Source organism: Mesoplodon bidens, assembly GCF_964165515.1.
Source record: "Mesoplodon bidens genome assembly, chromosome: 5".
Lineage (NCBI taxonomy): Eukaryota > Metazoa > Chordata > Mammalia > Artiodactyla > Ziphiidae > Mesoplodon > Mesoplodon bidens.
This window is the reverse complement of record NC_138161.1, coordinates 133,942,944-134,015,032: the sequence shown is the minus strand read 5'-3', so window position 1 is coordinate 134,015,032 and position 72,089 is coordinate 133,942,944. Positions and strand designations below refer to the sequence as shown.

At 37.5% G+C, this 72,089-nt stretch overlaps 1 protein-coding gene across 1 annotated transcript; it reads right to left on the bottom strand.

Moving 5' to 3' along the window:
• Positions 1–28,281: 28,281 nt before the first annotated feature.
• Positions 28,282–59,331, bottom strand: LOC308617861 (phospholipid scramblase 2-like). The gene is made up of 8 exons (XM_081235285.1): positions 58,886–59,331; positions 49,768–49,848; positions 44,430–44,653; positions 42,282–42,324; positions 39,082–39,302; positions 37,404–37,565; positions 30,874–31,035; positions 28,282–28,519 (listed from the first exon to the last, which is right to left on the bottom strand). Exons 1-8 carry the CDS (start codon positions 59,130–59,132, stop codon positions 28,487–28,489), a joined length of 1,173 nt encoding a protein of 390 aa, XP_081091411.1. The 5' UTR covers positions 59,133–59,331; the 3' UTR covers positions 28,282–28,486.
• Between the last annotated feature and the right edge of the window lie 12,758 nt (positions 59,332–72,089).

The window sequence follows — 72,089 nt, the reverse complement described above, 5'->3', positions numbered from 1 at the left end:
AAAGCGACTTCTTCTGGTTTACTGAAGGGATACTTTGGCGGTTTTTCAAATTGATCTTCAAAATGCTAAATCTAGGAGAGGGGAAGGGAAGGAGGAAGGGGGGAATATGAGAGAGAGAGAAAGAGAGAGGAAAAAAGAAAGGAAGGAAGAAAAAAGAAAGAAAGAAAGGGAAAGAAAGGAAGGAAGGGGGGAAGAAAGAGGAAAGAAAGAAAGAAAGAGAGAGAGAAAGGCTATAACACTGTCATTAGACTTTGTTTCCCACCTAGAAAAAAATGTATTGCTCTCTCATTGTTTCTATAGTACTTTATATAAACCTCATTAATTGCCCTAATCAACTGGTAGAGTTATATTGGTTTAAATGTATTTGTCCCCTAATAGTCTCCTTAAGTAGTGGAATACAGCTTTGTTCATCTTTTTATCTTTGAACCCCTAAAATTTAGTCAAAATTTTGATGGAATGTTTGATGAAGTAAATGCCAAATTCCTCTTTTACTCAGATTTTGGCAATTACATATCTCAATTACAATTATGCATTTTTACATGAGTTATGTAAAAACTTTCCCAAACTAAAACTTAATGAATCCCAAAGATGGATGTGTAAGTGATTCATTACCTAAAAGCAGTGTTTCCAATTAGTTTCTGTCTCTGTGTTTTATGTTCCCAGCGTGATTTAGCTAATGTTTTAGCTAAAGAGAAAGTGAGCCACTGATTAAACTAATGTCTTAGCATAAGGCAACGTGAACTATTATTAGCATAAATCTTTCTCCAATAGCATTTGACAAAAAACACTGCTAAATTATTTAGCCAAATACAGATGTACTTGTCAGGTAGCAGGATCACGAGGATCTTTTTGCTTTTTGCATCATTTGCTTTTCTTTTTCCTGGAATGGCACTTATATTTTAAATAAGAGCTTCTTTTGAAAGACAGTGCAGTTGAAGACTTTCTTTGTAGAGGAAGGCAATGTTTTGCATTAAGAAAAGAAAAATTATATTTATTTCAGGAGTGATGGGATCAACATTGAGACTCATTAATTAAAACCCTGTGAGTGCTGACAAAAATTTAAAGAGGAAGAAGAAATATAAATATTGCACCAGTTCTTTCAGAGTGTAAAGCATGATAGAACAAATTCCAACCTTTTTTTTTTTTTTTTTTGAAGGTCAGAATAGTGGTATGCTGGAGCCAGGTTTCACAGGCTAACAAGGGACAATTGTGAGCATCTATTTCCAACATACTTCCAACAGGAGTATGTTCACCAAGGTAAGCATCAATCACTATAAATCGAGGCCTTTTATTCCCCCTGGAAAGCCAATGACATTTATCAGCACAGCATTGGGTCAGATTAATCTTGATTCCTTAACTCAACAAGAATATCACAAGAGGAGAAAATTACAGACTAAAATCGCTCATGGACATAGATGTAAATATCTTTAACAGACTATCAACTAATACACCCCAGCAAAAACAGTCATACAAAACATTATGATTAAGTGGGATATGGAAAAATGATTGATATTTTAGGACTGCAGGGTTAGCTAAATAGTTCAAAATCAATCAATGTAATTCACCAACTTATCAGAATAAGGAGAAAAACCAGGTGACCTTATCACCAGATGCATAAAAATTAATTAAATGTAAGTTGGTAAAAATCTCAGCAATTTAGGAATAGAATTCAATTTACTCAGTCTGATTAAGAGTATCTTCCAAAAACCTAGAGCTAACAACATATAGAAGGGTGAAATATCAAAAGATTTCCCCTTAAAGAAAGTTGGGAATAAAGCAAAGATATCTACTGCCAATACTTTTATTCACTGTTATAGTGGAGGTCCTATCAAGTTCAAAAAAGCAAGAAAAAGAAAGAAAATCAATAAAGATTGGAAAGTATAAATTATAATTATTTTTATTTGCAAATGATGATTGTGTGCACAAAAATCCAAAAGACTCTACAAAGAAACTATGAGAATAAGTGAATTTAGCATGGTCATAGTGTGCAAGTCAATATGCACAAAATATATGGTATTTCCATATACTAGAAACAAAAATTAGAAAATATAATTTAAAAGATGCTATGTGCACCAGTATAAAAACATCAAATATGTAGTTAAAAGTAATAATGAAAAATATGTAAGACCTCTACTCTGCTAACTTCAAAACTTAGATGATAGAAATTAAAGACCTACATAAAAGAGAGATATACTGTGTTCTCAGAGTGGATGTTTCAATATTGTTAAAATGTCAGTTCTCACAAACTGATCTATAAAATTCTGAACAAAAATCCCAGCAAGTTCATTTGTTGCCAGAGACTTCTAAGTCTTTTATTTTTTTTAATTTATTTTTTTCCCACAAAACAAACATCCTTTATTGCAGTATTACTAAACACTTTCTATTTTGGCAATATTTTACAACGCACTTAGCCTCAAGGGTTGGGAAGGAGAAGGTTGGAAATTAAAGGGGGATATTACAATGGACATTTCTAAAAGAAAAACTGTCCTAGCCCTCCCACCCAAATAAAAATCCGAATGTCACTTAATTTCACTACCCAAGAAGAGGCCACGAGGAAAGCAGCAGTCAAAACTCTGGCAATTTTACTATGGATCATGTCAGAGACAAAAGAACGTTTAAAACAGTCATCAGTATTGTCAGAATATACAATATTTGTTTTTCTCTTTCTGACTTCACTCTGTAGGGCAGACTCTAGGTCCATCCACATCTCTACAAATGACCCAATTTTGTTCTCTTTTATGGCTGAGTAATATTCCATTGTATATATGTGCTGCATCTTCTTTATCCATTCATCTATCGTTGGACATTTAGGTTGTTTCCATGTCCTGGCTATTGTAAATAGTGCTGCAATGAACATTGGGGTACATGTGTCCTTTTGAATTATGGTTTTCTCTGGGTATATGCCCAGTAGTGGGATTGCTGGGTCATATGGTAGTTCTATTTTTAGTTTTTTAAGGAACTTCCATACTGTACTCCATAGTGGTTGTATCAATTTACATTCCCACCAACAGTGCAAAAAGGTTCCCTTTTCTCCACACCCTCTCCAGCATTTATTGTTTGTAGATTTTTTGATGATGGCATTCTGACTGGTGTGAAGTGATACCTCATTGTAGTTTTGATTCGCATTTCTCCGATAATTAGTGATGTTGAGCATCTTTTCATGTGCCTCTTGATCATCTGTATGTCTTCTTTGGTGAACATAGTATATCTCTCTTTTATGTAGGTCTTTAATAGAAATTTTAAAGTTTCTATTAAATTAATTTCTATTGAAGACCTACATAAAAGAGAGATACACTATGTTCACAGAGTGGATGTTTCAATATTGTTAAAATGTCAGTTCTCACAAACTGATCTATGAAGTTCTGAACAAAAATACCAGCAAGTTTGTATGTTTGTTTTTCTGGAAAAATGGGTAAAGGGGAGTAGCCAGAGGCTTCTAAGTCTTTTATCAGTGTTTGGCTTTTTAGACTATTCACATGCTATTTATTAATAAATACAAGTTAATTAAAAAAACTTCTCCATGTACCTCCAACTTTCCTGCTAAGCTAGGTAGTTCAGAAGGGAGCCTGAGATGCAAACTTAAAGAACATCGGCATTTAAGGGATGGGCGCAGGAGGAAATCTAACATAGACTGAGAATGAGTTGAGCTTGAGAATCAACCCCAGAGAATGGCTTGTGTGGAAAGCAGTGAAAGAGAAAAAGTTCAACAAGGAGTTGTCAATGACACCAAATGCCCTAGAGAAGTCAATTCACATACGGTTTGAAAGAATCCCTTGGTCAGAGAAGGGAATGGTGGAAATGCAAGAGAAAACACAGTGAACTGGGTAGTAAATAGGAAGTGGAGAAGGAAAGTAGAGAAAAATCAAGCTTAGATATGAAAGAACAACAATAAAAATGTTAAAGCTAGTGGGAGATATGTGACTGAAGGAAATCTGAGGAAAAATAAGAGTATCCTGAGCATGTTTAAATGCTACTGAGAAAAGTATTCTTGGAGTGGTTCCCAAACGTTGCTACACATGCGGATCACCTGGAGAGCTTTTAAAACTTACAGGGCCTCTGTGTTTGTGGGGGCGAAGGGTATATGGGAAATGTCTGTGCTGTGAACCTAAAACTGCTCTTAAAAGAATTCTATTAAAAAAAAAATTCAGCACCCAGGCTGTACTTTAGATGAATGAAATCAATCTTTGGGGATAGGACAAAGCATCAGTAGCTTTTTAAAGCCCCTAGGTGATTCCAATGTGTAGATAAGTCTGAGAACCACTGTGTTATTCTAGTACTTCCCATACTTTAGTGACAATTAAAATTACCTTGAGTTTTTTAAAACACAGATTGATGGGCCCCACTCCCAGGGTTTCTGACTAGGTAAGTCTAGGGTGGGGCCCATGAATTTGCCTTTTTTTTTTTTTTTTTTTTTTTTCGGTACGTGGGCCTCCCACCGCTGTGGCCTCTCCCGCTGCGGTGCACAGGCTCCGGACGCGCAGGCCCAGCGGCCATGGCTCACGGGCCCAGCCGCTCCGCGGCATGTGGGATCCTCCCGGACCGGGGCACGAACCCGTCTCCCCTGCATCGGCAGGTGGACTCTCAACCACTGCACCACCAGGGAAGCCCATGAATTTGCCTTTTTAAAAAGCTTCTTGGGCCTCCCTGGTGGCGCAGTGGTTGAGAGTCCGCCTGCCGATGCAGGGGAGACGGGTTCGTGCCCCGGTCCGGGAGGATCCCACATGCCGCGGAGCGGCTGGGCCCGTGAGCCATGGCCGCTGGGCCTGCGCGTCCGGAGCCTGTGCACCGCAGCGGGAGAGGCCACAGCGGTGGGAGGCCCACGTACCGAAAAAAAAAAAAAAAAAAAAAGCTTCTAGGTTATGTTAATTCTGCTAACTCGAAGAGTAATACTCTGCTCTAGGGAGAGAGGTCAGAGATGAAGATAAAGGAGCTAATTGATTGGGCAAAGTGCTTTGGGAGGAGGAAAGCATCTAGAGCACCAATGGTTTGGTTGCCTTTTTGATGGGAGGAAAGGCAGATACCTCTTCTTTTGTGATAAGGAGGAAAAAAAAACTATGAATGTGAATTCAAATAAGTTTGTCGGTAGATTAGCAGGAAGTTAAGGAAGGTCTGCTTTGATGACTTCAAGCTTTTTAAGCTAGTACTGGTAGTGCGGAATGGTCACATGTATCTCACACATACATAGTCATGAAGAAATAATCTACAACAATTACTCATGTGGTGGCAAAATTAAATTCCAGACAGCTACATCTCCAGGTTACATCAATGTCCCAAGAAGTGTGTACAGTTATAGCCATATTGATTCTAGCATTTATTTTCTCACATAAAAACCAAGAAAGGAATGCTGTACTGCTAGTGTTCCTAATATCTGTACAACAGCAAAGGTGACTCTTTTGATTTGAAGTAGGAATTATCTTTGGACATTCAATAGACATTTGGCTTGTAAACTTATGGAATCCAACAAAACCAAACTAATCTAAACCCAAAGCTTCTCTAGTTTTGAATATCAGTTTGAATACTGATAATTGTCCGAAATTCTTTGAATACTGATAATTGTCCTGCAGACTTTGCACGTGGAACAGATACAAACTGGTCCAACTGCTTGCTAGCTGCACTAGGAATGATATTTCCTACAGGATGGATGGTTTGGTATATTTCTGAGAACACAGTCCTTCAGGGACAGAAAGGACCAGCAAAGTTGATATCCCACATGCACATTCAAAGGCAATAAATACCAAAGTTCTTGGTAGAGATAGGGAAGTTCCCAGTGTCAATTCCTGTGAGCTGGCATAATTCTTATGATTTCATTAAATCATCATTACATTCTGTAGTAGATACCTGAAGATCCCCAACCATGCTATTTAAAGATGGGGTAATTTGGATTATTCCAGTGGTCCTCTAAAATGTTTAATAAGCCTCATGATATTTTTTGAACTTGGTTCCTTCAGAAGCTCATGGAATTCTGGATGAAATCTGGTAGTTTCTCAAAGTTGGACCCCATCAGTAGTAGCAGTAGCTTCACCTAGGAACTTGTTAGAAATGCAAATTATCAGGCCCCACCTAAGAGCTACTGAATCAGATACACTGGGGATGGGGTACAGCAATCTGTTTTAATAATCCCTCCATATGACTTTGATGCATGCTAAAGTTTGTGGACCACTATCTCAATGAATGGCCAGAAATTAATAACCAGGAGCACTGGAGTTTCCCCCAAAATGTCAGCACCCATCTGTCAATGAATTATTTTGGTGGATGACTTGGAAAATATTTTTCGGCATGATCTACTTTTCTCTAAGAGTGGTAGGGTGTTGTATTCACATACATAGTTGGTGAGACTAATGGGTAATATATTTCTATGCATAATAACATCTTATTTTGAAGTGCATTTTAAAATTCCAGTTAACTGGCTCTAAAATTCTATTGGATTGTTTTGATAAGGCACTTGAAAATCTCATTTGCACCATATCAAATGTGTTCACTGGCTGATAATTTGGGGAGCATGCATGAATCCCACATATTCAGTGACAAAAAAAATGAGGCATGCAAGGTTAATGCTACTTCTTGGAAGTTTCACATTCAGAAAACAAACACACAACAGCAACAACAACACCCCTCATTTCATGTAGCTAAGTTATCTTCAATACCTGATAGAAATCAAATACTCTTTAGAGTGTTAATAACAACAATAACAACTCAGGTACCCACTGGCTCAGTAGCTCCCTATGGGGTATTAACAGGACCTCAGTGCTCTCCCACCCACCCCTCATAATGTCACCAAGTCATACCAGAGTCTAAAAGTACTTCATGTATTTTTAAAAGTCAATCTATCCCTTTTAGTTCCCCACTGCATGCTGCTCCCTGTTCCTTGGGTCCTTGCTCCCACTTATCCATCTCCAGTATCATCTAAAGAAACCTCGTCTGTGCTATGACCTGTTGTAAGAATGTCACTTTTCATACCAAGGACACTGGGTCTAGGTGCTGTCAAAGCTTCTCATCCTCAGGGTGCTAGAAGAGCCTCAAAATCATCTGAAAATGGTAGGGCTAAACTTTGTCCCTAAAACAATTTCCCCTGTGTCAAAATGCCTACATGATCTCTTCTTGATCAGTTTTACCAGTTTCTGACCCCCAGTGCCCAAATCACAAAGGATGAGACTGGAAACAGACACATAGCTCATACTTCATCTTCCTTTTCCTCTCATAATTGCTTTACTGCATGAGATGTATTTGATAAGTTGTGAGCTGGAGACAAGTTTATTTTTTCCAACATATCTTACATAAATAGTTTAGAACGTTGTTCTGGAAATTGAGCATTGAAATATTAATGTTTTGTGCTTAGCCTTTGGAAGCCTTACCAAAACAAAAGCAGACTCTATATTCAAATTTAGTAATTTCAAACAAAACTCCTTTGTCCTCTAAAAATGTGTTCATATCTGTTTAAATGGAGGCAAACAAACAAGATACCAGTGTGTGAATAAGGTCCAATTTTCTTCATATACTAATCTTCCATTGTGGGTATGTGAATATCTGAACATTCTGAATATTCTCAACATTCAATTGAATATGGCTGTAATAATACTAATATACACTAAGCATTCAGTGTGTTCCATACACTGTGCTAAAAATAATCTAATTTTTATGTTCCAAACAATGCTTTAAGTAGATACTACTACCACAGACACAATTTAGTGGGGCTGAGTACCTTGCCCCAGTGGCGCTGTACCCCGATTCAATCAGACCTGAATGGAGAGGGAAAAGTCAATGTGTCTTCCAGGTGTTGTAGGCAGATAAGTTTCATAGTAGGAACTGTAAGTGAGACAGATAATTTGGAAATTAAATTGCTCCACAAAATTTGGGAGCAAAAAAATTGTATTATTTTCTTCTTGAAATCAATTTGGTTCCAAGTCTTTTATCACCAGTGTGGTAAGAGATTCAATCTCATGTATGTTTTGAGAGTGTGTGTGTTGCCCTCCAACTAAAAGGTCATAAAAGACTACTAAGGAATATTACAAACTCTAGAAAATTGGGGAGAAGTGCACAGGCCAGGGTCCTTTGGAAGGCAGGAGCCCTCGCTCCCTCTGACTGGGCCAGAGATTGGGGTTCTTGATGTGTATCTCCCAGGCCAAGCACCCAGTAAATATCTTTAGGCGTACATGTGGGTCCATTTACCTCTGGATCACTGAAAGGGAGTAGGCCACCAATCCCTACCCACTGGCAATAGCTGACTCAAGTCTACCCCTCTCTTGTTAGATGAGCCACTTTTGACTCCTTCAAATTTTTTATTTCACCTTTCTAGAATGATCCAAGTCATACCCATTCCAAGCATGAACTTTTGCAAACTAAAACCTACTATTTTCGTCTGCGGACAGAAATCCTTACCACCAGGACAGGATTTATTCACAACGTGAAATGGCAATCTTTGTATGACAAGGGCTTCTCTATCCAAATGCTTCTCTATCCTTCCTTTGTAAGAAGGAAGATTAGCCTTTGTGTGGAAATATTCAGTCCTTGCTTTATTATATCTCACTGAGTCTTTCTCTCTTTTGTTCCCCTTAAGACAGTGTCTGTGTAGTTCTGATGTAGAATGACCTGTTTTTTTGATTTATCTCTTGTTGAAACCAACCATATCCAAGAATAATCATAAATAATTATCAGTTTCACAATGAGATAGAACTGAGAAATAAAATCATATATTAAAAACTATTTTATAGGTAACACTGTCTTCGTCAGTTTGGGCTGCTATAACAGAATACCATAGACTGAGTGGCTTACAAACAACAGAAATTTATTTCTCACAGTTCTGAAATCTGGGAAGTCCAAGATCAAGATGCTGGCAGATTAAGTGTCTAATGAGGGTCCCCTTTCTGATTCATACTTAGCTGTTTTCTTGCTATAACTTCACATGGTGAAAGGGCAAGGGAGCTCTCTGGGGCCTCTTTTATATGGGCACCAATCCCATCCATGCAGGCTCCACTCTCATGAACTAATCACCTCCCAAAGGCCCCACCTCCAAATACTATTACATTGGAGATTTGGTTTCAAAATATCAATTTTGGAGGACACAAATATTCAGTCTATAGCAAACTTAAATCAAGAAAAATTACCCGTTAAATCATGTGGTGGAGTGTGAAAAAAAATGTCCACAATATTTTATAGTGCCTCCCATCAAAGAGTGGGATCTCCTTAAATGTCCCTTGAGTGTGGATTTAGCCATGTGACTTGAGTTGGCCAATGGGACATTAACAAACTTGATGTAAGCAGAGGCTTGAAAAGTGCTTGTGTATAGGGATGTATTCTCTGGCTGCTTTTAGAACCCAGCTATCTTGCCTGTCCTGAAAAGCAGACTGGATGTGGCTTTTTCTAATAGAGAGGGATAAATCTGATACATGGAAGGCCATACAGTTTTTTAAGAGAGTTATACTAGCATAGAATAAAAGAGGCTGCGCCAGTTTAAGATGAAAAGACTTCTGTCTCCAACTTTCCGTAGAAGTCTACAAAGCTACTTAGTTAAAAACATGGCCATTTCATTTAGAAAAGGAAAAATGTTTCAGAAGGCAGAGCCAGAATCCCAGAGGGCAGAGCCACAGAGAGTGATGGACTAGAGAGCCACTTCCAGAGGGCAGAATATTCTCTGTTCCTGAAGTAAGGGGAGCTGGCAACACATGCCCATCTCAATTCTAAAATTGCTATGAGGAGTCCATTTGTTTGTTGTGGTTATTTTGCCCTTGGCTAACTATTGTTGGGTGTTCTTAATTTTGAAGTCTCTGAATCAAGAGGAACTGCATCCAGGTATCCTCATTTGCATTCACAAAAGATGGAGATCATGTGATACTGGACTTGAACCTGATGACATAAGGCAAGAGAGTTTTAGGAGTTCTGAGATGGTTGAGGATATTTTTCACGTGGGGAGAATGAAATAATTATAACCAGAGCGTGGACAATGGTAAAATGGGGAGAATTTTAAAAAGCCACAGGGCTTCCCTGGTGGCGCAGTGGTTGGGAGTCCGCCTGCCGATGCAGGGGACACGGGTTCGTGCCCCGGTCCGGGAAGATCCCACATGCCGCGGAGCGGCTGGGTTCGTGAGCCGTGGCCGCTGGGCCTGCGCTCCGCAACGGGAGAGGCCACGACAGTGAGAGGCCCGCATACCACAAAAAAAAAAAAAAAAAAAAAAAAAAAAAAAAAAAGCCACAATATTTTGCAGCAACTCCCATAAAGAAATTGAGTCATTTTTCCACTCCTTGAATCTGGACGTGGATATTTGACTTGCTTTGGCCAGTGGGACATTAGTAAGTACAATAGAAACAGAGGCTTGAAATGAGCATGAACATTTGAGCTTACTTTCTTGCTGCTTTTCTAATATAGTCATGTGTAAAAGCTTTGGCTAGCCTTCTAGGTGATGAGAGCTATGTGGCCTGATGCCCCTATTCCCTCAGACAACAGCCAGAAATATGAATGAAGCCATCTGGGATGAGACAGTCCCCAGCCAATCTGCTTACGGACTGCACATGCATGAATGAGCCAGGTCTTGACCAGGAGAACTATACAGAAGAATCCTGAGCTAAATACAATGATAATTTTTTTTTAAATTGAAGTATAGTTGATTTACAACGCTGTGTTTCTGGTGTACAGCAAAGTGATTCAGTTGTGTGTGTGTGTGTGTGTGTATATATATACATATATATATATATATCTCCCTGTGCTATAAGTTGGTCCTTGTTGGTTATCTATTTTATATATAGTAATGTATACACGTTAATCCCAAACTCCTAATTTATCCCTGCCCCCCTTTCCCCTTTGGTAACTGTAAGTTTGTTTTCTATGTCTGCGGGTCTATTTCTGTTCTATAAATAAGTTCATTTGTATCATATATATATTTTTTAGATTCCACATATAAGTGATATCATATGATATTTGTCTTTCTCTGTCTGGCTTACTCCACTTAGTATGATAATCTCAAGGTCCATCCATGTTGCTGCAAATGGCATTATTTCATTCTTTTTTATGGCTGAGTAGTATTCCATTGTATATATGTACCACATCTTTTATTTTATTTTATTTTTTTTAATTAGTTTCTGCTTTATAACAAAGTGAATCAGTCATACATATACATCTGTTCCCACATCCCTTCCCTCATGCATCTCCCTCCCTCCCACCCTCCCCATCCCACCCCTCCAGGCAGTCACAAAGCACCGAGCTGATCTCCCTGTGCTCTGCGGCTGCTTCCCACTATCTATCTACCTTACGTTTGGTAGTGTATATATGTCCATGTCTCTCTTTCGCTTTGTCACAGCTTACCCTTCCCCCTCCCCATATCCTCAAGTCCATTCTCAAGTAGGTCTGTGCCTTTATTCCCGTTTTGCCCCTAGGTTCTTCATGACTTTTTTTTTTTTTAATTCCGTATATATGTGTTAGCATAGGGTATTTGTCTTTCTCTTTCTGACTTACTTCACTCTGTATGACAGACTCTAGGTCTAGCCACCTCATTACAAATAGCTCAGTTTCGTTTCTTTTTATGGCTGAGTAATATTCCATTGTATATATGTGCCACATCTTCTTTATCCATTCATCCGATGATGGACACTTAGGTTGTTTCCAGCTCCGGGCTATTGTGAATAGAGCTGCAATGAACATTTTGGTACATGTCTCTTTTGGAATTATGGTTTTCTCAGGGTATATGCCTAGTAGTGGGATTGCTGGGTCATATGGTAGTTCTATTTTTAGTTTTTTAAGGAACCTCCATACTGTTCTCCATAGTGGCTGTACCAATTCACATTCCCACCAGCAGTGCAAGAGTGTTCCCTTTTCTCCACACCCTCTCCAGCATTTATTGTTTCTAGATTTCTTGATGATGGCCATTCTGACTGGTGTGAGATGATATCTCATTGTAGTTTTGATTTGCATTTCTCTAATGATTAATGATGTTGAGCATTCTTTCATGTGTTTGTTGGCAGTCTGTATATCTTCTTTGGAGAAATGCCTATTTAAGTCTTCTGCCCATTTTTGGATTGGGTTGTTTGTTTTTTTGCTATTGAGCTGCATGAGCTGTTTATAAATTTTGGAGATTAATCCTTTGTCAGTTGCTTCATTTGCAAATGTTTTCTCCCATTCTGAGGATTGTCTTTTGGTCTTGTTTATGGTTTCCTTTGCTGTGCAAAAGCTTTGAAGTTTCATTAGGTCCCATTTGTTTATTTTTGTTTTTATTTCCATTTCTCTAGGAGGTGGGTCCAAAAGGATCTTGCTGTGATTTATGTCATAGAGTGTTCTACCTATGTTTTCCTCTAAGAGTTTGATAGTTTCTGGCCTTACATTTAAGTCTTTAATCCATTTTGAGCTTATTTTTGTGTATGGTGTTAGGGAATGATCTAATCTCAAACTTTTACATGTCCCTGTCCAGTTTTCCCAGCACCACTTATTGAAGAGACTGTCCTTTCTCCACTGTACATTCCTGCCTCCTTTATCAAAGATAAGTTGGCCATATGTGCGTGGGTTTATCTCTGGGCTTTCTATCCTGATCCACTGATCTATCTTTCTGTTTTTATGCCAGTACCACACTGTCTTGATTACTGTAGCTTTGTAGTATAGTCTGAAGTCAGGGAGCCTGATTCCTCCAGCTCCGTTTTTCGTTCTCAAGATTGCTTTGGCTATTCGGGGTCTTTTGTTTTTCCAAACAAATTTTGAAGTTTTTTGTTCTAGTTCTGTGAAAAATGCCAGTGGTAGTTTGATAGGGATTGCATTGAATCTGTAGATTGCTTTGGGTAGTAGAGTCATTTTCACAATATTGATTCTTCCAGTCCAGGAGCATGGTATATCTCTCCATCTATTTGTATCATCTTTAATTTCTTTCATCAGTGTCTTATAAGTTTCTGCATACAGGTCTTTTGTCTCCTTAGGTAGGTTTATTCCTAGATATTTTATTCTTTTTGTTGCAATGGTAAATGGGAGTGTTTTCTTGATTTCATTTTCAGATTTTTCATCATTAGTGTATAGGAATGCCAGAGATTTCTGTACATTAATTTTGTATCCTGCTACTTTACCAAATTCATTGATTACCTCTAGTAGTTTTTCGGTAGCATCTTTAGGATTCTCTATGTATAGTATCATGTCATCTGCAAACAGTGACAGCTTTACTTCTTCTTTTCCAATTTGGATTCCTTTTATTTCCTTTTCTTCTCTGATGGCTGTGGCTAAAACTTCCAAAACTATGTTGAATAAGAGTGGTGAGAGTGGGCAGCCTTGTCTTGTTCCTGATCTTAGTGGAAATGGTTTCAGTTTTTCACCATTGAGGACAATGTTGGCTGTGGGTTTGTCATATATGGCCTTTATTATGTTGAGGAAAGTTCCCTCTATGCCTACTTTCTGCAGGGTTTTTATCATAAATGGATGTTGAATTTTGTCGAAAGCTTTCTCTGCATCTATTGAGATGATCATACGGTTTTTCTCCTTCAACTTGTTAATATGGTGTATCACATTGATTGATTTGCGTATATTGAAGAATCCTTGCATTCCTGGAATAAACCCCACTTGATCATGGTGTATGATCCTTTTAATGTGCTGTTGGATTGTGTTTGCTAGTATTTTGTTGAGGATTTTTGCATCTATGTTCATCAGTGATATTGGCCTGTAGTTTTCTTTCTTTGTGACATCCTTGCCTGGTTTTGGTATCAAGGTGATGGTGGCCTTGTAGAATGAGTTTGGGAGTGTTCCTTCCTCTGATATTGTTTGGAAGAGTTTGAGAAGGATGGGAGTTAGCTCTTCTCTAAATGTTTGATAGAATTCGCCTGTGAAGCCATCTGGTCCTGGGCTTTTGTTTGATGGAAGATTTTTAATCACAATTTCAATTTCAGTGCTTGTGATTGGTCTATTCATATTTTCTATTTCTTCCTGATTCAGTCTTGGCAGGTTGTGCATTTCTAAGAATTTGTCCATCTCTTCCAGGTTGTCCATTTTATGGGCATAGAGTTGCTTGTAGTAATCTCTCATGATCTTTTGTATTTCTGCAGTGTCAGTTGTTACTTCTCCTTTTTCATTTCTAATTCTATTGATTTGAGTCTTCTCCCTTCTTTTCTTGATGAGTCTGGCTAATGGTTTATCAATTTTTTTTATCTTCTCAAAAAAACAGCTTTTAGTTTTATTGATCTTTGCTATCGTTTCCTTCATTTCTTTTTCATTTATTTCTGATCTGATTTTTATGATTTCTTTCCTTCTGCTAACTTTGGGATGTTTTTGTTCTTCTTTCTCTAATTGCTTTAGGTGCAAGGTTAGGTTGTTTATTCGAGATGTTTCCTGTTTCTTAAGGTGGGATTGTATTGCTATAAACTTCCCTCTTAGAACTGCTTTTGCTGCATCCCATAGGTTTTGGGTCATCGTGTCTCCATGGTCATTTGTTTCTAGGTATTTTTTGATTTCCTCTTTGATTTCTTCAGTGATCACTTCGTTATTAAGTAGTGTATTGTTTAGCCTCCATGTGTTTGTATTTTTTACAGATCTTTTCCTGTAATTGATATCTAGTCTCATAGCATTGTGGTCAGAAAAGATACTTGATACAATTTCAATTTTCTTAAATTTACCAAGGCTTGATTTGTGACCCAAGATATGATCTATCCTGGAGAATGTTCCATGAGCACTTGAGAAAAATGTGTATTCTGTTGTTTTTGGATGGAACGTCCTATAAATATCAATTAAGTCCATCTTGTTTAATGTATCATTTAAAGTTTGTGTTTCCTTATTTATTTTCATTCTGAATGATCTGTCCATTGGTGAAAGTGGGGTGTTAAAGTCCCCTAGTATGAATGTGTTACTGTTGATTTCCCCTTTAATGGCTGTTAGTATTTGCCTTATGTATTGAGGTGATCCTATGTTGGGTGCATAAAGATTTACAATTGTTGTATCTTCTTCTTGGATTGATCCCTTGATCATTATGGAGTGTCCTTCTTTGTCTCTTGTAATAGTCTTTATTTTAAAGTCTATTTTGTCTGATATGAGAATTGCTACTCCAGCTTTCTTTTGATTTCTATTTGCATGGAATATCTTTTTCCATCCCCACACTTTCAGTCTGTATGTGTCCCTAGGTCTGAAGTGGGTCTCTTGTAGACAGCATATATATGGGTCTTGTTTTTGTATCCATTCAGCCAGCCTGTGTCTTTTGGTTGGAGCATTTAATCCACTTACATTTAATATAATTATTGATATGCATGTTCCTATTACCATTTTCTTAATTGTTTTTGGGTTTGTTATTGTAGGCCTTTTCCTTCTCTTGTGTTTCCTGCCTAGAGAAGTTCCTTTAGCATTTGTTTTAAATCTTGTTTGTTGGTGCTGAATTCTCTTAGCTTTTCTTGTCTATAAGTGTTATAATTTCTCCATCAAATCTGAATGAGATCCTTGCTGGGCAGAGTAATCTTGGTTGTAGGTTTTTCCCTTTCATCACTTTAAATATGTCCTGCCACACCCTTCTGGCTTGCAGAGTTTCTGCTGAAAGATCAGCTGTTAACCTTATGGGGATTCCCTTGTGTGTTATTTGTTGTTTTTCCCTTGCTGCTTTTAATATTTTTTCTTTATATTTAATTTTTGATAGTTTGATTAATATGTGTCTTGGCATATTTCTCCTTGGATTTATCCTGTATGGGACTCTCTGTGCTTCCTGGACTTGATTAACTATTTCCTTTCCCATATTAGGGAAGTTTTCAAGTATAATTTCTTCAAATATTTTCTCAGTCCCTTTCTTTTTCTCTTCTTCTTCTGGGACCCCTATAATTCAAATGTTGGTTCATTCAATATTGTCACAGAGGTCTCTGAGACTGTCCTCAATTCTTTTCATTGTCTTTTCTTTATTCTGCTCTGCAGTAGTTATTTCCAGTTTTTTATCCTCCACGTCACTTATCTGTTCTTCTGCCTCAGTTATTCTGCTATTGGTCCCTTCTAGAGATTTTTTGAATTCATTTATCATGTTGTTCATGATTGTTTGTTTGCTCTTTAGTTCTTCTAGGTCCTCGTTAAACATTTCTTGTATTTTCTCCATTCTGTTTCCAAGATTTTCAATTGTCTTTACTATCATTATTCTGAATTCTTTTTCAGGTAGACTGCCTATTTCCTCTTCATTTGTTAGGTCTGGTGGGTTTTTATCTTGCTCCTTCATCTGCTGTGTGTTTTTCTGTCTTCTCATTTTGGTTAACTTACTGTGTTTGACGTCTCCTTTTTGCAGGCTGCAGGTTCGCAGTTCCCATTGTTTTTCGTGTCTGCCCCCAGTGGCTAAGGTTGGTTCAGTGGGTTGTGTAGGCTTCCTGCTGGAGGCCACTATTATCTGTCTTCTGGTGGATGAGGCTGGATCTTGTCTTTCTGGTGGGCATGTCCACATCTGGTGGTGTGTTTTGGATTGTCTGTGACCTTATTATGATTTTAGGCAGCCTCTCTCCTAATGGGTGGGGTTGTGTTCCTATCTTGCTAGTTGTTTGGCATAGGGTGTCCAGCACTGTAGCTTGCTGGTCGTTGAGTGGAGTTAGGTCTTGGCGTTGAGATGGAGATCTCAACGAGATTTTCACCGTTTGATATTACGTGGAGCTGGGAGGTCTCTGGTGGACCAATGTCCTGAACTTGGCTCTCCCACCTCAGAGGCACAGCCCTGACACCTGGCTGGGAAACCAAGAGCCTGTCATCCACACGGCTCAGAATAAAAGGGAGAAAAAAAAGAAAGAAAGAAAGAAGGAAAAAGGTAAAATAAAATAAAATGAATTTAAAAAGTTATTGAAATAAAAAAGAAAAAATAATTATTAAAATATTTTTAAAGTAATAAAAAAGAAAGAGAGAACAACCAAAACAAAAAACAAATCCACCAATGATAACAAGCGCTGAAAACTTTACTAAAAAAAAAAAAAGAAAAAAAGACGTACAGACAGAACTCTAGGAGAAGAGGTAAAAGCAAAGCTATACAGACAAAATCACACACAGAAGCATATGCATACACACTCACAAAAGGAGAAAAATGGAAAAAATACATATATGTATCATTTATCCCGAAGTCCACCTCCTCAGTTTGGCATGATTCGTTGTCTATTCAGGTGTTCCACAGATGCAGGCTACATCCAGTTGACTGTGGAGATTTAATCCGCTGCTCCTGAGGCTGCTGGGAGAGATTTCCCTTTCTTTTCTTTCTTTCCACAGCTCCTGCGATTCAGCTTTGGATTTGGCCCCGCCTCTGCATGTAGGTCGCCTGAGGGTGTCTGTTCTTCGCTCAGACAGGATGGGGTTACAGGAGCACCTGATTCGGGTGCTCTGGCTTACTCAGGCTGGGCAGAGGGAGGGGTACAGATGCGGGGTGAGCCTGCGGCGGCAGAGGCCAGCATGACGTTGCGCCAGCCTGAGGCGCGCCGTGTGTTCTCCCTTGGAAGTTGTCCCTGGATCATGGGACCCTGGCAGTGGTGGGCTGCACAGGCTCCTGGGAGGGGAGGTGTGGATAGTGACCTGTGCTCGCACACAGGCTTTTTGGTGGCGGCAGCAGCAGCCTTAGCGTCTCATGCCCGTCTCTGGGGTCTGTGCTGATAGCCGTGGCTTGTGCCTGTCTCTGGAGCTCCTTTAAGCAAGGCTCTTAATCCCCTGTCCTCACGCACCGGGAAACAAAGAGGCAAGAAAAAGTCTCTTGCCTCTAATGCTGTTCCAGACTTTTTCCCGGACTCCCTCCCGTCTAGCCGTGGCGCACTAGCCCCTTCAGGCTGTCTTCACGCAGCCAACCCCAGTCCTTTCCCTGGGATCTCACCTCCAAAGCCGGAGCCTCAGCTCCCAGCCCGTGCCCGCCCCGGCGGGTGAGCAGACAAGCCTCTCGGGCTGGTGAGTGCCGGTTGGCACCAATCCTCTGTGCGGGAAATCTCTCTGCTTTGCCCTCCGCACCCCTGTTGTTCAGCTCTCCTCCGTGGCTCTGAAGCTTTCCCCCTCCACCACCCCTGCTATCTCCGCCTGCAAATGGTCTTCCTAGTGTGTGGAAACTTTTCCTCCTTCACAGCTCCCTCCCACTGGTGCAGGTCCCGTCCCTATTCTTTGTCTCTGTTTTTTCTCTTGCCCTACCCAGGTATGTAGGGAGTTTCTTGCCTTTGGGGAGGTCTGAGGTCTTCTGCCAGCGTTCAGTGGGTGTTCTATAGGGGCAGTTCCACGTGTAGATGTATTTCTGATGTATCTGTGGGGAGGAAGGTGATCTCTGCGTCTTACTCTTCTGCCATCTTGAAGCCCCTCCTGGGTTTTTGTTTTTGAATTCTCCCATTCTTTTTCGATTATACTGAATATTGTGGATATATGTTCATATTTGTATGAACATTATGATATGTGCATCATGTGATGTATTTAACCAGGATTAATTACAATTACAGATATGTTAAATATTTGAAATTTGTAGGCAGTTGCACTTTGATAATCATTTTTTGGTATGCAGACTACATACAAAGACAGAATAGATACAGGGAAACTAGTGGACTGTTGAAAAAGTATTTAAAATTGGTTTCCTAATAAACCTCATATTTCATTGGCCGTATTTCTAAAGAGTTCTTTGATGTAAATGTTAATTTAAATCCATATATGAAAGATGTCATCTGTGAGCTCCAATGAAAAAAATGCAGTGCAGTTATTTTATTTAAAAAGTGAGTTGTAAATATATGATATTGAATCTTAGGTATCAACTAGATATCAAAGTAAATTAATTCACAGATTCTCTTTCAGGGTTTAGACTTTAATTATTTCAGGATAACTGTGGAATGCTAATAGCAGACACAAATAGAAATAATATGAAATTCATAGTTTTCTACCTATGTCTCACTCTTATAAGTCCCCAGACGTAGTAGATTCTTGGATCCAGCTTAGTGAACAGTCAGAGCCCTTACAAAGGTTAAGAGATTAGAAATGCTGTAAAGGAAAGAGTTTGCATATTTTTATAAATAAAATAGCAGTTAAGCACTTACTGCATGCCAGAACTTGATTTGAGTGCTATATTGATTATAAAAATTTAATTCTCTGTTTTAGTTAAATGTTTTTTTAATTTTTTTAAATTTAATTTAATTTATTTTTGGCTGCATTGGGTCTTCGTTGCTGCACGCAGACTTTCTCTAGTTGCAGTGAACGGGGGCTACTCTTCACTGCAGTGTGCAGGCTTCTCATTGCGGTGGCTTCTCTTGTTGAGGAGCACAGGCTCTAGGCACGTGGGCTTCAGTAGTTGCTCATGGGCTCTAGAGTGCAGGATCAGTAGTTGTGGCACATGGGCTTAGTTCCTCCATGGCATGTGGGATCTTCCTGGACCAGGGATCAAACCCGTGTCCCCTGCATTGGTAGGCAGATTCTTAACCACTGCACCACCAGGGAAGCCCTGTTTTAGTTGAATTTTATCACGATTTGACAGGTAATGGATGTTTATAGAGAGTTAAGGAATGTGACCACAGCTGATAGAATTGAAGCCAGGCAGTACACCTTCCAGGGCCAACATTCTTAAACATTGTATGTTCCTTCTTGGCTCAAATGACATCAAACATATCCATTTATGAGACTTACCAGTTCAACTTTTCCCTTGTTTTACTGAGGAAAGTAGCCATGATTCCAACATATAAAATGCTTGATTTAATTGGGTTTTGGGATGTGTTTATTTGATAAGCTCATATGCAACAAAATATAAAAGAAATCCCCTTTCATAAAATCAGTCAGGGAAAATAATTTCAATTTGAGATAAATGTCCACCATCTCAGCACAGCTGCTTTGCCTTTTCTTTAGTCACATGGGGCACGTCACACAGGAAAGGAGAAGAAAGGATTAGAGCAGATTATTCAGTGGATGCCTTAATCTCTGTAATTGCCCCAGCAACTAGATGGCATCATCAGTGCTTCTCCACCCTCATTCTCAAAAAAAAAAAACTTTCTAAGTTGAAGATCCCATATATACATGAATACACACTCATGCACATATATGTATAGATGTATGTACTGCAAGCTACATTTACTGAACCACTTGGTCAGTGGACCATGACATTTCAAACTTCTTAACATTCACTGGTTGTTCATGTACAAGTAGTATGAGGTGTGAGCTTAACTGACTCAGTGCTGTCTCAATTGTAAAGTCTACAAAGATGCTGTGTGCTAGCTCCACCGCTCTGCACACTTTCCTCATCCGCTGTCTCATCTCTAAAGTGGAGATAATATTATAAAAATATTAGAGTCAAATAAGTTAATATATAGTCTTAGTACATGTCTAATACATACTAAGTGCTCAGTATCTGTTAAGTATTATCATCATTATTATCTCCCAGGGGTAGAAAATATGCTTCGATTTATTGCTGATAGGTTCTTTCTTTCTCACCCTTTTTCTTTTCTCAATGCCATGTTTGTAGAATAGGGTTTGCCAAATTGAATGAACAGTTTATATTAGTGAGAAGAAGTACAGCTGACTAGACAAAGTAGGAGGTGAATTTTCACCTTGGAAAGATGAACACAATGCACTAAGCAGCCACATTCCTTATCTGTAATTTGAATTATACTATCTGCAATCTTTGTTTATGGTTGAATGTATCATATTTACAATTGGGAGATGCTTTTCATTTCCACCAGTTAGAAACCTAAAAGATTTGGGAAATTTATATGTGAAATCGGCTTGCTTTTTAATTGTAATGTTTCTGTTTAGTTACTGCCTGTACCCTCTGGGTTTTCTTAATTTGTTTATTGAGTTCATTAAAACTGGCCATTGTAGAAAACAAACACGAACACATTTCTTACACTTATTTACTTATTAATTTATATTTTGTTGTTACTGTTGATAGAAATCAGTTGATAGCAAACATACTAACTATAGTTAAGCTGGGATAACAGTCTAGAAATGTTCCAGAGTGCCTTTCTGTATTAAATTGAGTTCTGAAGACTTAACTTGATAATACATATGTAACTACTAATAGGTGTAGCTCTATCATAATACCAGAATTTATTCATAGGTATTCACAATCAGATGAGGATTACAAAAAATATATATCCACTATTACATAATCCAAATAAATCTATCTGTGCTATTTATTCCATTTATATTTATAGGGCGTAAGTATAATGGAAATTTGGCACATATATTCTGAGTCAGAGTCTTTCATTCTGAGTCAGATTGACTTTCATTTGGCAAATACTGATATTTATCAGGCTTCTTCTATCATATCAGGTACTGTGCTTTGCACTAGAGAATAAAAATTGAAAAGGACTGTTCTTGACTGAAAGTAGTGCAGTCTAGTGGCAGGGACGCATAAGTTGTATGTCTATAATGACTATATGTAATGTATATTACCATTTTAAACTCGGTAATTTAAAAAATGTGTGCAAGTTAGTATTTTTGTTTCTTGTTTGTTTTTCAATATGAGAAGTTTAGCCTTCTAAAATAGCTACATCTTTAGAGGTTTGAAATTGTAAATGTATTGTAATTTAATAAGGCTTTTAATGTTGTTTGAAAATTTCAAGTTTCCAAAAGTCATTATAATTTTGGAAAAGCAGACAGTTAAGATACTTTAAAAGTATATAAAACAACCATTGCTGACACATGTAAAAGAAGACAACTTCTTTTACAACTTCTGCTTGAAATAATACGTACAGGATTTTCTTTCAAGAACCAAAATTCAGTCTTTATGATTCTGATTGCTAGTGAGATTGAATGTTTATTTGTAAATACACTGGATACTTAATGATTGTTATCATATATTTCCTGTTTATTTATTTTGGCTTGTATTTAACTTTTATAGATTTCTGGGAAATTTAAATAGCTCATTGATGCCAATATTATCTTTAAACTTTTTGCTTTTAATTTAGGGCATTTCGTGTCAACAATATAAGATTCTAAATATAAAATTAAAAATTTTCAGTATTTTCCTGAGTTTTTTGTTGAGACACCTTCATCAAAAGAGTGATTATAAAAAAGTAATCTCTTTTGGTTTTTCTACTCTTTTTATAAAGTTTTGTTTTTTGCATTTTGTTTTTCATCTGATATTTACTTTTCTATGTGACACATACAAGGATTTTAACTTTTTCTTTCTTTTTTTCAAATATTTTCTGATTATCCTAATGTCATCTTAAAAGTAGTTGACTTCTTACCACTGCTTTAAGATGGCATTTTTTTTTTTTTTTTTGCTGTACGCGGGCCTCTCACTGCTGTGGCCTCTCCCGTTGCGGAGCACAGGCTCCGGACACACAGGCTCCGCGGCCATGGCTCGCGGGCCCAGCCGCTCCGCGGCATGTGGGATCTTCCGGGATAGGGGCACGAACCCGTGTCCCCTGCATCGGCAGGCGGACTCTCAACCACTGCGCCACCAGGGAAGCCCTAAGATGGCATTTTTATCATATGTGTAATGCCCGTATTAAATATTACTTGATTATTATTTTCATTATGGTGTTTGCCAAGTGTAGGATGGGAGAGAACTTATTTGACATCTTTCCATGTGCAAATAACTGAATGGTTTGAGACAGCAGACTTTAGGGTAACGTAAGTGGAATTAATGACTTCAGTGTAATTACTGAGCTTATAACGTGAACTATTTCTGTTATGAAGATTTAGGCCTCACTTTCTTAGTGCTGAATTGAATCCTGGTGTCTCTCATGTCATCCTTTTTAACAACAGAATAAGTAATATGGAAAAAGAACATATTCTGTTCATAGTTCTTCCTAGTAACCCCAATACACACACACACACACACACACACACACACACACAATGATGTACAACAGCACATAGCCTGTCCTCTACATGACTGTGGATTTTCTAGGTAGAAATAAAATACTCTTAGGTACTCTAGTTGGCTATCTCCTGGATGATCAGAGCACTCCAGGCAGATTAGGGACATTATGCTTTCAATGGCATATTCTCTAAATAATGCCTTTGCTTAGCCTCTATAAAAAAGGTGTACTTTAGAGTGTATTTTAGAGTCATGAAGTAGACACCTTGTCAATGCCTGACTTTTTCCTTCTAGCTTTCTCTTAAACCCATACTCTCATTGTTCGTTATGTCTAAAGAATCCTAATTTTAGTGTTCTCTTCATATGGTCATAAATCTCACCATGAAAACATACTCACCAATATGAAGACATTGCTGGCTGAAAGCATAAGTAATTGCAGCTCACCGCCGGGAGGGCAACATGGAATGCTCCAGACCATCTTGCAAACACATGCAGAGTGCTCACTAGTGACTTTCCAAGGCACTTGTCACTTATGGTTACAGCTGCATTCAGCTCATCAGTAGTCCCTACATAGAGTCTGGGAGGTTGTGTAGTCTGACTTCTTCCCAAGACTAAGATACTCTATGTTTCTGACCTAGAAGCATTTAAGTTGAAAGTTGAACTGTTTCACTATTTTGAGAGGTTGGAAAACTCTAATTATGATGAAGCACTTTCTTATACAAAGAAAAATCTGTCTATGTATATCATTGGTCCTTGTTCAATGCTTTGGAGGAATAATAATGGTAATAGTAGCTAACATTTTTATAGTGTTTACAGTGTGCTAGGAACTATTTTAAGAGCTTAACATGTAGTGACTTAACTCTCACAACAGCTCTATGAGGATTATACAATTATTGTATCAGTTTTATAGCTGAGAAATCTAGGGCATTACAGAGCAGTTAAGAATAAACTTATCTCACTTCCATAGTTCAGCACCCACATTTTCCCTTCTTGAGGCTGTATACCATTAGTCATTCTTCAAAGAACATGGTTTCCACACTCCTCATCCTTTTAATCATATTTTCTCAGGTGCCAGTGTTCTAAGAGTTTGGATACTCTTTTATTTTTATTTATTTATTTATTTATTTATTTTTTGCTGTACGCGGGCCTCTTACTGTTGTGGCCTCTCCCGTTGTGGAGCACAGGCTCCGGACGCGCAGGCTCAGCGGCCATGGCTTACGGGCCCAGCCGCTCCACGGCATGTGGGATCTTCCCGGATCGGGGCAGGAACCCGTGTCCCCTGCATCGGCAGGCGGACTCTCAACCACTGCGCCACCAGGGAAGCCCTTGGATACTCTTATTATAGTATTATTATAGTATTTATAAAACCCAGGATGAGGATTATAGACACATCCATTGCCATAGCTACCAATCTTGTTGTGCACATTATATTTATGTCCGTTCATCCTTAAAAACTGTAGTTTTTTTGGAGGTTTCTTGGGTTTGTCATTAAATAAACTCCTGTTCTCCTTTTACATGAAATGTTGCTATCTCTCAATTTCAAAATTTTGATGATTTTCAGTCAAGTCTGAGATGTTACATGTACCTGTTTAAAATTTTCATTTGTTCCACAACAAGAAGAGAAATATTTATTGAAATTAACTATATGCAAGTCACAGTGTTTTGGCATCATTGGGGATAGGTACAAAAATGATTTTGAGGCAGAGTCTGCCCAGAAGGAGTACACACTGTAGTAAAGAAAATAAATCATAAACAGAAGATACATAGCTATAATATAGGGTAAAATGTGCTCATATTCATAATAAAATTACCATTTTACTTACGGCATGAAAAGAAGAAATACAGACTGAACGAAAATCAGAGAAGAATTTTGATGTAGCAACAATTTTGACATTAAAAAAATGAAGAGCCACTTCTGACTCTAGTTCCACAGGTAAGGAGCTTGGAAGTCACCTCTCCATCCTAACAAGTAAAAAGCTGAACTTACTGAAAATAGCTCTTCTAGGATCTGTAACAGAAGTGAGGACACAAGGCCAACTGCTGTCCCCAAGATTGGAGAGACAGGTGAACACAGGGAGTCATGGCTTACTGGAGCTAAGGCTCAGGAGTGGAAACCACCACAGAACCAGTGCCAGAAAAGGAAAATGTATTGATGTACTGACACTCAGTGTGCACAAGTCAGTGAGTTAGAAACTCTACAAGGACCCTGTCATTGGTGGGTGTGGGGAGATGGGGGACACAATTTTGTGAGATTCTCCCTCAGGAGCTCAATCAGGTTCTCACAGTAAATTAAAAAGATAAAATCCCCTTGTGCTTCCTGCAGTGGGAGGGGAAAAGGTATAATTTTGAAACACACCAGAGCACTCTGTTCTTAACAAGGTCTGCCCTCAGGAGAAAGTACTTAACCACAGCCTAAATGACCTGGTGGAAAGGAAATACCCAACTCCAGTCAGCTCTAGCCTTACATGTGATAGAAGGGAAATACCCAACTCCAGCCCACTATAGCCATCCTGTTCCATCAAAGAGGGGAGATAAATACTGAAAAAACACTTGTGTACTTCCCAGTCCAGAGGGGAAAGCTCAGTAAAAGACTGAGATGTAATCATCAGAGTACAGAACACTTCCCACTCCCCTACACCTCACCACTACATTATGAAAAGCCCTATTTACATCATTCCTTTTATCCCATATATCATGCCCAGCTATCAGGAAAAAATTACAGGGAATACCAAAAGTCAAAAAACACAATTTGAAGAGACAGGCATCAGAAATAGACATGGAAGGGGTGTTGGAATTACCAGACTGGGAATTTAAAACAACCGTGATTAATATGCTAAGGTCTCTAAGGGATAAAATAGACAGCATGCAAAAATAGATGGGCAATGTAACAAAGTGATGGAAATCCTAAGAAGGAACCAAAAGGAAATGCTATAGATAAAAAACATTGTGACAGAAATGGAGAATGCCTTTGATGAGCTTATTAGTAGGCTAGACACAACTGAAGAAAGAATCTCTGAGGAGGATGTCTCAATAGAAACCTCCAAAACTGAAAAGCAAATAGAACAAAAACTGAAAAAAAACCAGAACAGAATATTCAGGGACTATGGGACAAATACAAACGTGTAACATAAATGTAATGTGAATACCAGAAGGAAGAGAAAGAGAGGAACAAACAGAAGAAATGTTTGAACCAATAATGACTGAGAATTTCCTCATATTGTCAGGCACCTACCCACAGGTTCAGAAAGCTTAGCAAACATGAGGCAGGAAAAAAAATGAAAAACAAACCCTACACTAGCATATTATTTTCAAGCTACATAAAATCAAAGATAAAAAAAAATTGTGAAAGGAGACAGAGGAAAAAGCACCATACCTATAGAAGAACAAAGATAATACCTGACTTCTGTTTGGAAACCACGCAAGCAAGAGGAGAGTGGAGTGAAATATTTAGAGTGAGAGAAAAAGCCCAACCACCCAGAATTCTGTATATGGTGAAATTATTCTTCAAAAGTAACAAAGAAATGGGTCATTTTCATTAATTTTGTCTGGTATGTGATAAATCCATTCACCTAGCGATGACAGCCTGTTTGGAAATAAAGTGTTCTCTTGACCCCATCTAATTTCTGCTTGTGGAATTTCTGTTGTGCATAACATGAAGTGAATGTATCTGTTCCTCAGGAATCACCTTTTCCTCTCTATGTGTTTATCTGACTTCTGGGAGAATTTTTTAAAATCTCTTTTATCTTACTGTGTTATCTTTCTACCTAAATTAACCTACTATACCAGTATCATCATCATACTTTAAAGTGTGGTTATCATACTTTTCGACTTTATTAAAATTTTGCCTCACCAGAATGTTCCTTTTTCTCTACTGCCTGTTCCAGAAATAAATATTCAACATTTCCTCAAATCTCATTGAGATTACAAATGAAGACATTTGTTGCAAGTCCTGGTATTTTTCTCACTTAAATTTCTAATTTTCCATGTATGATGAGTCTTTTCTTTGTAAATATTTAATGAGTGCACATTTTTCTAGTATTTGAAATTAAATGGATTCTGCTGATAGTGTGTGGGTTTCTGCTCAGGTCTTCTTTTCATAGTTGAAGGAAGGAGCTGTTCAGATAAGTTGCAGTTTTACTTTGCTTCACCAGAGATCTTGAGTCCTATGCAAAGAAGGAGTAGGAGTAGGGGAGATTGGGAGGAGGAGGGGGAAAGTGAAAGCAAGATATAGCTGTCACAGGGATAATGTCAGTCTCTTAGCCTCATTTTGGGTTGGTTGTGGTACCTGACAGCGGGCTTGGAAAACCTTCCCTTCTCTAACTGGCATAACTAATGCCTCTAGGGTCCAGCTGTGCAAGTACCTCGCTTTACCTGGCATGCCGTCTGTACTAACTATAAACTGAATGTGAGTGCCTCGGTTACACCTCATCATAGGAATCTGGCATCTGGTGAATTATTTAGGCTAATGAAAGGCGGTCTGGACATCACCTTTTCTGCAGCTTCCTGCCGTCCCAATGTTCTCAACATTAGGAGCTGATGGTGTTGGAGTTCTGCTGAGGATGAAAGGGAATCTCTCCCCTAAGTTCTTATTTCCTAAACACACTTTTCCTTTCCATGAGGTAAATTGTGGGTTGGACATCTCCTCTCACTTGATTCAGTTTTCCCTACAAAATAGGGTATAAAAATTCCTTTAACTTTCTGACAGGAAGAAAACTTAGTTTCCAGTACAGGTATATATTTTGCTAAAGATTATCATATGCTTTTGCTCTTTTAAAGGAGATTCGAAAGGGAAGGGGAGGTAAATGTGTAAAGTTCAGAATATCATGTGAGTTGACTGTTCACAGCTTGTTTAAAAACAAAAATCAAATATGCAAAGAAATATATCAGCAATTTTTTAGTTATTTGATTGTTGGTAAAAATAATCTAATAGACCATTGTAGACATTTATACTCAGAATATATATTTTCTATTTAATTAACACCTGAGTGATCTGAAAACTATTATGTTCCATGAATGACAGAATACAGAACAGGAGCTAACCATTCCATATATAAATAATTACTTCGAAAATTATAACAATATCCCAGTTTTAGAGTGAGTGAGTCTTTAATTGTGTCTTTCTTGGGGACAGAATCATTCTTTTGTCACGAAAAATCATTATCAAAAATTGGTAATTTATAGTCTTGTCAAAATGAAAATGTTATTTATAGTTGCAGATTAGCTTATAGGAGAAGTTAATGTAGTGTGATTTTCTGATCAAAAAAATACATTTTACTTTCCCTTGACATATGAATATTGAGTATTATTTGAACGTAATTGTAAAAAAAACACTGATATTATGTTCATTTTGAATTCTTTTGAATATACAGTATTTGCAAAATAACAGTTGTTACATATGAAATAAATTGTAACTAGATTTAATAAAATAATGTATAAGTTTATACTAAAATTACTTTAAAAAATCTTTAATTAATTTTGCGATACAAATTGAAAGTAAAGTAGAGACTGTAGTTCAAAGTAATTAATCATAGGAAGTTATGTTTAAATGTAAAAATTTCTATATCCTTTCTCCAAAATACACAATGAAAAAATGTATAAAAGACAATGTATAAAAACATTGATAAGTAAGTGATATTAAAAATAAACTCTTTAATTTGAAAAGTAAAATCATATCTGGAGCTTCAGGAATCACAGTGTAATTCACATACGCTATAAGTCATTTACATAAAGAGAAAAATCCTCCAGTTTTTCTTTTACATAGTCCTAATCAATATAGGGACTTCAGATTTTCTGAGGCGATGTCAATGAATGCATTACCACACTCCTGCTCTCTGTTAATTTCTAGTCATTTCAAAAAACATGAAGTCCTAGATAAAAACAAAATATGGAAATGGGTTTTCAGCAACAAAACAGAGATCAGCTCTCAGATGCATAAATGCTAAGGGATCTGATGAAACACCATAACGTATCTGCTAAACAAGAAAAATCAGCTAATAGGTAGATCTGGGAAAGGCTGATAGCTTCAGCTTTCCATTTTAATGGCAATTAAATCCTGTAATTCTATTCACTTATTGATACCTGTATGAACTTAATTAATCCTCTGGTAACTTCTCTAAATTTCACTTTTTTCATGGCTCTTAGAATGTTCCTCTTTCAATCTTTGTTCCTCAACTTTTTGTTCTCCTTCTCTAGTAATATAACTTGAGTTGTAACTGGAGTTCCATGTACAATTTTTAGATTGTTTCTGGAGAATGACAGCCATCTTAGAGTTAGAATAACATCTTAGACTTTTTTGGCCCAGTTTTATGATTTCTCTTCCAAACTTGTTGCCCACTGTGGTCCTCAGCTTGTCTTACTCCATCAATTTCTAACCAGACCCTCTCCCCTACAACTTCTGTCAGATCCTGTGGATTGTACCTCTCTCACATCTATCGTTTTCCTTTTTCTCTTTACAAAGAAATAATTGAATCTTTATCACCATTCACTTGCAATTGCACTATCAGAATTTTACCTCTCTTCAATCCATTTTGTACACAGTCACCGGGATTTATCTTTCTAAAATTCGGGTTTATAACTCTTTTATTTATACATAGCTTAAAATTAACCAGTTAACTAAACAATTTTCAGTATCTTCCCAAGGTCTATAAGATTGGGAAGACTTCCCAATCTACCCCATATTCACTTCCTAATAACCACACCACCACCACCCTAATCCCATTACTCACCTATCCAAACGCCCCAGACTACTCTCTCCACCCTGTACACACCGTATCTTTGGTTATGGTGTGTAAACCTTTGGTTAAACAGTTCCCCAAGTTAAGGTTAAAATTTTCTTCTCATGTGAAATAAACACTTATTGAAAACATAGTTTTTAAATAGAACTGTGGTTATATTTAAAAGTTTATATAGAAAATACTGAGCCTGTCCCAAAGTAGATAGAATAGTATAATAAAGTCCCAACGACCACTCATCCAGCTTGGTTCACCAATTACTGCATCTGCTGTGTCCCTCTTCCCTCACCCCCATTATTTAAAAGCAAATCTGTGATACCATATCATTTTACACCGAAATACTTCAGTATGCGCCCTTGAAGAAAATGGACTGTTCTGTTTTTGTATAACCACAATAACATCATATATTTTTAAAAACCTTAATAATTCATTAATATCATCAAATTGCCAATGTTCACATTTCCCTGAGTGTCTTGTAAATGTCTTTTTATATTGGTTTGTTTAAATCAGTATCCAAACATGGTCTACAAACTACATTAAGCTGATGTTTCTCTTTTTATTTTATTTTTATCTTTTATTTTCCTGATATTTATTTGTTGAAGTAACTGGATCCTTTTTCTGTATGTTCTTTTACTTTTTATTTTTTTTTCTGATTGCAGCCATATGCCAATATTTAAGGTATTAATCTAGTGACTCCAAACCTTGCTTGCTTTGGAATCATATGATAGCTCAAACAGCTTGAAGGCTTGGATCCACCTCAGGATTTGGTTTACTAGATCTGGGTACATAGTCTTGACATAGGGAGTGTGAAAGCTACTCAGGTGTTTCTACTGTGCAGCCAAGGTTGAAAACCACTGCTCTGTCCCAGGAGTCCTTGACATCAGCTGTATATGGAATCATCTGAGGAGCTACACAAACTTTTAATTCTGAGCTTCTGATTTAGTTATACTAGAATATGGCCTACTACTAAAAGCTCCCTAGGTAATTTAATGTGAAGACAAGTTCAAAATCATTGCTGTATCTCAGATATTTCCTCTTAATTGGTAGTTCTGTCTAAGGCTTGATTGAATGTAGATTCTTATTACAGTTTGTATTTCTGTATTAGATGATTTAATTTAATAATGAATCAGGCAGAAATCTCTTTGTTTCACTGAGACTTATTCCATTTAAACACACTGGAAGATTCAGACTGTTCTCCAAAGCACCAATTTTTTTTTTTTTTTTTTTTTTTACTAAAACCAGAGCCTCTCCTTAATATATAAGATCCTCTTGTTACAATGTAAAACTGCCTAGACCCTCCAGAGAGAAGCTAGTCATTTGTGAACCCAGAGTAGCAGAAGAAAATGGAATTTCATAGCTAAAATTAAATAGGACCACTTTCAATAAAACCTACAAATTTAAGATCATTTAAAAATGTAAAATTTACCAAATTATTTCAGAATGATCCTAGAGAAACCATCTATACCCCAGATTAGCAAGAATAAACTTACAATGAGGAAACATGCGCCGAGCATCACAGCTTTCATTTTCACATCAAGGTCTAAAGGGAACCGGATGCCAAAGTTATCGACATCTGTAAATAACTCTCTCACAAGGCCAGTCCACTGCTTGGAAATCTTGCCAACCTCATATTTATCATCAAGAGATTTAATCTAATTTTAAAAAAAGACAAAGAATTCGAGAAAACTAATAATAAAACTGCTTTCCAAGTAGGAGTAAAATAAAACAAATATTATATTAAAATTATATGCCATTCATAACTATGAACATTATATCACTCATTACATGCATGTACATTCCTATATCCATTTATAGATTCATTTTAAAAAAACTGTTTCTTTGGTACAGAGAACTAATATGAAAGTAGTTTAGATGAAATATTTAACATTTTCTATTCTCCATTAAGACATACAGTAATAAGTTAGTTAAATTGAGGCAAAATAAAATTTAAGCAGGAAATATTTCTTTGATGAAATTTCTAGAAGCCATCAGGAAGGTAGTAAGTGAAACTCCTATCTGACTTCTGCTTTAACACAAGTACGGAGAGTTGATATAGGCAGAGTTTTAAAGGTGATGGAAGGCCCCATTATCACCCACTGTCAGTAGGAAAACATGAAATGCCAAGAGCCTGGAAAAGAGGACTGGCAGTTTTGAGTGAAGGTAAGTAACCAATAGTAACTTGATGAGATGCCTCAGGTCAAAGGTTGGGGTATGACTCGACAACAGGAGGAGGATGAACAACAAAAGAGGAAATGCGTATGAAAAAAAAAGCTCCAAAGTAAAGTTTTTCTAATTTTACAGTTCTGCCTGAGGAAAGCTCAGGGCCATGATAAAGAGTTGAACAGCTTATAGCCAGAGAAATGCACCTCACCAAGTGGGCATGTGGAGGCTCAATGTAGTCCACACTTGCCAGGGTATGTATAGGCAGAGTTGTGTCAAACCAGGAAGAGAAGTGTCCTTTTCACATGTGTACAAGGTACCACACGTGCTGGCAACAACCTTTGAAGACCTAGCTTAGGTTTGGACCAGCTACATAAATGTGGGCAAATTAGAAAGAGTTGACTCATTTTATTTGGATGTGGGTGGTTAAGTTCTTTAAAAACTTGAAATAAACTTCTAATATGAAAAAACTGTGATAGCATGGATTACTGTTCATCAAATAGTCATTTCAGTCCCCTCCCTCTGTAAGCCCAGTATACTTTCCTGCACATTGAAATTAGGCTTGGCCTTGTGCCTTGTTTGACCAGTGGAGTGTTAGTGGATGTGACACCAGCAGAGACCTTAAACATGGCTGAGTGGGTTTGCCTAGGTCTTGCTCTCCAGTGATCAGCCACTAGAAAGCATGATCCAGGCAGTTGCAACGTTGCTGAAGCTCCAGGATGAACATACCTGGAGCAGACCTGAGACCAACTGGCAGCCTAAATCAGAGCCATCTGTCTGAGCATAGGTATATCAGTTGACCTTCAGACCCATAAGCATATTTTCTTAAGCCACTGAGCTTTAGGGATTATTTGTTACGCTCTTGTGGCAAAACAAACTAATACAAATTCCCTATTGCACACCTTCATGTTTTATCTGCTCATAGCTGTCATGTAAGGATTTGAAGCTAGTAATAAGTCCTTACATTTTATTTTTTAGTTCAATTATTTTTAATTTTTGAAAAAAAATTTTTAATAAAATATACAAAAGATAATCAGCCATCATAATCCTACTACTATACTTACCAGATATTGACACTTCCCCGTTTTGATTACTCTAGCAAGAAATTAAAAAGTCACCAAAAATTTATGTAAGAGGTAGATATATAAATTTTTAAAGGAAAGGAACAGAAAAGTGAATAAGGATCTACAACTGAAAAGTCAACAGGACTAGATAATTTTTAGCTAAATTCTAGAAAATATTTTAAAAACAAAATCTACATAATAAAATGATTTCAACTTCTGGAACTAATAAACTGGTATTATATTACTATTAAATTTATAAACCTATAAATTTAATACAAATAATTGATAAAGGTATTCTAAAAAGAAATATATAGGTTCATCTCACAACATAAATATAAATACAAAAATCCAAATAGTACATTAGCACATAAAGCCCAGTATAAAAAATACTATAATAAAGTATAAAATACTGAAAAAAAATCATATAATTCAAAAACATGAGTGTATCCATAGGTCCTGAAAAGGTATTTTATTTACTTACTAATTAAGCATTTATATAACATTTAGTATATGCTAGGCATATAAATGGTTTACAAGTCTTAGGTAATTTTTTCCTCATAATTTCTCTATAGGATATATAGTATTATTACACACAATTTTCATATGAAAAAACCAAAGCAAAGAGAGGTGAGTCACTTGTCCAAGTTCACACAGATAAGAAGTCATGGAAATGGATTTCAAACCCAGGTGTTCTTCTCCAGAGTCTGTATTCATGACTGTTATGATGCTCTGCTGTTTAGAAAGTTAAGTATCAATTCTTAATAAAAATCTAGGTCAGGGTCAGCAAGCAAGGGTCAATGAGCCAAATTTAGTCTGCGCCCTGTTTTTGTAAGTTTTATTCAGACACAGTTACACCCAATATTTGTGTATTGTGTATGACTACTTTCATGCTAAAATGGCAGACCTGAGTAGTTGTAACAATGACCATATGGCCCAAAACTCTAAAATGTTTTCTATCTCTTCCTTTACCAAAAAAAAAAAAAAAAGTATATTGATTCTTGCTCTAGGTAAAACAGGAATAGAAAAATAGCCAGTATCTTTCTAAATTATGAAACATTTGCTGCTATTTCAATTGAAATCATCAACTTAGTAGGTATACACAAAATTGGCAAATATTATTCAGTTTTGCTGTAAGAAGCAGGCTGGAAAAGAAAATAAGTTAATTGGCAAATTAGAAGAGCTTCCATGATTTCATTTGCTATGTGATTTTATACCTAGATAAACCAAGTAAATATAGCAAAAATGCCTTCCAAATTAAATACTAGAATATAGTCACAAGGCTGAATAAGAGGTAAACAAAAATAAATAGCTTTTCTCAATATTAACAATAAGTACCTACAAATAGAAAAATATTCCTGATTAGTAGTGATAATGCCTATAAATTACTTAGGAAAAAATTCAACAAAAGAGATAGAAGTTCTATATGGTCTTATGAAGAGTACAAAATTAGATATAAATGAATTAAAATATATTACACTTTTGGGATGAGACAGGTTTAGCGTCATAAATATATTAATTAAAAAAAATCATAGACAATACAATACTAATTGGATTCTAACTTCTGAAAAATTTAATGAAATGATCTTAAGGTTCACATGAAAGGAAACATCTGACAATAGCAAGAAAATATGATAAAATAGAATGATTAGTGACTGTATGGCTATGACTAAATACAGGATACATCACTGTTACCATAACTGAATTATAAGGCACTACTGTAAGAAAAGTGGTAACAATGCAATAGAAGAATGAATCTAGAAATTGCTTGTGGAAGTTTAATGTATGTCATTTCAGCTTAGCAAGAAATGAATAGTTTACTTAATAAATTGTGATGACACAGTTGTCCAGCCAACTGAGATATATTTATAAAACAAAGTACAAAAGGGGTAGATACGTGGAAAATATTTGCAGATCAGAGGACAGAAATACAGATGCAGGGTCAACGTCTTCAACACAAAAACTACATTTATGAATTGACAAGAAAAAAATAACCCAATAGAAAATACAGGCAACGGATATTAAAAGATAATTCAAAGAGCAAATACAAGTAGCTAGTAAACTTAGAGAAATGTTCATAATCCCTAATGGTCAGAGAATTACGTATTAGAAATAATCTTCCCCACTCCCATTTGATGATTTTAGATTTCCTATTTTAGTTTGCAGTTTGCAGTTTATCTAAGCTGTATCTGGGTGTCATTTCTTTTTCTTACCAGAACTCCTTGCAATTTCTGGATCTGAGAATCAATGGCATCAAGTCTGCAAGATTCTTAGCTATGTATCTCTTTGAATATTATATCAAAACATTCTGTCTCCTCTTTTTTTGTAACTCCTCTTTGGCATATGCAGTAGTTTATTCTAGCTTCCATGTCCCTTCAAATTTATATCTTTTGCCCACCTCCTCTTTATATTCCTAATATGGGTGATCCAGTTCACTAACTCTCTCTTCACCTGTGTCTAATCTGTAGCTCATCCTTTCAAATGAGGTTTTATCAATGACTGTTCCTCATTTCTGGAGGTTCTATTTGGCTTGTTTTTATATCCTCCTGGCCTTTATTATTTGTTTCATCCTCCCCTTATGACCCTTTTTGTTTCTTTGTTAGGCTCTTTAATGTCTATTTAGGTATTTCTTATATGACTGACTACAGACTGTTCTATTATATGCAGTTTGGTTTTGGTAGATTAGTTCCTAGAACAGTATGTTAATTTTTGAATCTGCTCATGTGGAGATAGGTTTGTTCTGTAGGGATAGAGGGTGACCTTGGTGATCAATCTCCATCTAGTATGTTTTTGCATTCAATTCTCCCATCTGTATCACCACTCAAGATCAGTTTCTATGTCTTAAGATTCATGAATCATACTGGTGTTATAAATTCAGACCTCAAAATCATAGAGGGGGCTAGATTGGGATATCAGTTTCATGTAGGCATATTTTTTTCCTACTCCTAATAGCCCTGGAATAAGACAGATTCCCTCATTATCTCTAAGGATTACAAAGTCTACTTGTTCTTCTTCTACTCACCCATGGGATAATCTCATGGCTTCAACTACCATCCGTATGCCGAAAACTCTAACATTTTCCCTTACACACCTAAAAACCAACATGACTCAAAAACAAATCATTAGCTTCCCACAAATCAACTGTTTCTCCTTCAGGATTCTTACCCTGGTCAATGGCATCATCATTCAGCTTCTTAAACATCAGACATCAGACCAATAATACTTTAGAATCATGTCTAAATTTTCTTTCTTCCTCCACTGACATCAAATCTATGAATCAGTACCACTGGGTACACTTATAAATGTCTCTGAATTATTTTTTCCTTTAGAATGACTCTTCTCCATGTTCCATAGTGGTCCCTCATACTGATAATTCCTGCTTTCAAAATTTCTATTATCTAGTATATAGAAAGTGATTCAAGGTACTATTTTCTCAATTCCCTCAAAGATGTTATCTAGTTAGCACCATTCTAGATGCACAGGAGAGAAGTTAATTCATTGCCTATAATAGATGCTTTAAGGCATCCACTGAGAAGGGTTGCTGAATGATTTCCAACTTTCTTATCATTAAATATAAGAGTTTCACATTCCAGTGTGACTTACTTCACCAGTATTTTTACTTATTTTACATAGATAAAAGATATGTCAGCAAAACTTCCATTAATATTCCCTGAAACAACAATTACCTTTCAATCCTCTGGATCTTTTATGGGAATGATAACCCCTACATAGAGAACTATTATTATACATAAACCTATAAAATCTTTAAACATACATAGTTTATATCCCCCCCACACACTATGCATTCTTTGTAAGAGTCTTTATAAAGTCTCTAATTACATCATATGTACTTTTCTTAGAATTGCCTGTCTGCCTCATTAGACACTGAAGTCAATGAGAGGAGTGATCCATCTTTATATAACAGAGGAATTAAAAATCATATGACTAGCAAAGCCAGGCAGATAATATAAAAGAATGAAGCCGGACAGTGGAAAACCTTGGCAAGTCAGGGGCAGTGGCAGAGTTCCCACTTATTTATCATAAGGGGGCAGTCCTGCTCAGTTTTAGATTTTTGTCTCTTCTGTGGAAATTGTCCACTTTACCAGATTTTATGCTTATACAAGAGGATCATGGTATCAAGATTAAGTTTTATAACCTCTCGACTTTTAAGCATTTGCAACTAAATAATTTGGGCCATAAGTCTGGGCCCCATTTGTTGAAAAACTGCTGTGATGCAATTCCTCCAGGTAGTAAATACACAGATATATTGTGATTTCTAATGAATGCATTTAATACAAAGATAAAGGAGAGATCATAGAGAAGCATGATTGGGTAGTACATCATATATTTGTTAAAATTCTCTTTGCATAATTGGGCTTTTTGTAGGAACTCAAAGATGTCAGAGATTTTGAAGAGGGCCTAGAGCACTGGCAGCCTGTGTTTCATGCTAAGGAAGAACCATATGCTTTGGAAATCAGACTTTGATGACAAGGTTAATGTTCCACTTAAAATGCATAACATACAGTACCTTTATACAAAACCCACCAATGTTAGATGCCTTGTTTATATTTATTTGGCTACAAATCTCTGCTGCTCTTTTTTCCATTTAGCACAATCAACACTGATGCTTAATCAGAGCAATAACCATCTCTCTGACCAAAGATAAATATGAGGGACACTGAGTCCCTCTTGAGATATCAGGACATACATATTCATTTAATATATTTGTAACATCCTCCCAGCTTATGTTATTCTTATACTAGGAAAGCGAAACCCATAAACGTTATCACACCTCTTACCTCAAAATCAACATCTGCACAACAGCTGCAGACAATACATGGACCAGTAATTCTTAGTACATCCTCCCTCCTCTCATTCTGAAGTGTAAACTTTGGCAGGCATGGGTGCCAGGTCTGAGTAACATAACCTACTGGGACACCAGGAGGAGCCTGGATTTCTATCTACAAAAGCAAAAGAATATATAAACTGTAATCATTACAATGTCTAATAAGAACTCTCATTTACTGAATACTTTCTAAGTGTCAGACACTGTTCTAAGCACCACTTAACTCACTCCACATCCTTACCAAGTTGGTACTATTATCCCTGTTTATACAGGAAGTAACTGAGGAACAGAGAGGTTAATTAACTTGTGTCAGATTCCCCAGCTGCAAAGTGGAAGAGATGAGACACAAACTCGGGGAGGCTGCATGCACTGTCTCCATTCTGAAGCACTGCTCTACTGGTCTTGTATATTTTAAAATTTCCATACTTACAAAAAATGACTAAATTATTAATAGCTATTTCCTCAAATTCCTTTAAAAACAGTGGTTTAAGTGTATGGACAGAGCCCTGATCACTGGGGCAGTTTTCAAATATGAGTGGCAATAGTGCTAGCATGGAAAGAAAATGGGGCCTGGAATCTGGGCCTGAACATTAGTTGGGTGACCTTGACAGCATCTCAACATGTTCATCTGTAACTGAGGACTTCCTAGATCTCTTTATTAAGACCAATTGTATAATGTATGCTAATGTGCTCTATAAATTGTAGAGCATATTCCATCAAACTCTCAGTTTTCCCTCAGCTATTCCAATGAATATTATTACATCTAAACTAATTGACATGGAAAACAAAATAATTCAGTGTGAACAACTTCAGTTATCCTTTCAAAATAAGAGCAGTATTAGACACCAAATCTCTATGTGCTTGTATCTCTGTGTGCCCTGCTCTCACAGCTACCCGTATGGATGACTGAGTGACCCAGGCAGCTCTGGTCTCAGGCCAATGGAGATACAGGCAAAGGCCAATTTCCTGTAAACACTCTGTGCCCTGGCGTCTCCCCCGAGACCCATGTTCTCTATCAGAGGGCTGTCAAGTACTATGAAAGAGACACCTGGTCTTTATGGAGCTGAAGGTGTTCACAATTCGCATACCCCTGTTACAGGGACTCAAATATATTACTTGTTTTTTTCAAATGGAGAACTGAAAAACACAGGAGTTGAGATTTCTCAGAGGGGGCCTCTCCTAGGTTTGCTCCTTGCAGGTCGGCTAAAATAATGAGATGAACTGAACATATGTGTTCTTTTCCTCACTCTTCTGTCCACTTGCCTCTGGGATAGCATTCGAGGATATTCTCTATGGGGCCCTCCTCTGGCTTTGGCCAGGCCCTCATGGTCATTTCAGGTGAGGGACTTGACCGAGGTGACCTACGTTCTCAGCTCTCCCTGAAGATCAAGAAGTCTGGTCTCTGATCTCACCCCCGGGGGGCACACTGCTCAGGGACATGGGGCTAACTGCTCACTCTTTTCCACCTGCCTGCCTTCCTACCATTTACCCTCAAGCATAAACCAATAGCTGGTGGACCACTTTTCCTTTAAATCTCATTTGATTATATAAATTCACCAATAAGGTGAAAATTCTTGCAGAACTACTTTGCAAAGAATTTGTAAAAATTACCCTGGTAACTGCTCACTGACCTCCTGCAGGCAGCAGGGAAAACAACAGCTGGAACATCTTAGTGGTCTCTCCAGAGTTATGACTTCTCGGCCCATATTATCAAGAATCCTGATTGTAAAAGGCCTAGAAGGCCCACAGCAATTTCGGGTACAGCAATCAGTATCCTCTGCTGCAAAGTAAATTCTCTGTCCAAGGCTGTTCTTAATTTCATACTTGTTACAAGTTTCAAAACCTGTTAAGACTAAAAACATAAAAGAGGGAATCACTATGACTATTGTGTTAAAAGAGTAATCAATCTATCCTAAGATACTACAATATCTAGTTATATCATTTTAAGATGATACTTCATATAACACAGGAGGAAGAAAAGGAAAGATGTTTAGAGATGATCTAAACAGAGAGAAAAAGGCGAAGGGAATGGATGAGAGGGTATTAAAGTACAAAGAAATTAGGAATTCCTGTATGAGACATGGAAGAGAAAACAACTCGTATCTTCCTAATTCCATAGACCCATGTCAGAAAGGGAGACTTTGCTGTGAGGGATGGTGCAGTGCTGCCGATGGCGACAGTCCTTTTAAGTGTATTCAGAAAATGTCTACTTGTTCATGTATTCAGCTATGGAGGGGAATATAGGAAGATTGCTATGTTTATGCACCGTATAATATTATATTAAATAAATTGGCTTGAGATTTAGTTTCATAAACCACAGTCATGGCTTCTCTTTCTGCACTGTGTGAGGAAGGTGTGAGAGGGCTTTCTCTCAATGCACACATGTGAAGAGGGAGAGAGTGAAAATGGAAGGTGAGATAGAATGTCACCCTCAGCCCAGGGCACCCTTGTTTAGCTCAGCAGTGGTTGTTCAGAAGTAGGAAATGGGTATTAGACAAGGGGAAAGGCCCTTGGCAACCAAGGCTGCAAGTCAGAGGATTCCAGACCACTGGCATCCTAAGTGAACTCTGTACCTTAGCAGGGGCTAATCTCCTCACAGGGGAAACAGAGATGTGCTGACATCTGACACCCACATGGTATCTTACCAAAGGGCTTCCCACACTGAACCACACTTTGGAAATCTCTCCTTGCTTAAAGCCAGGAGGGATCAATTCACAGTGCCACTTGTCCATAGCCCTCATTAACGTGGGTCATAGGGTATTAGAAGCCACCAACATAATGAGCAATTAAAAGAAACATAGAGACAAAAATCACTCTCTAATATTGGTGTGGATAGACTTTTAGTCAGATAGAGATGTTCTTCACAAACTTTATCACCATGACCTCCCTTAAGTATCTTTGCTCTGGCTCAGACAGGCTCTGACCCTGCCTTTAAAAGAACAACCCTTTACCTCAATATCGGCCAGTCAAATATTTCATGTGAAAAAATTAAACTGATTCATGAAATGGGATCTATTATCTAACTGTTTCATTAAGTAGCTTAATCTGAAAATTTTTCAGCTTGTTTATCTGTGTAATGAGATCAGTGGGCTTACACAATCTAAGCTTCCTTCTAGTTACTTAAAAAATGCAAACAAATTAAACAAGAGAATTCTATGGTTATGTCTTTATTGTCTACTAAGTTTTGAATTGGGAAATGTATAAGTGCCTATCATAGTCTCAGGTGCTAAAAATGAACTGAGTAATATTTATTTCTTTATACTGCTCATAATGTTAAAATATAAACTTTCAATTGGAGACAAAAAGAAAAGAAAATTAGACATCCTTCTTTAAAAAACTGAAGAATTTATAACTACTAAATTTGAAATTTATATTTCATGATTAATACATATATATTTCCAAATATATACGTAAAACTTATAAATCTTAAAACTATAAATGGAGTGCTATATAATATATAGTGTCTGGTTTTTTGTTTTTTATAATATCAAAAATAAATTCCCTAAACTGAATCATTAAAAAAGTTGAGAATATAAATTATCATACTATGAAGAGTTCCTTTCCAGAGAAAATGTGATATAAACAAACTAATAAAAATGAGAACATTCTAAATATCTAAGTGTACATTACAAGTAATTTAAGTGTAATAAGCAACAATTATATATTCTAACCAAATATCAACCATATTTCTACAGTAGTACAGTTCACATGATAATTTCTATCAGTGGAAAAGAACTTTGCAAAGATATGAAGAACGCGTTAATAGATATATTCTAAAATCTATTAGAGTTTTCACTGAACTCTTTATACCTATAAGGAGGATACTGTAGTGCATGAATCTACCCAGATTCCCTTTCCCCTGGCAGCAGTCCTGAAACATCTAGTGGCTTCTTAAGTTTACTTTGCACCTGACGAGCACTGGACCTAAGGAAACAGCTGTAGGAGTCAGGCCCCATTCATAGGAGCACCAGGGGCATTCTGTGAAGTCAGGCCTCTTGGCCGGCTGGTCAACACCCTCCAGTGCAGTGTCCCTGTGCCCAAGGTGATAATCCACAGCCCGTGGAACAAAGGGTTTTATAGGGTTCCTCTGAACTCTCAAGAGAAACTGAGGGCAGTAATGCAATTTTCCAAAACATCCCCATCCATCCAAATTCAGAGTTCACTTGCTTTGGGAATGTATTTACTAAGGTAACTGAACTATTGCATGTGGCTCTGTGACAACTGCAAGGACATCACAAACTGGGGAAAAAACAGTTGAAGGGATAGAGGTTAGGCAAAGTGATAGAATCACTGAAATGATTTCTAGAGAGAAGGGGGAACGACAGTAAGTTTTGACTGGTTTCCTTCTAAGTTAGGGTCAGTATCATGAGGAGAGATGTCCAGCATAATAGTATTTTACCACTTGACTCCTAATTTCAAGAAATAAGCTGCTGGGCCTCCCTGGTGGCGCAGTGGTTGAGAGTCCGCCTGCCGATGCAGGGGATACGGGTTCGTGCCCCGGTCTGGGAGGATCCCATATGCCGCGGAGCGGCTGGGCCCGTGAGCCATGGCCGCTGGGCCTGCGCATCCGGAGCCTGTGCCCCGCAACGGGAGAGGCCACAACAGTGAGAGGCCCGCATACCGCAAAAAAAAGAAAAAAAAAAAAAAAAAAAAAAAGAAATAAGCTGCTGATAATCCTTATCAATTCATTATCACGAAGAGAGACATTTGTAAATAACCAGTTTTAATATCCAGCATCACTGAAGGTGTTATATCTGTGGTTGGTGATATGCCTTTATCTGCATAAATGTCTTCTCTTCCTAGAAGTATGATAAATACAATGAATACATACCTTCCAGAAGTTCAATTTGCTGATGAATCAATAGTTGATCTATCTATTATAATAAAAAAAATTAAGCTGTAACCATGTATCATATGTTATTAAGACAAACAAATTAACATTAGCGTTCTTATATTTTAAAAGAATGTATATAATCAATTATCAACATTTATCAATATTATCAATATTTAATAATTGTTTATATTCTAGATATAAAATTAAAGTTAATATATTTTTAACTGAAAAAAATATATTGAACATGTTCACTATTAATGTGGGCAAATTCAGGTCAAACAAAATGGACTTACACTGGAATCCCTATAAAAATTAGAAAAAAATGTTCCTTCCAGAAGGGCCTAAGAAATATTAAGACCTTTTCATCCATTTAAAGAGCTTTTTTTCTACAAATCTAAACATATTCTTTTTCTTTCTTTTGATATCATCATTTTTAGTAGGTGATAACTTCCCCAAATATTTTGTAAGGGCCTAATTAAAAAAAAAATCTGCTTAGGGTATTTCTTAGAGAATTTAGGAACTACCAAAATTCTTCTTCTTTTTTTTTAACCTCTTTATTGGAGTATAATTGCTTTACAATGGTGTGTTAGTTTCTGCTATATAACAAAGTGAAGCAGCCATATGTATACATATATCCCCATATCCGCTCCCTCTTGCGTCTCCCTCCCACCCTCCCTATCCCACCCCTCTAGGTGGACACAAAGCACCGAGCTGATTTCCCTGTGCTATGCAGCTGCTTTCCACTAGCTAGCTATTTTACATTTGGTAGTGTATATATGTCAATGCCACTCTCTCACTTCATCCCAGCTTACCCTTCCCCCTCCCCATGTCCTCAAGTCCATTCTCTACGTCTGTGTCTTTATCCTGTCCTGCCCCTAGGTTCGGCAGAACCATTTTTTTTTTTTTTTTTTTTAGATTTCATATATATGTGTTAGCATACGGTATTTGTTTTTCTCTTTCTGACTTACTTCACTCTGTATGACAGACTGTAGGTCCTCCACCTCACTACAAATAATTCAATTTCGTTTCTCTTCATGGCTGAGTAATATTCCATTGTATATATGTGCCACATCTTATTTATCCATTCATCTGTTGATGGACACTTAGGTTGCTTCCATGTCCTGGCTATTGTAAATAGTGCTGCAATGAACATTGTGGTACATGACTCTTTTTGAATTATGGTTTTCTCAGGGTGTATGCCCAGTAGTGGGATTGCTGGGTCATATGGTAGTTCTATTTTTAGTTTTTTAAGGAACCTCCATACTGTTCTCCATAGTGGCTGTATCAATTTACATTCCCACCAACAGTGCACAACTCTTATATTATAGGCTGCCCAAGTGCATTGTGGTAAATTAAATTAGTGCAGAGAGTGCAAGAGAGACAATTCATTTACTGAAAACTAACCTACCAGATTTCTAATGGCACACAAATACTAAATCTCACATTGCTGAGATAAGCTATCATGTAGTACATTAAAATCCAGGAATTTTTTTTTCTTATTGGTAACATTAATAAAATTGGGTCTTCCAAAGAACAAAAGGAACATAAAAATGTAATTTTCTTAATTATAATGAAAGGTAGGTCATATTATACACAAATCAATAACTCCTTTCTTGGTACCACTTACGGAAAATCAACACTAAATTGAGTTTGATGGTTCTTTCCAACTCCTAGGAAATCATTCAGTATTGGGATTAAAGGGCAGGATCCAGAACTAAGGTTCCAGAAGTAAAAAGCCATTCCCAATTCCTCTGCATTTTGATGTTAAGCGAATTATGTAACTTTTCTGGACCTCAGTTTCTTCTGTAAAATGGTGATAATTATAGCACTTGTATATCACAGAATTTTTTAAAAAGAATTTAAATGAGTAAATACATGAATTATACTTAGGAACAAAGCCTGGAAGCTTAATAAAGGTTTGCTATTAGCTATTATTGCAGATTATATTCAAGATCATAGAAAATACAATTTCCTAAGACATTTTCATTTTGCTTTAAAAGTAAACCTGACCTAGAAGAATTAATCTGTAAGCAAAACATATTGTTTTACCATTTCAGACTTTTGTGAATGAGTCAATTGTTAATCGCATTAAGTAAACTGGAAGCACAGTTTTGTTTTTAATGAGTCCTTTATGCATTGAATTACCTGAGTCAAATATTCCAATCCGGGTGGACAGTTTAGTGGAGGTGGTGGTGCTGGCATCCATGGTACCCCTGCAGGCACGCCTGGCTGACTAGTCATTGGTTGGTATGGGACAGGAAAGCCGACTGGGCCAGCACCTGAATAGCCAGCTGGCGGGACTGGATAGCCAGCCTGGGTGCCAGAATAGCCAGCCTGGGTGCCAGGATAGCCAGTATATCCTGGAGGCCCTGAAATATGAACATGTGAAATTATTTGTAACTGCAGAGAAAAATGCAAACTTCAACTCTTTTAGGATCACCCCAGCTATCTACAAACTACAATTTCTACTTAGAAATCCTGTTTCTAAGAAGCTTGTGTTTTTCTCTCTCAGTGATTTTTCAATGAAATACCTGTGGTTTCAGGTCCACTCCTATTCTGAGGGTTTTAGGCTGTGTTTACAGTTGCCCCACAGCCTTACCCTTATCGTTCAAAACTCAGGTGAAAATATGCTTGAAATCTAATAAAGTGAAAGAAAGTCAACAATGATCTAGAGTCAGGTACGTAAAAATTCTGGAATGGCTTCCTGGAAAAGAGGGATGGCATTGAGTAGAAAGTCCAGAATAAAGGCTTTGAGTCAGCATTTCTAGGACCAAACCACCCTGTAAAAAATGGTATTTCTAGAATTCCAACATGTGACATTTCTTATCTGTATAGAACTGATAGTGGTTTTGTCCCCTCATGGTATATTTGGCAAGGTCTGGAGACCCTTCTGGCTGTCATAATTGAAGGGAAGGGGATACTGGCATCTGGTGGGTAGAAGCCAGGGATGCTGCTAAATATCCGACAAGGACCAGAGCAGTGCCCTGAAAAAAAAAAAAGAATTATCCATCCTGAAATATTGTAGTGCCTTTGTTGAGAAACCCTAGTATAGTGGTAAGGGTATGTCATTCCTTCCAGTACTGCCCAGATACTCCTCTGGGTTAACAATTTGCCTGAAGTTTTAACCCATGGTGTACTCCATTCCTAAAACCCCCCACATGAAAAAAAAAAAAAGGTATGATATTAGGTTACAAATGTAAATTTCACAGTTCGGCACCCTAAGCTCTCTGGAAAATACAGTTTGAGAACCAAGGAAGGTAAAACCTTATAGTAGGCAAAATTGTCTCAAGTACTTATTAAGCACAGTAGAGGAAGAAATGAGTATATACTCTATTCCACATGAATTTGTGATTACAAATATGAAGCTTCATAACTTTATAACTTAAATGAATAGTCTGCAGAGTAGCTGTTCCATAGGAATGGAGGATGTAGTTGCAAAGAACTGTGTCCCACAATATTTTAAGTTAAGGCTATGCAAAATTTAACACTTAGAGCAGGAAAATTGTAAATACTTTTAAGTGGAATACTGACGACAAAATACATACACCAATAAAAAGTAAGACTCAGAAGACAGACTAAATCTCATAGCAATGTCTTTTAAATATAGTTTTATAATTTATTCCCTCTTAAATGAATAAATATTTACAGATGATCTATAATGTGATTGAGTCTAGAATCAGAGGATAGAATCAGAGGATACAGCTATCAACAAGGCAACCTGCTCTCAGGGAGCTTAGAGGCAACTTCTAGGAGACAGAAAATAAATTAAAAAAAAAAAGATTTCAGATTGACCTGATGGAGAAAATACATGGGGAAAAGGGCAAGGTATCAACCAGTTACTTTAGATAGATAAAGTTTATGGTTGACACCTAAAAGTTGAGAAGGGAAAAAGTGTGTGTGAAGATATGGTAAGAAATATTCCAGGAGACAGGAATACCAAATACAAAATATCTGACTTTAGGAATAAATCTGACATGTTTGAGAAAGAGAGGGACATTATAAGGGAGAGGAAGCACAGAAACAGCTGTCAGTAAAGAAGTAGGATCAATTCATCTTGAGAGCCCCTTAATAAGGAGTTTGGATTTAATTCCAAGTGTGATTGACAGGCTTTAGGGATTTTAAACAGAAGACTGAGTTCCATGATCTGTGTGATATCTTGCAAAGTTTTTAGGAGTACCAAGCGCTTTATGCATTATGGATTTAAAATGGGAAACACAAATGCAACCCCTGCCCTCATTGCCTAATGGGAGAGAGAATTTTACACTCACCCTTATTCTAGGGATCTACAACACCAGTGTCAGTAAGTGATTAACTAAAATCAGAGACAAGCGCTTTGAAGGGAGGGACCAGGGTTTTATGTGCCAAAGGAAGGTGTTTAGATGGGGAGAGACAGAGGGAGGGAGTTGGGACAGCCTCCCTGAGAACCACCATTAGCTGAGATCTGAGGGATACAAAGGAGTTGAGTAGGTGGGCAGCAGGGAATGAATATTTCAGAAAGAAGCCCTGGGATAGTAACAAACACAGGGCATTTAAAAATCTGCAAAATGGCCAGTCTACCTGAACAGGAGAGACAGTCTTAAGAGACAGAGAAGGAGAAGGCAGGGGAGCCCCTTGGGTTTGGTGGACCAAACTAAGCATTTTGGTCTTTATCCTGAAAGCAAAAGGAAGCCAATGATGTACCCATTGGGTACTGTCTGTAATATTAACAGATAACTATTTTTATTTTATTTTTTATTTTTTTTTGCGGTACGCGGGCCTCTCACCACTGTGGCCCCTCCCATTGTGGAGCACAGGCTCCAGACGCGCAGGCCCAGCGGCCATGGCTCACGGGCCCAGCCGCTCCACGGCACGTGGGATCTTCCCGGACCGGGGCACGAACCCGTGTCCCCTGCATCGGCAGGCGGACTCCCAACGACTGCGCCACCAGGGAAGCCCCAGATAACTATTTTTAAACATCACTGACTACAGTGCAAAGATGAAACCACAGGCAAGCCCGTGAGGGGGAGGAGATGTGAATTAATTGGTTACATTATTAGCATTATTAAACCTTCACAAGATTCTTATAGAGGATAATTATTTCCCAAGTCAATGGGTTAAGCATATAGAATTACCTGAAATTTAGGTAAAATTTCATTTACCTAAAGCCCAATTGATTTAATATATTATTAATATAATAGTCAGCAAATACTTGTCATTTATTAATTGTAAAGCATTGTGCTAGTTGCTTTATACATACTCTCATTTAATCTCCAAAACGCCTGAATTAGAAAATATTATGCCCATTTTATAGATAAGAACTGAGGCTTGGAGGTACAGCAACTTGCTTAAAACCACAACACAACTATTAAGTACAGAAGCCAGAACTTGAAGCCTGATCCAGCCTCTCTATGCTGGTTTTCCCACTTGCATAATGGGGATAATTAATAGTATTTACCCCATAATATTGTCTGAGAATTAAATGAGTTAATTCACATTAGGCACAATAAACTCTCAGTTTTAATCTATCACTATTGTTAGCATCATTGTCATAAAAGACCTGTGCTATACTGGCCTTCTACTTGAGAAATAAATTTGAGCTATTTTTCTCACAAACTCTCAAGTCTGATTATAACTTAATTATGTATCGCCTACTATTATTTAGCCATGGGTGGATTAAAATATCCTCCAAGTGCCTTGGGTGCATACTATAGACTTCCTAATAATTCTTCAAACACCAACCATTTAAAAATTGAGAGCAGCAGTTCTCAGCCCTGGCTGCACCTTAGAATCACCTGCGAAATTAAAAAATTACCAATCCTGGGGTCCCACAACCAGAGCTTCTGTTTCAGTTTTCCTGGGATAGTGCCCTGGTACTAGTGTTTTCAGCAGTTTACAAGTAATACTTAAGTATAGGCACCTTTGAGAACTATCATCTTAGAGCCTTGAGAGTCTTTCTACCTCTCATTCGTTTAAATGCAAACATCTGGATGAGATCCAGGCTCCACTGAGAGGTTTCTGGCTAGACAACTAACAAGCCATTCAGCTCCTAAACAGATTTGTTTGCTCAGAGTAGAATAAAAAATGCATACACCCTTTGGGCTTCCCTGGTGGTGCAGTGGTTGAGAGTCCGCCTGCCGATGTAGGAGACGCGGGTTCGTGTCCCAGTCCGGGAAGATGCCACATGCCGTGGAGCGGCTGGGCCCGTGAGCCATGGCCGCTGAACCTGCGCATCCAGAGCCTGTGCCCCGCAACGAGAGAGGCCACAACAGGCTAGAGGCCCGCGTACCGCAAAAAAAAAAAAAAAATGCATACACCCTTCTGGCCAAACAAGACTCCTTTTGATCCTAAGTCCTCAGGATGGTCTCTCAAGATGTGGGTAGCTGGCCTACTTGCAAATGTAGGTGCACCATGAACCCTGCCATTTGGTAAAGTTCTGGTAACGTTTTTTATTTGATTTTATTTCTGGCTGCGTTGGGTCTTTGTTACTGCGCGCGGGCTTTTCTCTAGTTGCAGAGAGCGGGGTCAACTCTCCGTTGCAATGTGAGGGCTTCTCGCTGTGGTGGCTTCTCTTGTTGTGGAGCACGGGCTCTAGGCGCGCGGGCTTCAGTAGTTGTGGCACACGGGCTCAGCAGTTGTGGCTCGCGGGCTCTAGAGTGCAGGCTCCGTAGGTGTGACGGGCTTAGTTGCTCCGCGGCATGTGGGATCTTCCTGGACCAGGGCCTGAACCCATGTCCCCTGCACTGGCAGGAGGATTCTTAACCACAGAGCCAGCAGGGAAGCCCAAGTTCTGGTAATGTTGATAACTGCATTTGTCTAAATGAAAATTTCTGAAGTCTTCTATGCAGTGGTTCAAAAGAAATAATATATTACTTGGTATGTAGCGATATGACTCAGCTACTTTTCTTAGAAAGGCAAGGCAGGATTGAGCATGTATATAAAAGCAAAGCTTTCACATTTTTGTATGTTACAAAATAAAAATGAGAATTATCCCAGGTAGCTATGTTTCTATTGCTTGAAGCTTCCAGGCTTAAGCAGTCATCTCTTTTGCATGACAATCACTTAACATAATTAACCCCAGATAATAAATGATTCAAAAACACCCAGAGATAAATCTCCTAAATGTGACTGCATGACCATAATTTTCAGAACGAATGGAGAATCGATAAAATCTGTTACTTAATATGTGTATTTTGGGGTTTAATTTATGTGCAACCTTATATCTTATTTGCTAAATGTCAATTCATTACTGTTTTTATTAACACAACACTTTTACTATTCTGTCTAAATAAAAAATATTTTAATGATATTTATGATAACATATAGTCAAAGAAAAAAATCCAGAACTAGGCTGCAAATTTCATTATTGAACTTTTAGTAAAAGACACTACTAAAATACACACAGAGACAGACAGACAGACAGACACACACACACACACACATACCCTTTGGGGAATATCAATAACTGATAAATTTTGGTTTTTTATTCTTTAAGCCAGTGTTTTACCTGGGAAAGCTGCCGGAGGATATTCAGGGGGATACCCACCTGGCAACTGTGTTCCTGGGTGAGGATCATTCATTTGCACATCTGCAATTCAAGGAGAGGTAAACATATATCTTCTTAAAAAAATACATATCAGAAAAAAAATGCATTGTTCTTAAATAATTTCATTTATATTTTCCTGTGTTGTATTGAAACAAAGTGAATTCTTCACTTAACAAAAGCTATGCCTGTTATCAGAGTTAATCTGCAGTAGAATCCTGTTTCAAACAAATTCCCTTCTGATAAAATAGACAACTATTTACTGGGGCTGCATTTCTAGTTTTCAAATATGCCTGATGAGTGTTCGTTCTCACCCATACACTTGATTTTGTTACTAGGAAAAATAGATTGTTTCAAAACTACATAGACTCTTTTTGAATTATGGTTTTCTCAGGGATAGGGATAGTGGGAGGGAGGGAGACGCAAGAGGGAAGAGATATGGAGACATATGTATATGTATAACTGATTCAATTTGTTATAAAGCAGAAACTAACACACCATTGTAAAGCAATTATACTCCAATAAAGATGTTAAAAAAAAAAAACTACAGAGACTGTGAAGAAGGAGATAAATGAACCTAGTTGGATGTGGGTTTGGTAATAGAAGGATAATAGGTGATTTTAAAGATATCTATAATTGTTGCTATAAGAATTATGTTTTAAATATTTAAAATAATACATGCAATTCAGTATTTAAATATCCTTTTTATGCTTACTCTGGAACGACCCCATTAAGTCTGAACTATAGGAAATTCGCAGTATTTGACTGATTTTGAACTACAAAAATCATAACTGACTTAGTTACAATAAATAAACATATTAACTTTTGTTATCTGCTAATCAATGTAGTTTGAATAATCTTTAATATGTATGTACAAATGGTTCAGTTTCCTAGTTCTTCATATTTGTGTTTCTCTAATCATTCTTTTAGCAACCACCCTGGCCAGAAAATAAATATTTAGCACTAGCATCTCCTGTGTCACCCTCAGTTAGGCTCTCTGGCTACACTGGCTCTGCCTTCATGGAATTTATGGTCTAGTGGACACTACACTTACACCATATTCTTGTCTCTTTCCTATGGCTTATTAACTGTAAATTCAAAATAGTTTATTTTTGAATAATGGGGACATGGCAACGGTGTAGAAGACAAAGTTGACCAAACTTTCAATCTGACTCATTTCCTGTATGTATCATGGGTTTTGAAAGACAACTCAAGTCATATGATCTCAGCAGGAAGGCTGGGTTTTGCCCACCTCCACCCCCTTTCTTCTCCATGATTGGCTTCATAATAACTTCAGCAGAACGGAGTCCACGGACACTGCAAATTCAGGCAACAGAGAACGCTCTACTTGAGTCAGGGCTTTTCCCCGTACAGACACCACAGCATACCCCGAATTGTCACACATCTCTGCAATATCACAAGTCATTCCATCCCAACCATCCCTTCAGGTGAGTGGCCGAGCTCCTAGTTCTCTAGCTCTTGAGGCTCTATACCCACAGCCCCACTCCCAACCTGAGTTGGAAGCAACAGGATCAGACTCAACAGAAACACACTGCAAGTGTGACTTAAAGACCCATCCTTAAATGATATGTCACATTTTGGCACCTCTTAACAGGTACCACTGTTTAAACGACAGTAAATACATACACATATCAAGGAGTTGACATATTCAAGAAATTAGGAGCTCATAATCCCTGGGGTTTTGGTACCAGAGCAATGATCCTGGTTTCAGGAATTCCAGGGGAATTTATACAAAGAGAAAATAAATGCATGGGCAAGAGCTCAAGTAGATCAGAGAGCATATGAATTATGGATGGATTTCTGCATTTGTGAAATGCAACTTCGAATAACTTAAAAAATCACAGGACTTTCATATTGTCAACAAGTTATTGTTATTTCTCTCTATATATATATTTATATACATACATACATCCTATTTCTATTTACGCACACATATACATAGTACACATGCATTTGTATATAGGAAGCTGAAGAGTTAAAAGGTAATTGTCACCATGACCCAATGATTTTTTTTAAGTGATTGGAAGCATCCTATTTTTGTAGCAAAGAAAATAGCTTAACACTATATAAATTTATGTTTAAAAAGTAAAGTAAGTATTGTTAATAAAATTAAATTAGTATAGCAAGCATTAAGAAAAATCATGAAACTTCGTGAAGGAAAGTCAAGGTTTCTGATCCTAAAGAGTATCTAGTATATGTAGCAAGGCTGGCATTGTGGTAGAGATAAACATCTCTTTGGCTATCTAAACAAACATAAAGAATAGAGATCCTTCAGAAAACAGGATTTTGTTTTCCCTATTTTTCCCATAGGATTTTTTTTCTCTTCAGAAACTTGGATTTTTTTAAAAGACAAAGTCTTTTGTTACATGTCTGGTTAATACTCATCTTATTTAGAATTTTCTTGAAAAAAAAAGCCATAAAATAAAGATTTGTATTTAGTTAAACCTATTCACATGTGTATTTTATGAGATGTATATTGGGGATGTATCTGAGCATTTTATTACAATGTCCTGGCATATTAAAGTCATTGTTTGTTAAACAATACGATTGGAACAATCTTTTTGTATATAAAATGCACATAGAAAAGGGAAACTTGATTCAGATGAAATGTAATATAAATTATACAACATATTTCCCAGTAAGCCTAAAATTTCTTAGGTTTATCTAAGGCTTTTTTATTTTTAAAGGAAAAATTAGTGGTCATGGATATTTGTGTACATCTTCTCTATAGCCAAAACACTGGCCCAGACTTAGGATTCTGGAACATAAACAACACAAAGCAAATTATATCCTTTCAGAAACTGAACAGAACATTATGACAAATAACACATTAACAAGAGATTTAACATTATAGGTGGAAAGTAAAAACTTAAATTACTTACTTTGTTTGTCCATGATTTAAACAGTTCTGAAAAAGAAGACCTGATATAAATATATAATTCAAATATGACAGTTGAAACAAGATACTCTGAAACTATATACACATGAGATATTCCTCTATTCATCTAGTCTTCCAGAATCTGGTCATTTAAACTCTTCAGTCTTGACTGTATTCCCTGCTGCTGTTTCTGAGTAGGATTTTACAAGTTGTAGGTCAGTCCAGGATGGTGGACAATTTCTAAAAATCTTGGGAAGAGAGGGTTCAATGAGGCAGAAAGACAGAAACACTGTGAACCCAAGGCCCTCCAGTTAAAAACTGGAGCCTTCCAACCTACACAATCTACAGGGAGCATGCAATCCAGCTTCCAGCTGTAGGGCTGGGCTGCAGGTGTGGTCCAGCAGGAGAAGGAAAAACGTTAGCTATCAGGTCACACTGCTTTAAATATCTCTGGAAATTCCAGGTCCTGAGGACATGTTCTGCCCAGCTTCAGCAACAAATTTGAGAAGGCCTGACCCCCTGTTTGTGTATCAATACATGATTTTAGCCTAAAAACATATACTCAGGGGTTATAGTAGCTGTAACACCATGATAATCCAACTGAAACTTTGTCTTGCTTATTTCTACAGAAAAATAATGATAAAAAACATTATACTCAATACTTCTGCCTTCTACTGCCTTGATCCCATCCCAGTCTTTCCCACAATTATCCAGTCACTACTTTTCCTATCTCTCCACTTTAAATCCCAACCCCTATTTGCCTGTTAATTACAATTAACACATTAGGCAAAAACTTGCTACTCAGTTGTTTGATCTGCGACCCACACACTAATATGAATTGGCTCTGCCCTTCCCAGGCCCTCTCCAGTTTTTGCTGCCCCTTTACTAGCTCCTTCTACTGTGTTATCCTAAATGGTAAATAAAAGTCAACTGATCCTTCCATATCCTTAACTAAAATCTGGTGTTCCCAAGAAGAAACCGTATCCCTCTTCTTTTCTAAGTTATCGATTTATCATTGCCTGTTATAAGCATAAAATTTAATAATGTAGTAAAACTTTTAAGAATATTCCAATTACAGTCACCTCAATTATATATACTCAAGGAGTTCAGTAATGGGTTTTCTTGGCCCTGGAATAAATTTAAAAATATGTTTTTTGTTACAGATTTTACTTCCTGGATTTTCTTAGAACAATACTACCCCCTGTTAGCATTAACTGGTTAGAAACCCAGTGCTATGGACCTCCTCAGGACAAAAGAACAAAAAGATTAAAATTTATGTTTTTCTGCAATTATTCAAGAAGGTGAACAATAAGCTAATAAATACATGTAACAAAAGCATCCCAAAAGTTTTCAAAGGCCATTAATGTGTTTTATGTTCTATCATATGAAGGACAACTAAGAAAGGAGACTAAATTCTTATATACAATAGACCATGATTACTTTTGTCAACATGCAGTTCTGTGATCAAAGACTGTATATTAAAATTCATACCCATTATCTTCAGTACCCTAACATACATAAAACATTTAAAAACTACTCCATTTCTGGAGTAGAAATGGGTAGTATCCCTTAGTTAACAAACTGGACTAAACAGCTCAAGTTTTTACTTAACTACTTTTTCTCATAGGATCACTTCATAATATGATGGTTTTTTTTTTTAATGTTATATGGCCCTTCAATCAACTTAGCAATTTTAAGGGAGTACTGTTTCAGTCATTCCTGCCTTGCCTAAAATGTCAGAAGGGCACTCAGTTCAAGGAAAAATCCTAAATAATACCTGGAGGTCTAATTTTTAGAATTAAACAATTTATTTTTGTGAACAAATCACTGAATTGGCAAAAAAATTCCATAGTTTCTGGAGGGCAAGTTTATACATCTGAGATGGAAAAAAATTTAGTTTTAATTTAAAATATACTTCTTAGCATTTAGTTGTTTGAGCCTGGGAAATTCAGTGCCAGTCAGAAATAAAGAATGTGCTAGAAAGAGAGGGAATTCATACACGAATGCTATGCATCACATTAGGAACAGGTGGAGGCTCTTAAGCAATGGAACAATAAGTTCCCAAGTCCTTGCAGAATAAGTACCAACTACGAATATGAGTATTTACTTTTCATGAAGCCAGAGATAATTCTCTCCTTGCACAGAAATCGAAGGAAAGGAAATGAAACAGACTCAAACAGAGCTCATTTTTTCATATTTACTCTTTCCTTCCTACTTGGTCACATTATTTTGAGTCTTAAACTATAGCTTTGTGAGGATGAGTACCAGTTGGCAAAACTACTGCAGTATAATCTGGGTCCTGATTTTCCTGTAGGTTTTAGAATTTTCATAAGTTCCTAGTATCTCAAGCATGAAAAATGTTACGTCATAAGCTCTGGTGCAAAATGTGAAGAGACAGTTGAACCTGTATGTGTGCCAGGTAGAATAACGCACTTGTGGACTAAAGACATCCCGCACGTTCATCCCTGTCCGCTCTCCTGTGCTGTTTTAAGGATGTTTTGGTTTTCTCGAACTTAATGGTTCTATTACAAGACATAACATCACTCAGTTTTGGGAATGATCGGGCTGTGTGTCCTGTATGAATTAACTTATTAGTTAATTAATTTAATATGATAACTTTTAAATAATGTCTTCCACTACTCCTAGTAAGAAACAAATCACAGCAAGACTTGCAAGAAAATCACATTTATCCTGTACTAAAAGAAAAAGAACTCTAATGAAGTCATATTATACATTGTACCACTGGACTCATAATTACTTCAGGACAAATACAGAATTCCAAATTATAATCTGATTACTACACACTTATCCTAACTTGTTAAATGAGAGCTTCTGAGGAAATTAAGGCATCATATACTATACATATAAGCATGTATCTGTTAAATTTATTCTATCAGACACCATTAAGACCTATTCTATTGGTGCTATGGGATACTAGATAATCATAAACCTCTACCACCCGGGAGAAGGGGAAATAGTGCACGTGATATCCAGTTGTGGCTCCACAATTCATATTACAGGAAACCCTCTGACCCATCTCTTGGGGTCCTGACATTTCTATCTTATTTTGTCAAAAATATTAAAGTATAACCTGCAACCCAAAGGGGAAACATCCCTAATTCTGAAAGATCCTGAAATTACTAAGCCTATGAACTAGGCATAAACTAGATTTGGATTACTTATCCAATTTTACTTCTTAACTGCCAAAAACCAAGCCAGTTAACGTTTTTCTCAGAGTCCCAAGATGGAGATATACGTCCTTAATTATTTTAACAAAACATTACTGCTCTAAACACAATCCCAGAATTCTATATCCCTAACTTCCTATGAATAAATGAAAATGAGATACTAGACTAGGGGGAGGGGAGGAATTACACAGAGCTAGCGGAGAACCCAACCCTTGCTGAGGTAAGTCACAAATCAAGCAATTTCCATGTTGTTCAGCTTATGTTTGCAGGTAAATTTTATGCATTTAGAAAGGTTAACACCTAAGGTCAAAAGCACTTCATCTGTTGAACTGTGGTTTTGGTAAAAGACAAGCAGAGCAAAAACAGATGGGTTCACACAAATAGGTGGCCAAGATGTTGGTGAGGATTTGAGTATACCAGTACACGTATGTCCAAGACGGGGCACCGAAGTGGGGTGGCTGAGGTCATCATCAGTGCAGGGAACCTGATAAGAGAGACTCTGCCTATAAAATACCACTTCTGTATTTTAGATTCAAGAAATCAAAACAAATATGCTCAGAACCACATTGGGATAGCATTTCATAGTAAACTTGAAGAACAACGTAGACATTTCATCAGCTGGGACCAACTGAGAGAGAGGTGGTCAAGTGTTGTACAAAACTAGCAACTAAAGCAAAGAGACCAAAGACACATAAACTAATCTTTATGTCAGCTATCCTAGTTTGGTTGCTTTATTACTCCTGAAAAGCCTTTCCTGACAACTGAGAGCTCCCTCACAAATTTGTGTTGTTTCCTTTCCTTAAAAAGGAGGAAACTAAGGCCAGAGAGGTTAATGGTTACTTAATGTCATACAGCTCAGTAAGTAGCTCATATGAATGATTCACGATTCATTTCCTTTGCAGTCATGTCCTTGATTCACTGGAAAAAAAAAACAACAACACATTATCCCAAATCGCCAATTTTCAGTGAAATTTGTTAAGAGACTATCTTTATGGTGTCTTTCTTATGTAAGGCAGAGAGCAGGAATTTCAAATTTACTGCTGGGTATTTGTTTTTTTACTAGGCCAGGCAAGAGCTTTTTGTAAGTACTTAGTATTTTCAAAATTTGTAAAACGTAAAGCACAATAGTTAGCACTGCTTAACTACAATGCTTTGGTTTTTTTTAAATTTAGCACTATTAAAGAAAATGCAATAGAGTATACACACTCATGTACACATATATAAATGCACATATACACATATAAATATGTCTGTAAATAGTCACTCACTATAACGTTTGTGCCTCTTTCCAAGGAACATTGCTTGGAGGCATAGAGCACGTAAGGCACTATAACAATCACTGGAACAAAATGGCAGACAATTAACAATATATTATTATAAATACTAGCGCTATGAATAAAAATAATGGTCCTATAAAAAGAGTTATGGAGGCACTAATTTAGATAGTGTACTGGGGTTGTCAGAAAGTCAGATCTGAGAGCCAAAGGCAGTTTAAAATCAACTAGGCTATGGAGGTGTGTATTTGGATGGGGTGAGGCATTAGAGGCAGGGGGAACTGCATAGGTAGCAGTCCTGAGGCTGGAGGGAGGGAGCTTGGCTCATTCAAGGGAATAAAGATCTGTGGGTCACAGAGCACAGAAGGAGAGAGAGATCACTGGACCAGAGGATGGAGAGGTGAACAGGGAACAGTTCTTACAGGTTTCCTGTCTAAGCTCTCAAAGGCCAGAGCACGGCTTGTCAGGACAAGACACTTAATTGGTGCTTGCTGATTGAATAGTTGTGTACAGTATTATTTCACTCCCTTCAGTCAGAAAGGACAGTTACCTTACAGATGTGAAGGCTGGCTAATCTATGACTCACCTGTTTCATGTGACACTTCTAGACAACTGCAGAAACCCACTCACTTCCCTTTTCATTTATTTTTCATTTCCTTGTGTTTGCTCAGTGTTCAAAGCCCTACAATTGTCATACTCGCCAGGGTGGTATTAAGAGAAAGTTCCGTTGTTAAGAAAGCTCCAGGAAGAACAAGGGGACCCTGAATCTCCTGATACTTCACACTAAGCAAGTGACACTTGCACTAACCATGTATCTCAAATTGCTCAACTAGGAGAAACACTGACTTCCTGGTCCTGGAACTGGGAAGTGGCCATTCCAGGACTTGCTGGAATAGCTGTCTAAATAAAACCACATGGGAACCAGACAGTGAGCTTGGAGGAGCAGGGGCTTGCTCAAATATTTAAAGTAATAAATCTAACGTTTACTGAGTACACTCTGCAGTGCCAGACAAAGGTATACGTCACACTCTAATAACTCTTGTAACTTTTGATCGTTACCCAGTTTCAGAGATGAGCCAAGGAAGGAACATGTAGGAAGAAACTGCCTGGGAGTCCACAGATATTAAGTAGTAGAGGCAAGTTCAAGTCAGGCAGGTGGACTCCTGAGCTAACGGCTTTAGCCTCTATGTGATAAACCGCCTGTCTTCCCAATTCTTCTGGTGTGTGTCCCAGGGTGCCCAGTATAGTTTTGGCTCCAGCCACACTCCTCATTAATACTGACTGTTCAACGACAGCTAGCAGATCTATTAATCGTCCCTCTGAATACCCCTAAGTGCTCGCAGATACCGCTGAGCCCAGGTTCTGGCCATGATCCAGCGCACCTCCGCGCTATTAAGAGATGGACTAAGCGCATTCGAACCTACAAGGCGGTTTCAGGCAGAAAACACCTTGGCCTTGGAAAGGTCCTGGGACGGGCCGGGATAGGACTAGGTCAGCCGGGCCCCCTGCTGAGTCCATAGTCGGCTTCTGCGGTCGCTTCCCAAGGCCGTTGGGGCCCGAGCCCCCCCACCCCGCCCCCAACCTCAGCGCAAACGCAGCCCGCCGGCCCTCGCGCCCCTCGCTCCCAAGCAGCCCCCCAGTGCCCCCCGCCCGGGCTGGGAACCCGCGCCAGCCCCGCGGCCGGCGCCCGCGGGAGGAGGCCGAGCACGCCGCCCACCAACCTGTGGCCGCCGCAGCTCCGGCGCTGCCTGCGGTGAGACGAGCTCGGGGAACCCGGGCGCGGGGCCGATGCTCGGCTTCCGACCCTTGCCGGTCAAGAGTGCTCCTTACACAACCTTCCCTGAAGTTACCAGGAAAGAGGCCTCCGAGGGACCTCGGTGACGAAACCCATGGCCTCTGGTTTCGTTTCCTAGATCCTGAGTTACAAAGGGGATTCCCGCCCTCGTCCCGGGGCTGGTGCTTCCGCATCGCTGCGGGAGGCTTGAGACCTGGAGGCGGGACCGCCGCCCCGGTGCAGCGCCGAGAGACTGGCAGCTCCCTTTCTGACCCCTGGAGAGGCTCCAAAAACTTTGGTTCTGAGGTTTAGGGCCGCGAGGAACTGGGAGGTCGAAACCAGCTGGAACTTGGTCATTAACAGGGGAGTGGCCGCCTCCGGGGTGGACTCTGGCTGCCCGGCTCGGGGGAACTTCCTTTACCTCGGCCTTGACCGACTTCTGTCCCTTAGATTCCCATTGCTTTCAAGCCAGGAAGCAGGAGGCGGTACAGAGTGCAAACGAGGGCGAGTCAAACTTGTTTTTCTGTATGGTGTCTTTTCTGTTTCTCTCTCGCTCTCTGTCTCTCTCTTTCCACTAAACGATGTTAACTCCTTTGAAGCGTCCAATCAACCAGATGTGTTTAGCATGTTTACTCTTTCCAGCGCCCCCTACTGGCAAACTGGCGCAGTAAGAAAATATTTGTTGAACTGAAGGATTCATTGGTGTTTTTCTAGTAAAATTTTTATTTACCAAAGTAACACATGATCTTCCAAACAAAGCTGGATATGGAGAAAAGAAGTGATATGTACCTTTCCGTTTAGCTTTCTGACTGCTGATATCTGCTGCAGAAGGAATAGGAAGACTGTAGAGGTCCAGTACCTTCCATTTTCAATGTTTTTTTTTCAACCTCTCCTCCTCCATGAATATTGTTTTTGAATCTCTAGAAGTTTCTGTTATCTTTTAAACAGAAGAAAGCTCCTACACCTTGCTTAGGGTGGTATATACCATTGCCACGTTCTCTCCATGGCGATAGTGAATGAGGGTTGGTGAATAGACCTGTGAATATAGACTTTCAAGCATTTCTCATTTTGATCTTTAATTTTCAACTTTATTCTCCCTTTTACTTGAAATCACTAAGTCCTCAGTCTCTCTGGGATTCTGTGGTAGTAAGTTGGATCTCTTTATTCTTACATCTGTCTATACACACGTTATAATTTCCTGTTATAAAATAGTTACCACATCTGCCTCTTTCCATTTTCTCAAACATGTTAAGATTTTATTCCCCTCTGTACATTAACATTTTCTTGTTCTTCTTGTGCTTTTTATATCTTTGGGCTTTTTTTTGTTTTGTTTTAACTGTATTTGCTTTCATTTTATTATGATCTCTAAAGAAAAGTACTTTTTTTTTTTGCTGCGTTACGCGGGCCTCTCACTGTTGTGGCCTCTCCCGTTGCGGAGCACAGGCTCCGGACGCGCAGGCTCAGCGGCCATGGCTCACGGGCCCAGCCGCTCCGTGGCATGTGGCATCTTCCCGGACCGGGGCACGAACCCGTGTCCCCTGCATCGGCAGGCGGACTCTCAACCACTGCGCCACCAGGGAAGCCCAAGAAAAGTACTTTTAATTAGAAAATATCTTTAATTAGAAAATATCTAGGTATAGCATAAACAATTAGTTGCCTACCCAAAACTCAGTATCTACTTTTATATGGTAAAGTAGTGGGTCTCAAATTTTAGTGTGCATCAAAAGCACCAGAAATTCTTGTTAAAACTCCATTTGTGAAGCCCTATCTTCAGTTTTTCTGAATCAGTAGGTTTGGGATGGAGCCTGAGAATGTGCTTTTCTGATAAGTTCACATGTGGTGCTGATAATGTTGGTCCATGGACTTCACTTTGAGAACCAGTTGGTAAGGGAATCCTATTTTGGTTACGTATTAGGGAGCAATGTGTTCATGGAACAAGGGTCCTAACCCAAAGTATGAATTTTCATTGGTAGACAATTGTATTGACACCGGCCTGTCTCCTTTGCCTGTGATTGGTGCACACGTGGGCATATTTCTCAGATTTGGCTGAGGAAAAATCTTCTTGAGGACTTCGAGAAAAGCATTCCTGCCTAATTTTATATATATATGTGTATATATATATATATTTCTGTATACACACATACAAATGTATGTACCTACACACATACATGTATACACACTTACATACACACACAAGCACACACACACACACACACATAGGAATTGTGGAACGATCTCAAGAACATAATGACCCCTTTGAGCCACAGCACTGACCCTGACTTACATAGTTCCAGATGACTTGTTATGTGTAAGCTGGCTTGTGGTTATGGACTCAACAAGAGTATTTATTTTGTTTTTCATCTGATTTCATACTAAAACTAAACAGGATTCTGTACTGCTATCCTTTTCTGCATGGTGGGGTTTATGTCTTTATAATTTTGCACCATGGTTATAGCTCTTCATGATTCTTTCTTTTTGTTTAAGCTATTTAAAGTTACTTTAAAAATAATCTTAGCATTGTACCACCAAGAATCTTAATATATTCTTTCCAAAATCCTCTTTTTTGCTGTTTGTTTTCTTGTTTAGGTCAACTGCTGTAGCCGATAGCTCCAAGAAAGTGCCGCAGCCCCAAGGTGAAATTGGTACAATAGGGTTTCATGGGAAGAAGCAGGAGAAGGTCCTGACATCTGAGTGCCTCAGGCTCACCATTGGTCAGGCAAATTTATCTATTTTGAAATATTAATGTTAGCAAAGATTTTTAATTTTCCAGGAGATCACCAAACATGAATTTTTTAGTCATCAACACTGGGCTGTATAATTTGGGATAATGCTGGTGGCATTATCAACCTCAAAACTTCAATGACATAACATAATAAAAGTTTTTTGTTTTTTTTTTCCACAACATAACAGCCAAATGCAAGTGTTCCCTTTTGGTAGGCCGGGGTCTCTGCTTTACAGCATCACTCAAGGACCCAGGCTCATGGAAACACTGACATCTTTAACATATGGCTTTCGAGATTTTTCTGGGCTTTGACACTAAGTCTGCAGGGGAAAGAAGTTGGTTGCATATGAGAGGTTTTTATGGGCCGGATCTGAAATTGAGATACATCATTTCTGTCCACATTTCCTTGGTCAGACCTCAATTGTATGGCCACACCTAACTGCAAAGGAAGCTGAGAGATGCTGTCTGGTGTCTCTTCAGAAAAATAAGGAAGTGAGTGTTATTAAGCAAGAGATTTTTATACCATCTTCTACAGGTTTTCACTTAAGATTAAAAACACACAAAAAGCTCCTGTTTAACAAATTGTATATTACCAGTTGTATGATAACAGCTATTTATAAAATCATAAATCCTTTTACTTTACCAAAAATATTTTCATAAATTTGTAATAAGAATCGCTCCAGGGCTTCCCTGGTGGCGCAGTGGTTGAGAGTCCGCCTGCCGATGCAGGGGACACGGGTTCATGCCCCAGTCTGGGAAGATCCCACGTGCCGCGGAGCGGCTGGGCCCGTGAGACATGGACGCTGAGCCTGCGCGTCTGGAGCCTGTGTTCCGCAACGGGAGAGTCCATAACAGTGAGAGGCCCACATACCGCAAAAAAAAAAAAAAAAAAAAAAGAATCGCTCCAAATGAGTCAGGTTTCATTTTCAACAGTCATATTTTTTAGGTCCCACTGAGAAGAGAGATGAACATTTTTGAACTTATAATGTACATAACTGAGTCTATCAAGATTTTCCAAGCACCTATTGCAACAAAAAAATATAGAACACATAGGAAGGATATTAATCCAGAAATAAGAATTCTGTAATGTCTTTCTACACAAAAAGATTTCTCAGCTGCATTTTTAAAGGTGAATAGAAGATAGACATGAGCAGAAGGCAGCAAAAACATATGCCAAGGGATGCCATAGTGTATTTCAGGAGTATGAGGGTTAAGTATGGCTGCCATGCAAGAGGGAGCAAGATAGGGAACGGAAGGAGACTTTTGATGTTGACGCAGAGAAAATGAGCTGTTCGCCAAAATTTGTGTTCCTTCTTCCTTGGTATAGAACTACTGCTGACAAGTGGCCAGCTACCATTTGGCCATATGACTGAATTTCAGCCAACAGAGTGTGAGTAGAAACAAAGGTATTACTTCCAAACTAAGAATCTTAAGCACTAGGTGAGCCTTCACCATACTGTTTCCTTCCCATTGGCTTGATGCAGAAGACGCTGAGACCCTAAGGGATGACAGAACTACAAAACAGAGGCTTTTGTGGCCCTGAAACACTGTGTGAACGAAAGCTGCCCAGAGACTAGAAACTCTCACCTTGATAGTTATGGGAAAGAAAAAGAAAGTTGTATTAATAAAAGCCATTAAAATTTGTTATAGAAGCTATCATCATCCAAACTAACCAATTCTGGAAAGGTTGGGCAGGAACCATAAGTAAAAGGTCATACACTGTGCTGAAGAGATTGGGCTTGATCTTGGAGACTGGACTGAAGTATGATATAATTTTAAGTATGAAAAAGACTCTGTTAGGCTCTTGTTTTAGAAAGACTGAATTGTGACGGGGAGAAGAATGATTTGTAGAGTAGGAGAAGAAAGGAGATAATTTTAGTGACACAGATACTATCCTGAAAAAAATAGTGAGATGGTGTTTAGTGAAGTTAGAAAGGAGGAGATGAATTCCAAGGATGGGGAAAAAAAAATAAAAGGACAGGTGCTGCTTGGTGACTACAGATTTTGGGGAGAGAAAGGGAAGGGGATTATTTCCTGTTCCCTTTGGGGGAATGGGGAATGTCTCCATTTTGAACAATTGGATAGATGCTACTGCATACGTATAGACATCACAGAATGAGAATAGGAGTCGAGTTTAGCTAGATTTGTTGAGTGTGACATGGCTGTGGGACATCAAAGTAGAGACAATGGGTAGGTAGTTAAGATATTCCTACCTACCTGTTGAGAGAACTTGACATATGAACAGTAATTGATGTTATAGAAACAGGCCCACACCACTGAATTTGCAGCATGAGGAATGGGTCAAGCATGGAAATGAGAGACACCGGTATTTAATGAGTGTGGGTACTGTATCCTTCCCTTAAAGAAACTGAAAGGGAGGAAGGACAAAGAGCGCCATGTAAAGCAGAAGTGTAATGTTCCTGAAATTCAGGAGGAAGAGACTTTTTTTTTTTTTTTTTTTTGCGGTACGCGGGCCTCTCACTGTTGTGGCCTCTCCCGTTGCGGAGCACAGGCTCCGGACGCGCAGGCTCAGCAGCCATGGCTCACGGGCCCAGCCGCTCCGTGGCATGTAGGATCTTCCCGGACCGGGGCACGAACCCATGTCCCCTGCATCGGCAGGCGGACTCTCAACCACTGCGCCACCAGGGAAGCCCAGAGGAAGAGACTTTTAATGAGAAAAATTTAATAGTGTCATTATTAAATTTAAAAATTTTTTAATTTAAATTTTAATGGGAAACTTTTAGTGGTGTCACAACTGCAAGAAATAAGAGAAACTGTCGTTGCGGTGGCTAAGTCTTGCACTTAAGTCATAAGATCATGTCCTGCTTTTGCACCTGATGACAAGGAAAAGACACCTTCTGGTTAAATGCAATGCCTAATTTATTGTGCCCTCCACTCCCCCAGTTCTAGAAGGGAAGGGAAGTCACTAAACAGAAAATATATCCCACGATCTTATCCACAATCGGAGCCCTAGTAGGTAGATATGAGCAGAGTGGAAAGAAAGTAAGATTTTGCTCTACAGTTTCAGGTCCCTGTAATGTACTAGTTCCCATTGTTTTTAGACAGACAGAGATGGAGAGAGAGCTGTGTTTCAGTGAACAGGGTGGGAGTGGCCAGGCTGCTGCACCAGGTTGTCCTGCGAGGAGGTGCAGGGCTGAATCTTTTCCTGAGGTTTAAAGTTGTAGCTATAGCTTTATCAGTCACCATCTGATGAGCTTATCTGTTTTGATTCTTCACTTTGCACAAGTCAAACAATTTTCACTTACCCCAAATCCAAACCAGCAAAACAAAATAGTTAGGTCTGGGGCCTAAATTTTCTACTTATTTAGCCAATATCAAATAACCATCTAAGGAGATAATTATTAGGTTAAAAAAAAATCCAAGAAATCTGAGCACAAGAGGTATTTTAATATACATTTGTCCTGGCTGTCAGTTAAAGATTTAACAGTTTCCAGATGGTCTAACAAGTAAAAAGTCCATTACCAGTCTTAGCAAGGACAATTTTATTGGAATTGTGGGAATGGAAACCATATTTCAGTGGTTTACGGAATAAAAAGGAAGGCAATGAAATATAGACGACTTTAGGATTTTTTTAAAAGTAAATAAAATGACTGCTAATTAAGCTTACTTAAAAGTAATTATAAGCAATTGTAAGATTACTAACCATGAAGATGTAATGAAAAACCCTAAAGGGGATCAAGTTCATTGGACTAACCCTTTGTTAACTGAAAACATTAATTTTCTTGGATGTATCACAAGCGAAAACAAGATAAGAGACACTTTAATAAAACTCTAAGAACAATTTGAAACCCTGTTAACTGAGGAATTCATATTCAGATTATGAGGTAATGTACTTCATAAGTTCATGCTTATGAAGTGCAAATATCTGGTTACTGAGTCAGAGGGCGAGTTTGAGTGTCGTACTCCTTTATGAATGCCAAATTTAAACAAAACAAAGTAACTCATTACAAACAAAACCCCATAGCAGGTCAACAATGCTTTCATCTCCTCAATAAGTCATTATGTTAAGAATGTCATATGTCAATCTGAGCTCAGTATAGATAGTATATTATATAAGGTCAATAGATAAAAATTTCAGTTACTTCGTTACACTTTATCATGTTTGCCCTTTGCTTGCTTTCTCCTCTGATCACATTTTTGCTTGTTTGTATCACCTACAATTAAGTTACCAGTGGAATCAACATTGAAAACAAACCACAACATACGGCAACAACTAATCATGGTTCTGTTAAATGTTAGCTCTTCTTTCACCAGTTTAGTAATTCAACATTTTATCTACATTTTTTAAAAAAGAAAACTTTAGTCTTGATCTTTCCAATAATGATGTTGTTATGTTTGTTTTGTTTTATTTTGTTCTTTTTTGTTTGGTTTGTTTTGTGGTACAAGAAAGAAACTGCTTGGTATTGACAGCACGTATTTGCAAACTCAGGTGGTGAACTGAATTCGTTTGCAAAGAAATATCATTTAAATTCATACCAGAACAGGAATTGCATTTATTTATTTGGTTTTATATTCATCTGTGAAGAGGTAATAGTGAAGAAAAAAGTTTCATAGCCATTTGTAATAACTTAAATATAGTGATATTTCAAGGAATGTTATTTGCACTTATTAGTCTGGTAAATAGATTCCAAACCATTCCTTCACTGAGTACCGAATTTCTAATGCATTCTTTAGGCTTAGAGGGTTAATGCAAATTAGTACATTAAGAAATTAGGTTTAATCTGGTTTGTGTAGATGAGAAATTCAAACAATTCAGGATGAATGCTAATAGATTTTTTAAGCTCATAATTGAATGAAAGTTTTTAAAATGGAAGTAAATATCCATCATTGATCTTTTATTTATTTTGAATCATTTCATAAGGATAAATTTCCAGGTGGATTTTGAGGTCAGATTGCTTAATCATTTTAATTCTCTTTGTGTATCTTGCTAAAATGCTTTCCAAAAGAATTGTACCAAATTTGCTTCCACCTGAAATTTTATTTATACTCCTACATATAGAATGAAATATATGAAAGGATTTTTTTAAAAATGAAAACAGATATGCATAGTGTTTATTAAGTTTTAAACTAGATGGCTAAAATATAATTTTAATGATACAAAATAGTTTTGATAATTTTTAAAATAATGAATTCAATTAAAAACTCTTACAAACAAACATATATGCAAACCTTATTTTGGTATGCATAATGTTAATATAAGGCAATGATAAGAGCATAAATATTTTGAAAAGGAGAATCACAAATACTTCTATGTAGTTGTCATTTATGTAAGAATATTACTTAAAAAATATAAAGGAAAATTAAGATAGCAATTTCCCAATAGTTTGTGCTCTTGTTTGTACTTTCTTAACTGTCTTCAAAACTCATGTAGTGATAGGATGATAAGAAGATCATTCATTGTGGTTTAAGAGATGATTCATGTTCAGAGTTCAAAAAATGCTCATAAAGGACCTATGCAGCGATGACATGAAGGAGAAAAATCGCAAAGTGCCAAAGACCAAGTGATGATTCTAGGGCTATATATTATAAACCTAGGGTTTTCGTGACGCTTCTATATTTATATATTCTTAGAATTTTTGTGTTCAAAGAGATGTTAGGTCCGTTGGGTCAGTTGATTTTTGAAGATGAGGGAACCAATGTGCTGAAAGGTCAATTTGGCAAAGTAGTATATAGAATTAGTGCCATATGTATAAGTAGCAAACTAATTCTACAAATTAATATTCAGTGTTTTTAAAAATATATATCAAATTGCAAAGTAATAATATATAAAAATTTGATAAAATATCTAAAAATTACTAATAACCTACCACACATTAATGACCACTATAACATAATGTATTTCTTTCCAGTCTTCATTGTGTGTGCAAGTGTATTTGTAATTTTAATAAAATTAGACTCAGACAGTTGATACAATTTAGTATCCTGCTTTCATTTAGCATCTGGAGATATTGATATTGACTTGGGTCGTTTCTTGCCTATGTGTCTGGGAATCATAAGCACAACTTAAACTGGTTCCCAAAATGGATATGAGGTAGCCACTAACCAATTCTCTATTATTTAAGAAAATTCTAAGGTTATAACCAATCACTGTGAAGAAAAAATAGTCATTACTTTTAATAATTTACACAGAGGCTCATTCAGTATTCAATTTGAGTGTTCCCAATTCTCAGACTGTCTTTCTTGTGTGTGCATAGAAAACTTTTACTACTTTGGTGATTAACTGGTTTTACTTCTGTTATTTCTGAACTTTTGACAACATCCAAAGTAAACCAGAATTCCCTTCCTAATAGGGTGTTCAATTCACCTTTCTCTTTCAACTCTCTCCCTTTTCCTTCCCCTCTACCCTCTTATACATGTTCTTCCCTATTTTCCTTCTTGGTATTTTTTGTTTGTTAAAATTTCTGAGGGATTTTTCTCAATTTATCTTTCATACCCAAACTTAATTTAAAACTTTTGCTATTATCTTTTCAACTCTTGCCCACCACCCCAAATACTCTTTCTTGTAGTTTTGTATTCTTGTTTTATAAATTGATTTTTATGTCTCAGAGGATATTAATTATGGGTTTGGATTTTTTTCCTATTTTTTTCAGCAATGTGTCTTTTTTTCCCAAGTTTTGCTTCTCTTTTGTTTGTTTTTGTCTCTCTTGTCTGATACCTGCCTTAGGTGTCTGGTGATCCTTAGATAGCCTATTTATATATATGCCAGAGGCAGTAAAATAGCAGATTTCAACAGCAGACCTTGTTGATTGGTGTGCCTCACTGTAGGGTTAATGGGTTGAAACTGATTTTTTTTCTTTCAGATATCCCAAAAATCTAGAGGTTTTAAATTTTCCTTTGACTATGCAGTTTCTCCAGGAAACAATTTTCTGACCATGACAGCCTCAAGCTAGATTGGTCCCTGTTCAATTTCAAAGCGTTTGCAGCAAGCTAGATTATCTTGGGGGTGTCTGCATTTGGCTTTGTGGAAATTATTAATAACAGATTGGAGAAAAGATGCCAAAAATAACATGACTCACTTTACTGAGGATAACAAAGATAGCGAAGATAAGAAATGTAATTTGTAGTTGGGCTTTAATTCCTTTCTTCCCTCTTTCTACTACTCACCCGTCAGAACAGGACCATGGTCATATTACCAGTTTTGTTTTTTCCTGTCCTCTGAAATTATTATCAGATTAGTGAGTTCATATCATTTAGTCCTTCCATATGACAGTGAACCAATATTATCCGTTCAAGTAGAAACAAAATTGGGCAGTTAAAATATGTTTTTTAAACCACTTTATTGAGGTATGATTGACATACATAAAGCTGTCCATTTAATGTATACAACTGGATAAGTTTGGACATGAGTATACATTTGTGAAAAGACCACCACAATCAGAAACATATCCATTACCTCCAATATCTCACTCTTGCCCTCTTTATTTATCATCGTTATTATTATTTTTATAAGAACACCTAATATAAGTACTACTCTCAGTGAATTTTTAATATACACTACAGTACTGTTTACTATAAGCACTATATTTTACAGTAGATCTCTAGGGCTTAGTCATCTTTCGTAACTGAAACTTGTGCTCCTTGACTAACACCTCCCCATTTCCCCTCTCCCCAGCACCTGGCAACCATCATTCTACTCTGTGCTTTTATCAGTTTGACTATTTAGATTTCTCATATAAGTGGTATCACATAGTATTTATTCACCTGTATCTGACTTATTTCACTTACCATAATGTTCTCTAGGTTCATCCATATTGTTGCAAATGGCAGGAATTCCTTCTTTTTAAAGGTGAATAATATTCCACTGTATGTATATACCACATTTTCTTTATCAATTTGTTCATCAAGGGACATTTAGGCTGCTTCCATTTCTTGGCTATTGGGAATAGTGCTGCAATGAACATGGGAGTGCAGATACCTTTTTAGATACTGATTTCATTCCTTTGGGTATATACCCAGAAGTGGAATTGCTGGATCATATGGCACTTCTATTTTTAATTTTCTGAGGAGTTTTCATACTGTTTTCCATAGTGGTTGCATTAATTTACATTCCAACTGACAGTGTACAAGGGTTCCCTTTTCTTTACAACCTGCCAACCTTTTTCTCTTCTGGTTTTTTCATATTAGCCATTCTAACAGTTGTGAGGTGATAGCTCATTGTGGCTTTCATTTACATTTCCCTGATGATTAGTGATGTTGATCATCTTTTCATATGCTTGTTGGCTGTATGTTTTCTTTGTAGAAATATTAATTCATTTCCTCTGTCCATTTTTTAAATTGGATTGTTTTTTAACTGAGTTGTATAATTTAAAAATATATTTTGGATATTAACCCTTTCTTTATCAGATATATGTTTTGCAAATATTTTCTCCCATTCTGTAGGTTGCCATTTCATCTTGTTTTTTCTTTGCTTTGCAAAAGTCTTTCAGTGTGATATAGTCCCACTTTTTTTTTTTTTTTTTTTTTTTTTTTTTGCGGTACACGGGCCTCTCACCGCTGTGGCCTCTCCCACCGCGGAGCACAGGCTCCGGATGCGCAGGCTTAGCGGCCATGGCTCACGGGCCCACCCGCTCCGTGGCACGCGGGACCTTCCCGGACCGGGGCACGAACCCGCATCCCCTGCACCGGCAGGCGGTATAGTCCCACTTTTTAATTTTTCCTGCTGTTTCCTGTGCTTTTGGTGACATATCCAAGAAATTATTGCCAAGACCAACCTCAAGAAGCTTTCCCTTATGTTTTCTTCTAGTAGTTTTATGGTTACAGGTCTTTTGTTCAACTCTTTGTTCCATTGTATTGATTTTTGTGTACAGTATAAGGGTCCCATTTCATCCTTTTGCATGTGGGTATCCAGTTTTCCTAGCATCATTTATTGAAGAGACTATCCTTTCCCTGGTGCCAGAGTCCATGACCAGGTCTAAAATATCTTAAGACCTTTTAAAGTCACAGATTAAACATTTATATTTTAACATTGCTCAAACCCATTTTATGTTCTATTATGTGTATTATATTTGTTTATATTTCTAAACTTCTAAAATATAATTTATATATATTTTTCTACTGAAGTTAAATTTTTTTTGAAAAAATCAAATGTGTTATTTGAGTTCTGAAAATTCCCAGCCCCTGAGATTTTTAAAGCCAAGTAAGGAAAATTATTTTTACTGGAAATTCTTTTAAATATTAGAAATTATTGCTACCTTATAAAGTGAAAGGTAATCTATATAATATTTTTTTACCTACAGGTTCAAGAATATTACTCTAGATAGGTCATCTTAAGTCCATAATTTTTAATAGGTATAGTATCTGATAATTTCTTGGAGATGTTAGTTAATGAATGCTGAACCATTTATCTTTTTCAGAGTAATTCTTGGATAACAAGAAATTTAACAGACAGGTTTCCTCTCTGGAAGTCTGGAAAAGTTTTGACTGTTCACAGATATTTGAATACTGATTCTGGTCATCTCTACTATCCAAGATATGGCCTTGCTAGTGTTGAATTTGGTCCCCAAATTAGGATAGCTTGATATAAAGAGTCTTTATATATAAACATCTAACTTATTCAAGTGAGTTCTTTCTCAATGGCAATGTAATCCCAATTGTAAAAGGGTAGTGGTGGAGCATGAACCTGGTGTCTTTCTTAACTCTACTGTAATCCTCTGTGAATGGAGAGCCTTAGAAAGTACTGCTGGGAACCAGAGCTGGGGAAAAGACATCAAATGACATGTGTCTGTATTATTTAGAAATGTCTTTTTTCTAAACATTTTTTTAGCTTTTTGATAGAGTATTCTTTAAAAAAATTTTTTCAGTATGAAATTAGTGTTTAAAATATTTGTGAATCTGTTTCACAATTTGGTGAACACTTCATGTATGCATCAAAACAATATTTATTCTTTATTAATTGCACACAAGACAGAGTTCTCAAAGTGTGGTCAAAAGTATTTCCTATATCACTAAGATGTTATTTGTACTTTTCACTCTTTCTCATATGAATGCACAGTGAAAATTTCCAGAGGCTTGTGTTATGTGGTGATGACATCAACACTCTGTTAGCTAATGGAATATGAGCTTGTGTTTTAACAATTTCTTAGTTTAAATTTCTAATATAGTAAGTATCAGTAGATAAAACCCACATAAAGAAAAGCTCTTTGGGGTCTTCACTTAATCTGCATTTTACTATTAAATTTTTGGAGTCCTTAAATAGCAGGTCTATGTGCAATCCAGGTTTATAGCTATGTTAAGTGGGAGAGTCAGGGAGTAGTGTGCTTATTCCATCTTACCTGGATCTAGAATTGTTGGATATTTTTTAAATTCTCCTATTTTTTGTGTGTTATACTGTATATCATGTATATATTTATGTTCATATATGTATGAACATTATGAACTGTATATCATGTGAGGTATTTAATCAGGATTA

Excerpts from the sequence above, each read along its gene's own strand:
- LOC308617861 (XM_081235285.1), bottom strand. The coding sequence starts at position 59,132 with ATGCGGAAGCACCAGCCCCGGGACGAGGGCGGGAATCCCCTTTGTAAC. Across the intron at positions 44,654-49,767 it reads TCCTCCGGCAGCTTTCCCAG|GGCCTCCAGGATATACTGGC; the intron begins GTAAAACACTGG and ends TTCATATTTCAG. Across the intron at positions 42,325-44,429 it reads GATTGGAATATTTGACTCAG|ATAGATCAACTATTGATTCA; the intron begins GTAATTCAATGC and ends TTATTATAATAG.